The following is a 63,054-nucleotide window of genomic DNA, read 5'->3' as shown; positions in this document are numbered from 1 at the left end:
TCCCTCTCTTCTCAGCGAATAGACTTCGCTCTGCAATATGAATTGATCATACAAATAATTCCCTCTCTTCTCAGCGAATAGACTTCGCTCTGCAGTATGAATTGATCATACAAATAATTCCCTCTCTTCTCAGCGAATAGACTTCGTTCTGCAGTATGAATTGATCATACAAATAACTCCCTCTCTTCTCAGCGAATAGACTTCGCTCTGCAATATGAATTGATCATACAAATAACTCCCTCTCTTCTCAGCGAATAGACTTCGCTCTGCAGTATGAATTGATCATACAAACCTCGGGACGTGGCATTTCCAGCCTTCCCGTAGGTCTCCTTATCCCAACCTCGGGCCATGGCACTCCAGCCCTCCCGTAGGTCCACCCTTATTCCAACCCCGGGCTGTGGCATTTAAGCCTTCCCGTAAGTCCCCACCTTATTCCAGGACTAAGGGTTGAAAACATGATTCTTTATTTTCCTTGAGTTTAATTAGTACATTCACATGATGACTCAAAACAATCATTCTTATCCAAATATGTTTCCAAAATACCCATATTTGTCAATGACTTTTCGTTATAAAATTTCCAAGTGACAAGAGTCACATTTGTTTCTTAAAACACAATTTTCCTCCAAGTTAATGAATATAATTCACAAAATAATATTCGAGCTTTCAAAAATTTACTCGGTTGTCCGTAGGCCTTCCAAACATCATAACACTCGGGATTAAAAACATCGGGGAAAAATTCGGTCGAAAACGAGTCAAAAACGAGTCCGCGTCGCGCGGACTCGCAGTTGGCAGCAGCTGCGGACACACAGCGGACGCGTGCGTCCGAGCCGCGTCCGCTGCTTCGGCATTTCTCGCCGAAGTCTGGACGCCACGGACGCGCAGCAGACGCGCGTCCGTGGTTGCGTCCGGCCTTTCGGCCGTGACGCCAAAGAGTCTCCCGCGATGGGCGCGCGGTGGACGCGCGTCCACTGTCGCGTCCATCCGATTCTGCCCACTTTGGGCCGCAAGAACGGGGTTGTAACGACCCGATCTTCCACCATTTTCACAAGTATAAGCATATATGGACCTAACACAACATATACATGCATAAAGTAACTATGAACATGCATATTAAAATTTACCAAAAATCAAAGTGTAGTCTTTGAGCCAACTTGTAGATCCATAAACTTAACACATAATTTTCACATAAAATTCCTAGTCACATAATTTACTAGCATTTGATCACCTTCAAGTGACTAAGCCAACTTAAGGGATTCCTTACCTCCTAAGAAGATTTTTAAACCGTAGAAAGATGGTGATCTTCTCCTTCAAACTTTTCACCGAAGATCCTAAACAAAATCACCATAATAACCACATTTTCATGAATCCTTAGCTTAAATTTAAGTTCTAGGAAGGATTCTAGCCATATTAACCGAATAAAACCGAAGTCTTACCTATTATGGAAGCACTTGTGTTGAAGAACATGGCTATGGAGTTCTTGGATCCCAAAGATGGAAAATGATATTTTTCCTTCTCTTTTTCCTTCTCCAATTTCGAAAATGAGTGTGGGAGAGATGGGGAAGACTTGGAGTGTAAACATAGCTTAACTTATCCCACACTCTTCCCATTAATTAATTATTTATTACCATGTGGTCAATGGGGATGCCACTTGTCACAATCCTATGGTGTGCCTTGTAGAATAAGACTCCTTTGCCAGTTAGGGATTAAATCAGATAAAAGTTCGGAGGAATATAACTTAATTCGGGAAAATTTCAATACCAAAATTATCCTAAAAATAATCCTGTCAATAACTGCTAAAATTGGGAATTTTCGGTATTCCGCGAAATACAGGTACGAGGGTCCGTAACAAATTTCACTCTTACAGTTCGTCTAATCTTCACTGAACTGAGTAGGAAGTTCACGCTTAATCGTATCATGCTTAATAATCCATTCACGAACTGTATATACGTCCTTAAAAATTTTACGGTTCGTGACCGGTACGTAGATCGCAGCTTATTAATAACTAGTCTCACTTATAAAAATCCTTCTGAAGTACCGAGAGATCATCAAAATATTTTCGAACCTTAACTTCGTCGGAAAAACCGAGGGGTTACAATTATGTATAAAATAGTTGGATTGTTATTTTAATAAATATTATATGTTAGGAACATAATGTAATAGGTTTTGATGATACCAAAATGTATTTCAGAATCCCCTAAGTCTCGAAAGATAGGAATTATATGTAAGTTCGACAAGTAAACTAAGAGCGAAAATACAACCGGGTAACTTGAGCTCAACTCGGAAAATATTTAAGCTTAAGGTGAAACTTGTGTGAACATCTTAGAAGTCTCGTGTAGTAATCTCATAGATAGATCAGAAGAAGGCACGGGACAACACTGGAGGAATAAGGGTCTGCGAGACATCAACTAAGTCTCGAGACATAAGCAGAGTTCGAGAGATAGGACCTCTCGATACAACAATCCAGTTCGAGACATAAGCAGAGTTCGAGAGATAGATCTCTCGATACATGGGATCGAGACATCATCTTTGGTCTCGATAAACTGACACTTCTCCAAAAGGCTGAATGACGGTCAGGAANCTGCATATAACTACACCTCTCGAACTAACTTAAACTCGTGCTAATTAAAAGGGGATAACTTTTCCGCTGCGCATAAAACTTTGTCTTCATCTTGTGAGGTATTGGACCTAAACATCCTAAGTCCAATACACACGAGAGGTCGAAAAAGATTTGCAAAATCTTATACAAGTCTATTCACCCCCCCCCCTCTAGACTTGTACCCCATCCCCTTGGGACCAACAATTGGTATCAGAGCAGTTCTCTGATCGATATAAACCTTTGTTTATATTGCCTAGAGATCCTTCTTTGAAAAATCTTTTGAAAAAATTTTCAAAGCACGAGATAATTTTAAAATGGACAGCATGTTGTCGAGACATCTTCTTTTTTATCTTAGCAGGTTCGATGACTGGAAAACACGCATGCTTGCGTACTTATCAGCCCTCCATGATGAGATGGCCGAGGTTATAACTTCTGGACCAGTCAAGATCTTAATGGTCAATACTGCTGCAGTTCAAACCCAAGACACACCAAAGTACATCCCAAAACCTAGGGAAGAATGGACAAGTGATGATAGGAAGAGAAACAACTTGGACAATATTGCCAAAGACATTCTCTTCAGAGCTATAGACGAAACCATCTTCCCAAAAGTGAGAAAGTGCAAAACGGCAAAAGAGGTATGGGATACTTTGATGTTAATTGGTGAAGGTGACGAACAGGAAAAGGAGAACAAGCTCACCGTGGCCATGAAGAAGTTCGAGGACTTTAAGATAAAGCCAGGGGAGAGCATCGACAGCATGGAATCTCGGTTCATGAAGCTGTCAATAGAGATCAGTGATCTCGAGAAGGAGATTCCACAAAAGGAGCTAAACCTGAAGGTCTTACGAGGCCTTACAAAGGAGTGGGAAATGAAGGTGATCACAATGCATGATCACAGGGATTTGAAGAACACCACAACCGACCAACTGTTCAGAGATCTCAAAGCCTTCGAATTTGAGATGTTTCCGAGAGATGAGGACGTGGTGGACAGACGGAATGTGGCACTGGTTGCTGATCAACCAACCACCTCCTCAAGGTCAGACCCTAATCCCACTGATTTTCTATCTGACGAACAGTTTGCTTTCTTCATGAGAAAATTTAGGAAGTTCATGAAGAAGACATCGGAGAGAAATACAAGTTCACCTTCCTCCTCAAGAAGGAAAAATGAGAGATACACATCCAGAAGAATGGAGGAAGAAGATCAAGGTCTATGCTACAACTGCAGGAGACCAGGGCACTTCAAGGCTGAATGTCCTTACCCACCGGTAAGCAAGCATCAAGGCCAAGAAGGCAAGGATTCCAGAAGAAAAGAGGAATCCAGAGAGAAGTCAGCACAAGGTGGCTTCAAGGGAGAAACAAAGACACACCTGCGCAGGAAGGCGCTTGTTGTTGAGGAACTCGAGAAGGCAATCGAGGAGTCCGAGACGTCGAGCTCCAGCGATAGCAGCAGCAGCACAGAGGATGAGAGGGGGCTCATCTGCTTATACACTACAGAAGAGGAGGATAAATGCTTGATGGCTATCAACAATGAGGTAACCTCCCCTTCTACATCTCGCTGCTCTATCTCTACTTCTCAATGTTCTTCGTTTAGAAGCGATGAGGATCCCTTCGAGACTATGGAATTGATCAGAAGGAACCTCAAAATCGCTAACAGCACTCATGCCAAAATCAGGGAAGAAAACAGCAAGCTAACTGCTGAAAGAGACATGCTTAAGAACGTCTCGAAAGAGAATTCGGAGCTAACTCTCAAAGTAAGTGAGTTAGAAGCTAAAGTAATCCTACTGGCTGAAGAGTGCAAAGCTCGAGAGACCAGAGAGCTTAATCTTAGAAAGGTCATAGCATCATACACTAATTCCTCCAAAGCTATGGAGAAAATGGTGGATGATCACAGACCAGCAAATGACAGAACCGGTCTCGGATTCCGTCAGAACAGTCTCTCGAGAGATAAGCAGACCAATGGTTTGGGAACTTCAAGAAATGGAGGATCTCAACCCAAACCGAATAAGGGTCATAAAGGACCTACAAAAAGGACCAGAGTAGCTATTCATAAACCGTCCATATACATCAGCAATGGAAAGTATAGGAAAGCTATGAAGAATGGCCGGGTAAACAATATCGAGAGATCACCTAGCTATCTCTCGCAAGGCCATTCCAAGTACAAAAGAAGCTACATTCCATATAATGCGCCTCAAGGTAAATATGGAAGGTCTGAGATCCACAAAGTTAGGAACTCACGGATAGAGAAAGGCAGACTCTATCCATCTAGTGAGGATTGGTCATCGAATCATGATTTCTGGAAGAAACCTCACTTCCAGCAATTTCACATGACCAAACAAGCAATGAAGGGCATGGTGCGTAAGTCTGAGGTCAGGCCTCAACCAAAACTGATCTATGCACCTAAGAGGCCCAGAGTCTTTGCTAGCATTCCTTATGATTATCAAACGTATAATGGCTACATTGCACCTAGGCCTGGAGTAATGGGTCCAAGGTATAAATGGATGCCTAAACTTACTAACCAACCAGGACCCAAAGTTTGGGTACCTAAATCTGCTTGATCTGCTTACAGGATGCCAGGGACATATGGTTCATTGATAGTGGATGTTCAAGACACATGACGGGAAATCTATTCTTACTGGAGAACATTCATCCTATCGAAGGTCCCTTGGTAACATTTGGAGACAACGAGAAGAAAGGACGCACGAAAGGCTGTTGGTGAAATTCACAAGAATGAATTGGTAATCAAGGAGGTCTCCTATGTTGAAGGACTCAAGTTCAACCTCCTTAGTACGAGTCAATTCTGTGACAAGGGCTATAAGGTTGTCTTCACCAAAAGCAAGTGCCAGATTGCACAAGAAGAATCTCTCGAAGTCGTCCTAGAAGCAGCAAGAAAAGGAAATATGTACATAGTGGATTGGAAATCTGCCAAACCATCCCTATGTATGCTGGCAAGGAGCAAGGAAGATTTATGCTGGGATTGGCACAGTAAGCTTAGCCATTTGAACTTCAAAACTATCAACAAGCTTACTAAGAGGAACCTTGTGGAAGGACTGCCCAAAGTGAAGTTTCGAAAGGATAAGATTTGTGAGGCATGTCAACGCTGCAAATAGATCAAATCCTCTTTCAAAAGCAAAGCCGAGACATCATCCACTAGACCATTAAGTCTTCTTCACATGGACTTATTTGGACCGGTGGATCCACCCAGCATGAGAGGAAGAAAATACACTCTTGTGGTAGTAGATGACTACACAAGATTCACCTGGACCGTGTTCTTAACCAAGAAAAGTGAGACAAAAGTTGCCTTACCAAATCTTTTGAAGCAAGTTCAAGTTGAAAAGGAAGTCTCGATACTAAAGATCCGGTCAGATCAAGGTGGAGAGTTCGTTAATCAAGTGATCGAGAGCTACTGCAACGAGAACGGGATTCATCATCAACTGTCAGCTGCTCGAACACCTCAACAGAACGGAGTTGCTGAAAGGAGAAACAGAACTCTCAAGGAAGCAGCAAGGACCATGCTCTCACAAGCCAACATACCTCAAGGATTTTGGGCAGAAGCAGTCAACACAGCGTGCTATACCCAAAATCGGTCCTTGATCGTGAAAGGAGTTGGACAGACTCCATACGAGCTGTGGAATGGAAGGAAACCGAATGTAAGCTACTTCCACACATTCGGGTGCAAATGTTATATCCACAACAATGGGAAGACTCAGCTAAGAACTTTTGAAGAAAAGGCAGATGATGGAGTATTTCTGGGATACTCATCGACAAGCAAAGCATTCAGGGTCTTCAACAAGCGGAAATTGGTGGTTGAAGAATCCATACATGTCTCTTTTGATGATAGAGCATCGACAGATCAACCATCAAAGTCAATGGAAGCAGCTGAGGAAATTCAGCCAGAGTCTATCGAGAGATCAAACTTACCTCTCGAAGAAAAGCAGCCGATAGTTCGAGACGTAGCGGAACTCCAGTCCGAATCAGATGATGAAGAATTTGCCAAGGAGAAAGCTTCCAGCTCAGCTGATCTAATCCAAATCTCAGATAATCAACCCTCTACTCAACCTACAACAGAGGAACCACAACCTGATCTAAGATGGCTAAGAAATCACCCCGCTGATCAAGTAATTGGAGATGTTCATGACAGAGTTCGGACCAGATCAGCATACAGAGAAAGCATGCTTGCTTGCTTTCTATCTCAAATAGAGCATAAGGTGATTGATGAGGCTCTATGTGATCCAGATTGGGTGCAAGCCATGCAAGAGGAACTTCATCAGTTTGAGAGGAATAACGTTTGGGAACTAGTTCCGAGACCTCATCATCAGAATGTCATTGGTACAAAGTGGGTTTTCAGAAACAAGATGAATGAGGATGGAGTCATTGTTAGGAACAAGGCTAGACTTGTTGCCAAAGGTTATTGCCAGGAGGAAGGGATAGATTTTGATGAAACTTTCGCTCCAGTGGCACGTCTCGAAGCAATACGCATCTTTCTCGCATATGCCGCCTTCAAAGACTTCAAAGTGTATCAAATGGATGTCAAGAGCGCTTTTCTGAACGGACTTCTCGAAGAAGAGGTGTACGTTGAACAACCTCCGGGTTTCTTGAAGGACGTGGGAGCTGACAAAGTATACAAATTGAAGAAGGCACTTTACGACTTAAAACAAGCTCCGAGAGCTTGGTATGATACCTTATCCTCTTTTCTACTTCAGTGTGGGTTCACCAAAGGCCTAGTGGACAAAACATTGTTTAGAATTAAGGATGGGGATCACATCTTATTGGTGCAAATCTATGTGGACGATATCATTTTTGGAAGCACCAATCCAGACTTGTGCGAGAAGTTCTCCAAATTGATGAAAGGAAAGTTCGAAATGAGCATGATGGGAGAACTCAACTACTTCCTTGGATTACAAGTGAGACAGCTTAAGGAAGGTATCTTCATCAATCAGGAGAAATACACCAAGGATCTGCTCAGGAAATACAACATAGAAGGGAAATCCTCTGTCAAAGTACCTATGGGAACCTCTCTACGCATCGATGTTGATAGTGAAGGTAGAGAGGTCGATCAGACTACTTATCGAGGTATCATCGGATCTCTTCTCTATTTAACTGCTAGTAGACCAGATATATCATTTGCGGTAGGTGTATGTGCTAGATTTCAGGCAAATCCCAAGGAAAGTCACTTAAATGCATCTAAAAAGATCCTTAGATATCTCAAAGGTACGCAAAGTGTTGGACTTTGGTATTCGAGAGGTGGATCTTTCGAACTTATGGGTTATTCAGATGCGGACTTTGCCGGTTGTAAAATAGATCGAAAGAGCACATCAGGGACATGTCAGTTTCTAGGTGGAAGACTTGTCTCATGGTTTAGCAAGAAACAGCATTCGATAGCTACAAGCACCGCTGAGGTAGAATATGTAGCAGCTGGAAGTTGCTGCGCTCAGATGTTATGGATGAAGCAACAGTTACTCGATTACGGCGTTGAATGTAAAGAAGTTAAGATCATGTGTGATAACACAAGTGCCATAGCTATCACTCAGAATCCAGTATTACATTCAAGGACAAAACACATCGATATAAAGTATCACTTCATCCGAGACCATGTTGAGAAAAAGGACATAACTTTGGAATATGTTGTAACGGAGGAGCAACTAGCAGATATTTTCACAAAAGCGTTGTGTGAAAATAGATTCTCTCAACTAAGGTTAGAATTGGGAATGATAGAATTGGGTTGAATGGTCAATCTTATCTTCTTGTATTAAGTGTCATAAACTGTTTCGCATGTGAGGAGCGGTTTCATCAACTTTATGGCAGCTTTGAAGTTACACAGCATTGAATGGTCACTCACATAGCATCTCGTGACTGTACAGTACTAAGCTTTTTGGGCTATAAATAGAGGGGTTTTCTCATTAGTTTATGTTATCAACTTCTTCATGGAGAAGAAGAAAGGAAAAGACGATGTACCGTTCTGGTATAGAGGAAGGAAATCAGCAACCAAGTCCAAAGATTTTCAAGGAGAAAACTATCCAGAATTAACGAAGGGTGAACAGATTGCGGAGCTTCCTGATAATCCAAGCAAGCATCCTATTCCCATCCAAGGTGAATGGATCCCCAAATGCGAGGAGATCCACAACGATGGGATACTGGAGTCAGGGGAAAAGTCTTACACAAGTGGGACTCCTACAGCTGCACATTCTGGAAAAGGACCTCCCTCAACCAAATGGAAAACCAAGGGAAAGGGAGATAAAGCCTGTGAGGAAGGCAGCAGCGGAGAGAAAAACAAGAAGGAGTAGCCACCTCTAGTTCTGTTATTAGGATAAATAGGACTTTAGATGGCTAGTTCCTGTTCTAACGATAGATTCCTTTTAGGCTGTCCAAGGCCAAACAAAAGTTTCTATGGAATCTAATAGGATATTGATTCATATGTAATGTTTTCGGAAATCACTAAATGAACTTAAGGAAATGTTCCAAGTGATATCTTTTGATGAATCAACCTTGTCTCCTTATCGCAATCTGTGTTCGAAAGGTAGTTCGAGAGATACATGTTCAGTTTGCCTATTTATGTTATGTCTCGAAGAAGGGTAGTTCGAGAGATCACCTCGAAAGATACCAAACTGACTATCTATGTATCTCTGAATGGAGGAATAAGGAGGGTTAGGGATCAATCACTCAGGGGGAAGATCCTTAACCAGATTAAGACGGAGGAATAAGGAGGTTTAGGGATCAATCACTCAGGGGGAAGATCCTTAAACTCATTTGGAAGACAGTTCACCTTCGAGAGGTGAAACTGATGAGCTCAACGGATATATGTGGAACGGCTAACTTTGGACATTAATGTTAGCCACGTGGTCTTCAGTTACTGACGGTTTTCCGTAATTAAAGGCATTATCTTGATGAGTGGGAGCATGCTTATATAGATATCACCTTTTTAATATCCCACTATCTTGAATCCAAAAACCGTCCTATACCTTACCAAAATACCATTACCATACCTTACATACATAACCGTTATAAAAGGGTATTTCTGACTTTTCATATCTTTTAAATTAACCGGGATCCTTTTTCGGGTCAAGCTCTCAACCCTACCCATATATCCAACCCGAATCCACATGATATAAAAGCCAAATCCTTCTTCCTCACCCGGATTCAAGCTCAAACCGAATACCCAAAATCCCCAAATCCTACACACTGTATACATTCCCTCCAAAATCTCAAATCTTTCAACAATGGCGTCCGAATCCTCCACATCAACCTCATCTTCCGACGCATACCAGAGGGAGCTGCGACACATTCGCACTCAGATCAAACAAGTCAAGGCGGGGAGTATCCTTGACAGAAACGGTTTCATCACCCACTCGTCAAATCCAAAGATGGCGGAGAAAGTCCTGAAGAAGTTTGAGAAGGCAGGACTGATGAAATACATGACGCACGACTACCGAACCGTTCACGACCTCGACTTCACAGAATGGTTCGCGAATGCTAAGGTCACCAAGGGCGAAATTGAAAGCCGCTTCAATGAAATCCACATCACAACCTCTGTAGGTGACCTAAGAGCGGCATTCGACTTCGCAACGTCGGAGGAAGCAGTCCAGCACCTCTCGGATTACGACTTGGACAAGCAAGCTTTCTGGGAGAAAATCCGACTGGAGACTGCACCGCCCAGAGCATCCTCTGCCCTCCGCAAGTTCCACCTAAAGGAGAGGTTTGCTCTTGCTGCCGACCTTATTATGAAATTCATACTAGGCAAGGTGTTTGGAACTGACGAAATTAATCTGGACATCCTCAAAATCCTCCACGCCATCTGGAACAACAACAGAATGGACTGGGCCCATATTATCTTCAATTTCCTCCAACAACAGGTGCAAAGCTCAGTCTCCAACACCAACCTGACGATCAGTAAAAAGGTTGGTTTCGGTTTTGTTGTTCAATACCTTTTAAGTTTGAAGGGCTTAGAACTGAGGGTTGTTCAATACCTTTTAAGTTTGAAGGGCTTAGAACTGAGGGAAGGGCGAGAGGTTCATAGTTTGAAGGGCTTAGAACTGAGGGAAGGGCGAGAGGTTCATCGGAATACCTATATGGGTAGGACGGAAGGGCGAGAGGTTCATCGGAATACCTATATGGGTAGGACAAAATCTCAAGTCCCAAAGGCTAAAGGTGTTAAGGTTGCACCCTCTCCCTCACAGCCAAAAGGAAGGGGCAAAAGGAAAACCCAAGCCAAGGAGAAGGACTCTGATGATGAGCCTCTGGATACCCTGATCAAGAGGATCGCCTTGCCAAAGAGGGCTAAGAAAGCCAAAACCATCGCTGTCACCCAGATTCGAGAGGTGACACCCTCTGTAATTCAAGCACCATTCGAGGACAGGGCACAAGCCCAGGGGGAACCTCAGACTACACTGGCCACTGAGGTTGAGAGAGTGCCCCCTACCAGGTCCCTGTCAGGAGCTTTCTCTGTTGATCTACATGCTGATGATGGTGCTGAGGGTGCTGATGAGTCTGTGGATGAGCCTCGAGAGGAGATTCGAGAGATTGAAGGTACTGAGATCAGTGATCCAGTACAGGCAGATGTTGTGGAACCACGAGAGGTGGTTCGAGAGATAAATGAACTGACTATGGAAGCCATTTCTACTACAGAGATTCTGTCTGATGGGCAGAATGGTGGAGATGAAGAGGTCACTACTCAGTTGGGAGTTACAGCCGCACCTATGATCGATGACTTCTCCAGGGTACTCAGATGGATTAACTGGAGAACTGGTCCATTTCACCAACTGATGGCACAAGCAGCAGAAATGGAGACAGAAGAACAGTTTGCTCTCCAGTGGTTGGGAATATCTGAAATCCCAGCTCATGAACTCCTTGACCTTGCCCATGAAATGAATACAATCAAGAGAAATCTTGGGAGAACTGATAAAGGGAAGGCCATAGCTGTTGATGAAACCGAGGTTGAGCCTGAGGAGGACCCAGAACTTGATGCCCAATTTAGGGAAGATATCAGGCTCGCCACTGCCATTTCTTTGGGACAGACTGTAGAACACACGAGAGGTCCAGGAGAGACCTCTGGGGTTGCTCGAGATGGTACTGAAACTCCCACTGCAACGGTAGCAATTCCCGTGTCCCAAGTAAGTGTCTCTGCTCTGGACGAACAGGTAGTAGCTTCGAGAGGTGAATCCGAGACCTCTGAAGCACTTGAGGTGGCTCCCAACACAGTACTACTTCTGCCACCACCTGAGTCCACACCCTCGAATGCCACCGATGAAGCACAGACAGTTCGAGAGGGTGAAATTCTGTTGCTCCAACTCCCAGGCTTTTCCATCGAGATGGAACTGCCATCACCATTCCTGCTACCAGATGATACAGCATCAACCTTTGCTGCCAGGATGGTTGATAGACAAAGATGGAGTGCTCCAGCTGCCCCTGAAATCGTAATAATCCCTGACTCACCTGAGCCGACTGAAATGGAGCAAAATGAGCAACAAGAGCAAAATGTCCCAAGTCCTGCTGGTTCGAGAGGTACTGAGGAGGACGATGCGACCATCGAAGATGGAAACAGGGAAGCACCTGTCGACACTTCGTCTCCAACTCCACCAGCAGATGACCAAGTTCCCAGCACTGGTTCGAGAGGTGATGCTAAGAGGGAACTTCCATTGGATGGAAACCAGGAAGCGTCCAATACAGAAGTCCCTCCTTTCGCTGATCCTATCCCAACGGTTGCTGAAACTGAGGCTCCAGGTTCGAGAGGTAAAGAGCAAGAAGTGATCCATCCCTCAGGTGGAAACCGGGAAGCACCTGATATGGAGCTACCTTCGAGCTCTGATCCCTATGTCCCTGCTGGTCCTCAGGAACTCAATCGAGAGGTGGACTCGCAAATGCAAGTCATGGGTGAAAATCTGGAAGCACCCAAGTCCCCTCCGACTCAAGGTACTTCTTCTCCTTCAACTTCTGATTATGATCCAAAGGCCGAACAAGCTTTCATTGGCGAGGTGCGTCAATTCATGGCCGATCACTCTCAGAAGATGGCTCAGATTGAGCGCATACTGACCATTGTTCGCAACGCTGCAATGCCTGCGGCTGGCACAAGTGAATCTCAAGCCAGCCATGAAGAACTTCTCGAACAGGCAGTATGGGCTGAGGATGCAGCACGGAAAGCTGCAGATGAGGCTGCTGTAGCTCGAGCAGAGGCTGAAGGTGCGAGAGCTGAATTAGCTGAGTTACGAGCAGAGCTTCGAGCCTTCCAGTATTCCAGTGAACTTCGACAGGACGTGATGAAAGCACTACTCGATGATCTGTCGAACCAAGTGCCTGCCCAACTTCAAGCACTCTTCGAAGGCATGTCCACCCTCCTTTCCCGCGCAGATGATGCCACCAAGGGGGAAAATACTCAGGGAAGGACATCAACAACTAGCAAGAAAAGGGCAGCAAGTGAACCAGCTGGACCTCCTCCAAAAGTTCCAAAGTCAATGAGCAAACAATTGGAGGAAGCGAAAAGAGCAGAAATCTTAAGGGTCCAGCATACACTGGAAATGGAAAGAAGGAGACAAGAAGACAGAGAAAGGAGAAGAAAAAGACAAGAACAACAAACGGCCAAAGAGAAGAGAGATGAGCAATATATGAAAAACTTCAAGTCAGGGTTCAAAGATGACTCAACCGAGTACCTCAACGGAATCATAGTAAGTCTTCTTGCCAAAACTGACTTATCTCTTCATAGCGGCCTTAATCCTCTGGAATGCATCAAATGGTGGAGAGATGGGGTGATTGAAGGCAGTTTCATAGGTGAAGCCTTTATCAATTACCTTCACCTGGACGTATCAGACAAATATCTAGAGCAGGTGAACTCCAAAGACCCCATCAAGACACGAGCAGCCATAAACGAGAAGAGGAAAGCAGACAAGCAGTAAGCTCTCGATGTCTACATGCATTCGAAATTTATGTTGTTCTTTATCTTCTCTTTCTTTTCTGCTATTGTATGTAAAACATTCCCTTATATTAATATATATATATCTTTTGCTGGGGGTGTTGCGTGAGTTCTTACTTCATGCTTTAGCAGATTAGCTCGCTTGTCAAACTTACCGTATGCGCTGAAAATAAAATCAATGTTCTTTTCTTGCTAATCAGCCATACAAGTAAGTATAAGTGTTGGCATCATCAAAAAGGGGGAAATTGTTAGGAACATAATGTAATAGGTTTTGATGATACCAAAATGTATTTCAGAATCCCCTAAGTCTTGAAAGATAGGAATTATATGTAAGTTCGACAAGTAAACTAAGAGCGAAAATACAACCGGGTAACTTGAGCTCAACTCGGAAAATATTTAAGCTTAAGGTGAAACTTGTGTGAACATCTTAGAAGTCTCGTGTAGTAATCTCATAGATAGATCAGAAGAAGGCACGGGACAACACTGGAGGAATAAGGGTCTGCGAGACATCAACTAAGTCTCGAGACATAAGCAGAGTTCGAGAGATAGGACCTCTCGATACAACAATCCAGTTCGAGACATAAGCAGAGTTCGAGAGATAGATCTCTCGATACATGGGATCGAGACATCATCTTTGGTCTCGATAAACTGACACTTCTCCAAAAGGCTGAATGACGGTCAGGAAACATGGATAAAGTTGGAGAAGAAGAATATCATGGAGATAAAATATTAAGGAGGTGCTAGAAGTGGATGCCACATCAGAATTCCACAACAAACGGATAGAAGGTGCACCAATCCAAAGTCGGTCTTATTCCCTAAAACGAGGATCAATGGGAATATAAAAAGAGTAACTTTTACCAAGAGTAGCAAGTGGAGCATGGACTCAAGAAAGTGGATTATGGAATATCCACTACCAAACAAAAGGTACAAGTTACAAGACCACCACTCCATAAAAAATGCTGAAAAGATGCAAGTCCCATACACAGCATGGGAGACAAATTTCAAACGGAATAATTTTCCCTCCAACGGAATTATTCCTCAACTCTCATATAAAAAGGACGTGAAGACACAAAAACAGAAAAGGTGGTTAATTCGAAATCTTAAGAGGTGTCTGATTCAAACGTTCAAGTGCAAGTGCTCAATCCGGAATATCATCCTGATATTCAAAAATAGCGAGAAAACACATCTTAGTGTTTGAGAGAGTTACAAAGCTTAAACTGCTATACATCTAGAAGGTGACCGAAGCTGCTCTACATCGAAGTTGATTCAACGATAGCTTTGGTCAGATTGGAGCTTGTTACATTCAACTGTGACAACCAAAGGTCCTTGCTTTGGATTAAGCAAGAAAGAGGCGGAGTAACTGGCAGCTGTCTAGTGAAGATCCTGAGGCTTGAGGCGGGCTTGGTGATCAAAGCTCAAGTGCTCGAGAGGTGGAGTAACTGGAAGCGGGGAGAAAAACCTGAGGAGAGGCGGAGTAACCTGGGAGCTGTCTTGTGAAGATCCTGAGGCTTGAGGCGGGCTTGGTGATCAAAGCTCAAGTGCTCGATAGGTGGAGTAACAAAAAGCGGGGCGAAAAACCTGAGGCTTGAGGCGGGCTTCGTGATCAAAGCTCAAGCGCTCGATATTGTACTAGAAAGGGAAGTTTTTAGTGCAATCCTTCCAAGGAGTTTCTGGAAGAAGAGTGGACGTAGGCTGGTTGGCCGAACCACTTAAAAATCTCTCTCGCATTTACTTTCTGTTTTTATCTCTCGATCTAACTCTCGAACTGCACTGCATATAACTACACCTCTCGAACTAACTTAAACTCGTGCTAATTAAAAGGGGATAACTTTTCCGCTGCGCATAAAACTTTGTCTTCATCTTGTGAGGTATTGGACCTAAACATCCTAAGTCCAATACACACGAGAGGTCGAAAAAGATTTGCAAAATCTTATACAAGTCTATTCACCCCCCCCCCCTCTAGACTTGTACCCCATCCCCTTGGGACCAACATTATATATTATACTTATAAATTTAAAATTTTGATTAAAAAAAATACTTATACTCCACATATTTCATGTCAGTATGACGCCTTTTTTTTTCTTCTTTTAATCATTTTATATTGATCATTTCGCTTAACATTTAAGTTTACCAAAACTTCTAATTGCATCCGCTCCCTCTAATATGGTAGTTTTAAACTGAGTTAATACCACAAATGGTCCTCTAACTATTGGGATAGTATTCTTTTTAATCCTCAACTTTCAATTCGACCACAAATGGTCCTCTTACTTTCATTTTTGACCACAAATAGTCCTCTGTTAAAATTTCTATTAAATAGGTGTTAAATGTAGGGGTAATATCGTAAAATTGATTAATATTATTATGATTACTTCTTTTTGATAATTATATGACAACATAATTAATTTAAAACATTAATAAACATTAAGTTAATAAATATAAAAACAAAATAGACGTGACAAATTACATAAATGAACAAATTAAATAAAAATCCATGATTAATGTTCGCAATTTGTAATTGATTAATTATATTAATTCAACGGTGGCGGTCTTCAGTTATGTCCCAAACAAAATGTTTGATCAATTAATGAAAAGTAAAAATTATTAATCGACCATGTATGAACAACCATGAAAATGATGGAAGCAAGGTTTTTGAAAAAAAATTCTTCAATTTTAATCTATTGATTAAATTAAAACATATAGCTCGAATATTAAATCTTCATTTTGTACGCATAATTATGAGATATAAGGTGTATTATCTTTTTATTTAGGAGTATTTATATTTGTTAATTGTTTCAATTATGCTTGTTGGTGAAAAGTTCTAAATATTTTTATTTTATGACCATTATATATATCAATTTGACAATATTACCCCTAAATTTAACCCCTATTTAATAGAAATTTTAACAGAAGACTATTTGTGGTAAAAATGAAAGTCAGAGGACCATTTGTGGTCGAATGGAAAGTCAAGAACTAAAAGGAGTACTATCCCAATAGTTAGAGGACTATTTGTGGTATTAACTCTTTTAAACTTTATGTTTTTCAACTTTCAGCTAATTTTCAACTATCAATTAGTTTTTCCAACTACGCAGGGCCGGTCCTGAGCACGGGCGGGATGGGCGACCGCCCAGGACCCCATGATAGAAGGGGTCATCCATATATATGTATATGTATACATATATCTATTATAGTGTTATAGTTAGTGTTGTAATTATATTAAAAAAAAATTAGTGTTATAATTATATTAGAAAACAAAAAATTAAGAATAGATGGGATTGTAGGAAGCTGAGAATCGACGATTAATTAAATAATTTAGAAATAGAATCGACACAGGGAGTTGAGGACACCTAATTATCTTTTATCTATTAGAATCGACACCCTAGCTAACCGGCTAACCCATTCGTCTTCTTCAATAAATTTTTTTCCAATTCGATTACTCAATGATTGTTCATTTGTTTGCCAGTTTAGGCCCCATTGTCCGTTGTAACTTGTAAGTTTTCTTCTATTTGTAATTTGTTATGTCTATATTTCTTATGCAACACTGCACACCTATAGGGCATTAGGGATTTAGAGCTATAAACTATAATCCTCTAATGAGTAATGTTTATTTGGATAATGAATTTTGTGATTTCTGTAATTCTAGAATATATATATATATATATATATATATATATATATATATATATATATATATATATATATAAAATTTTTGAATTATAATTACCCTGAGTTACTGAGTTCTATCTAATCCATTATATTTACAGGGATAGAAAATGAAAGAAGAAATAAACAAAAGATCGTAGTTGTGGAGTTGTTTGTGATACTGTTAAAACTGAAGACTGAGGGAAACTTTTTAAAAATATTCAGGTACTTTTGTTATTTTCTTATACACAGTTTTTAAAATTTTTTTATATAAAGTTACCTAAAAAGCATTTATGTGATGGTGAAAAAAGAAAAACAAAAAAAAATAGAAAATAAGTAGAGCAGCTAATAGAATCACAAAGAGAAGCTAAAAATAATTTTTTCAAAAAAATCATAATCATTTAATGAAAATTTGAAACAATCTAAAAAAAATTTAAATGACCAATGCCATGTTAATGACGATTTTGTGTATTGAGAAGGATATGCTAGAGAATGTTAATTTTGATGCAATTATCGATGATTTTGCATAGCACGCAGATTTTTTTTTTGTCATGGTTACTTTTGTATTTAAAAAATGTCTAAAATTTTCTAATAGTATTTCATGTTATTTGATATTATTATTTTTTAGTATTATTACATTTAAATTTTAGATTTTCATATAAGTGGCCTATTTTTTTAATTTCGACAGGGCTCTAAAATGTTTGGACAGGCCCTGCAACTACATATGCCAAATAGAGTATATTCCTTTCACAACGAGGTGATTATTATAAATAATTATATTTTTATTAAAATTATAGAAAAAATTGGGAAAATGACATGTAGTAGCAAGGGTGGTGTGTTTGTGTTTAGAGCTATTGCTATTCCAAATGCTTTATAACCAATTACTTAAAAAAAAAAAAACACATTATAGAATTAACGAAATGTGTGTTCATACGTATTTATATTTTTAAAAATGTATACATACATATACTTATGCACTATATTAATCATACAAAATTAAAATATTATTTTTAATTTCTAAATTTAATTATTTAAATTATAATATATCAATATAAATTATAATTATAGGAATTATATTATAGAATTTGCACACATAAATATTATTTGTATATACACTATATTATACAATCATATAAGAAAATGCGTCTGATTAGACTTTAAATTCATATATACAAAATTTAAAATTTACATTTTTTTAATTTTTATGTATAATTTTCTTAGTAATTATTCATATTGTTAGAATTATAATATATATGAACTATAATAATGAACAATTCAATTTAATTATGTAAATTTTTCTTTATAAATTTATCTAAATATGTACATGATTAGAAATTATATTAATCATACAAAATTTTAATTTTAATTTTAATTTTAATTTTAATTTTGTATGCTATGATAATAGATACTTGACCAAATATATGAAAATTCAACTATATTATTATATTGTGCATTTTAATATATATTCATTTTTAAAATTTTATTTAAATTCATAATAACAAAATTTGTTCCGTGCATCGCACGGGTAAAACACTAGTAATATTCTTATTTCCATATCCTTTTGTCTAATATTTCTTCTTTTATTCTTAGTCTATTATTTAGATTATTTATTTCTTGTTGTAGTACGTCTATTATTTTTTTCTATAAATTCTTTTATATGAGCATCTCTTTGTAATATTTCTTATAATAAGTTGATTAATATCTCTATTATATTCTAATGGTTTTGCTTCCATTTCCTAACAAAGACAACTATATATAATATACAAATTTTCGTCACAAACAATTGATATGCTTGAGTTGTTAAAATTGTGAATTCAGCTTTTAAATTTTTTTTTTTTTCACTTGGTGTTTACCTGGTAATTGTGGTGACATTTTTGCCATTCCCATCCAGCATTCAAATCTTTCCGTCTCTTAGGTCCCATACTCACATACTAGTCCCCATTGGAGAAAAAGCCCAACCTTATCGCCTCTCAAATTAGAGTGTCAACTACAGAGTCAACCTTGGCGCTCTCTCCCCCTCTCTCTCTCTCTCTCTCTCGCTCTCTCTCTCTATATATATATATATAGTCATAATTCGGTGTGGTCGCCCCTTAACGTGCGGTTAGTGCGGCGGGACCACTATGTATATAAATATACACCACTCAATATTAGAAAATGCACCAAAAAAAATAAGCATCACCAAAAACACACCACTAGGTATGCAAATATACACTACACAGTGTTAACAAATGCACCATTAGGAGCAAGGGAGTTAGTGTGCATTATTTTGGGAGTGTGGTGTGTTTTTTTGATATTTTTGTATATTTTCATTGTGGTCGTTTTTTAACATTGAGTTGTGCATTTTCTAACATTGAGTGGTGTGAAGCGCACCGACTGAACGGGAAGGCACGACCACATTTGAATATATATATAGGTTCAAATGCGGTCGTGCTCTCCCGTGCGGCCACACACCACTCAATGTTACGAAATACATCACTCAATGTTAAGAAACACACCATAATGAAATAGAATGAAACACACCACAATGTTAAGAAACACACCACAGTGCATATTTGTGTGGTGTGTTTCTTAACATTGAGTGGTGTGAACCGCACGGCCGCACTTGATCATAACTCTATATATATATATATATATATAACCATATTAATCAATAACTAAAATTCTTAAACATTAGTCCAACTAAAATATTTTAATTTGAAAAATAATTAACAAAATTTTGTTGGTCTATAGATTAACCTATTTTTGAGTAACCAAAATTTGCACACCCATACATTACATTTACATGCAAACCTTATCATCTCTCAAAGCACGTTTCAACTAAGAGTCAACGACCATGGCCGACGCTCTCATCTCCGGTGTTGTCGAACAGCTGATCAACATCCTGAATCACCAAGCCCAGGAGTTGAAAAGAGTTTTGGGTGTGAAGAAGGATATCAAAAACCTCTCATCAAAGCTCGAGAAAATCAGGGAGGTATTGGATGATGCAGAGAAGAGAAGCTTTAAGGAAACGGGCATCAAACTCTGGATCGAAAATATCCAAGACTTCTCCTACCAAGTGGATGATGTTCTAGACGAGTGGAGAACCAGAACTCTTGCAAGTCGCAGCTCTTTCCTGCCTTCGCGTTTCCATTACAAAAGGTTTGCTATTCATCGAGACATCGCCAAGAAAATAAAGGAGCTTGATTCAACACTTGATCGGATTACGAAAGAGAAAGATCAGTTCAAATTTGATTATGCATCATCTATAACACACACTTCTGCAGCATCACACTCTGATCAAGAATTGATGCGAGTCACCACTGCGTTTGATGTCGATGCGTCTGAGATTCAAGGTAGGAAATCCGATGCCAGTGCTTTAATAAGCAAATTAGTGGAGAATTCTGGAGAAGAAGAAGCAAGAAATGGAAATGGCCCCCCTGTGATTTCCATAGTGGGCACGGGAGGGATAGGGAAAACTACTCTTGCTCTACTAGTCTTTGGGGATGAACAGATCAAAACTCATTTTGATGAAAGGGTGTGGATTTGTGTCTCCGACCCTTTTGACCAGATCAAGATTGCAAAAGCCATTGTTGAGTCAACCACTAAAAGCTCCACAGATCTGTCTCAACTGCATGTATTACTGGCAAAAATCCAAAGCACTTTGTCTGAGAAAAGGTTCCTACTTGTGATGGATGATGTGTGGACAGAGCAGTCTGCAAAGTGGGAGCCATTGAAGAACTCTCTCAAGGATGGACTCCCCGGGAGTAGAATCTTGGTGACCTCAAGGAGTGAGAGGGTTGCTAGAATGATGGGAAGTGTGTATCAGCATCAGTTGGATCTAATATCTGACTCGGAAGCTTGGTTGTTGCTTAGCAGGATAGCATTATCTGGGAGAAGGGAAGAGGACTGTAAGAAACTGAAAGATATTGGTCAGAAAATTGCTCAAAAGTGCAAAGGGCTGCCACTTGCAGCTAAGGTTATGGGAAGCCTGCTATGTTTCAAAGACACTAGAGATGATTGGCAAAATGTTTTAGACAATAAAATTTGGGAGTTGGAGGAAGTGGTAACAGACCTCTTCCCTCATTTGTATCAAAGCTACAATGATTTGACCCCAATGATGAAGCAATGTTTCTCATATTGTGCTGTCTTTCCCAAAGATTATGAAATAGAGGTAGAAAAGCTCATCAGAATTTGGATGGCACAAGGTTATGTGACTATGGAATCAAAAGGCAGGGAGTTATTTGGGGGTTTAGCAAAGCGCTCTTTCTTCCAAAATTTGAAGAAAGATGACATGGATTTCAACATTATCATATCTTGCAAAATGCATGACATAGTGCATGATTTTGCGCAGTTTCTTAGCAAAAATGAATGCTACAGCATTGACCAGCACAAGGATAAGGCCGGATTTAAAAATCTACGTCATCTGTCATGGCAGAACACTGGTAAGAATATGAATCTTGCTTCCATTTGTGATATTGGAAAACTTCGCAGCTTTTTTGCTGAAGGTTTTTCTCCCGAACAACTTACTCCTGATTTGTTCAATGGTCTGAAATCTATGAGAGTATTAGGATTGCATGGTCGTGAGTTGCAAGAACTCCCAAAGAATATAGGAAATTTGCTTCATCTAAGGTACATTGATTTAAGTTGGAGCAACGTAGAAGAGTTGCCGGATGCAGTTTGTTCTTTATATAACTTGCAAACTTTAGATCTTAGAAGATGTAGGTGTTTTTCTAGGTTGCCAAATGGGATTGGAAATTTGCATCAACTAAGGTACATTGATTTAAGTTTGAGCAAAGTAAAGGACTTACCTGATAAGATTGGAGATTTGAATCAGCTAAAGTACATTAATTTAAGTTGGAGCAAAGTAGAGAAGTTGCCCGATACAATTTGTTCTTTGGAGAACTTGCAAACTTTAGTTCTGGAAAGATGTGAACATCTTTCTAGACTGCCTGAAGGGATTGGAAATTTGGTTGAGTTAAAGTACATTAATTTAAGTTATTGTACACAAGTGCAGGAGTTACCCAAAGGGATTGGCAATTTGATAAACTTGAGACACCTTAACATCAGAGGCACCAATAGGCTGGAGACAATGCCCCAAGGCATCGCAAAGCTAACTCAGCTTTGTAGTTTAAGTGAGTTTAAGGTGGGGAAAGAGTCAAGTAAGTTGGGATACATGGAGAAGCTGAACCAACTCAAAGGGGAGCTGTCAATTACTGTTTTGTGCGATCTGAATAATGCAGCAGATGTGGAGGAAGCAGAGAAAGCAGAATTGAGAAACAAGAAGCACATCAAAGAATTATGTCTAGATTTCAGTCCAGGAGTCGATGTGGGAACGGATGTGATGGAAGCTCTGGAACCACCTCCAGAACTGCAAACCTTGCAACTTATTCGGTACGGAGGAACCCACTTCCCTTCCTGGATTACACTGTCCCTTGATAATCTACGGATTCTTAAAATCTATGGGTGCAGAAATTGTTCATCTTTGCCTCCATTAGGCAAACTGCCTTCTCTGGAGACTCTTTTCATATGGGACATGAAGGAGCTAAGATATGTAGGGAGGGAGTTTTTGGGAGTAGCAGAAGTAGGTGGTGTTGCTTTTCCAAAGCTGAAGAAATTGGAGTTCTACGATTGTCCCGAGTGGGAGGAATGGGACGACTTCAAACAAGAAGCAATAATAATAATAATAATGCCATGCATCAGGGAGTTGGAACTAAATTATTGCAGGAAACTTAAGACAGTGCCACATCACCTCTTAAGTAGGCTCGAGTCTTTGAAGATCAAACACTGTCCAAGTCTCAAAGTTGAATACAGCAAGTGAAATATGTGACACTACAGATGCCGATTAGATGTCAAAATGGTGATGTCATCGTTCTTCCAGGTAATAAGGCTGCCGCTCCTATTGGATAGGGGAATCGTACCTACTTGTAAGTTGTAACCTTATTGTTACCGCGTTAACCGCCCGACCAATTTGATCATTTGAGTAAAAACTATAAATTTATCTCTTTTTCACTTTGAATCTCTACTACTTTATATATCTATTCGGTTTGATGTGAATGTGTGAACTAATTATATTTTGAGTTTTTGTTATACCTTTTTATGATTATTAAAGTGTGTTTTAATAATTTTTCTATAATATAAATGATTTGCAAGTAATGTATATTTATTATGCTATGTTTTGCGGAGTTGTTATATATGATATAATTTCTTACTATTGACTTGAGCAAGGTATCCTTTGATATATTGACTTGAGCAAGGTATCCTTTGATATGTCTAAGCTTGTAGTACGTATATGTTATGACTAGGGCCACTAAAGTTTTTTTTTTTTTTTTTTTTTTAATGGGGTAAACTTGTTTTTAAAGAATTTTTGTTTTATAAAAAAATCAACATAAAAGAGTTATACTGGTGTGAGATTTCTCATTGTGACTAGGGATGGCAACGAGGCGGGGCGGGGGCGGGGAATGGGGTCCCCGTCCCCGAAATCTCTCCCCATTCCCCGTTCCCCCGGTGGGGATGGGAAATTATTCCCCATCCCCGTCCCCGCGGGGATTTTTTGGGATCGGGGAATTCCTACGGGAATATTTTGAATTATGCCAATTTTAAAAAAGACTAATATTAGAATTAGAATTTCTGTTCCTATAATTCTATGCCTTTTTACAATTAATTAAGCAACTTACACTTAATCTGATTATGATACGACCCTAGATAGGACCGTAACGGATGGAAAGCTTTCGAGCAGGCTTCTAACTCCTAATCGTATTTCAAGTCACGGTAAACTCCAATTTCACACTTCGAGCGTGTGAGAGCTCCAAGAAGAATAAAGAAGAAGAACATGAATAATAACAATATATTTCTCTTGAGTAGTTCCCCATATTCATATACAATGGACCTATTTATATTAAATTACTAACACCTACAACAATTAAGCTACTAAAATTATTCTAACTATACAAGGTAATGATATATTCTAATATACATAATTTCCTTATACTAATAATTAGTCAATTATCCTTTAAGTACATATAGGCATTCCTTTTAGACCATTCACTAATTAAGCCACCGATTATTTCTTTCCTTTGATGCGTATCACTCTCCACCCCTTCAAAAAGCACCTTGACCTCAAGGTGTAAAGAGGGATAAAATATAACCATATCTGTGGTGGAAGTTCATGCCATCCTAGCGGGTGGTCCATTAGCAGAAAAAATGATTTAAAAGATTTTTGATCGTGTTCGTGACTTTTGGATGGCCTACTCTCTTGGTCAGGCTTGTGTTGTAATACTTCCATGACCTCTATTGATGGATAATCTTGTGAAATTGTTACATGCTCCTCTAGTATGAGATCCACGTATGAATCATTCTCGCACTATGTGTTGGAATATTCCCTGGGATGCTCAAGGTGCCCACTTTCATGTTGTTGACCTTCATTTGGAGTGAGCAGGGGAAATTTTTCATACTCAGCCTGATACGCTGCCATAGTAGGAACTTGATGTAATTTAGGAAATTGAATTGCAACGTCCTCAAAATAAATCGGATCAAAACGAAACTTGACTTGATCTAGAAAATCATCCCATGAATGCAACAACTCATTACTTTTCATCCAATCGAACCATTTCAAGGCTTCACCATGAACCATAAATGAAACACAAGAAAGATGTTGTTCATGAGACACATTATGATATTCAAAAAATTCTTGTGACCGGAAAATCCAAGCATGGGGGTCCTTGCCATCAAATTTTGGAAGATCATTCTTCAAAAGAAATTGTTGCCAAGAAACATGGGGATTAGATTGCTTAGAGAGCGGAAACTGGACATAGCTTGGGTGATTTGTGTGGTGTTGGGATGTGTGGTGTGTCTGAAGGGAATTAACAATTTGGGTTAAAGTATCTATGGATTGTTGAACATCTTTCAAGGCTTGAAGGTGATAACGATTGTGGTAATGAAGTTGTTGGCGAATTTCGGACAAGGATTCTACCCACGGTTGAGAAGCTGAATGATTTTAGGCGAAGATATTAATGGCCATGAAAAATAGAAATCAATGAAACTTAAAAACAAAAACTCTTTTGATTTTTTTTCTTTTGTTATTGTTTTTTTTTCTTTTTCTGGGCTGATATGCGGAAGGAAAAAAAATAAAACAATGAAAGAAATTAAAATATTTGTGGGTTTTTGTTTTTTTTGGTTTCTAAGGATGCAACGGAAGAATATAAAAATAAAAATAAAGGGAAGGAGATACTCTCACGGATCTCTCAATGAAAGCACCAGTTGATACGACCCTAGATAGGACCGTAACGGATGGAAACCTTTCGAGCAGGCTTCTAACTCCTAACCGTATTTCGAGTCACGGTAAACTCCAATTTCACACTTCGAGCGTGTGAGAGCTCCAAGAAGAATAAAGAAGAAGAACATGAATAATAACAATATATTTCTCTTGAGTAGTTCCCATATTCATATACAATGGACCTATTTATACTAAATTACTAACACCTACAACAATTAAGCTACTAAAATTATTCTAACTATACAAGGTAATGATATATTCTAATATACATAATTTCTTTATACTAATAATTAGTCAATTATCCTTTAAGTACATATCAGGCATTCCTTTTAGACCATTCACTAATTAAGCCACCGATTATTTCTTTCCTTTGATGCGTATCAGATTATGACTTTTCTATAATATACATTGCAAATGTTCACATAATCACATACACATGTTCACAGAATCAATATTAATCCTAATTCTTAAGCACACTGCAGTGGATTCTACTGGCCAATGGAGTTGTTTATTATGTTTTGTTATTAATATTATTAATATTAATAGTATATATATTATATTATAATATAAATATATATATTATATATTATATAATATTTAACGGGGATTCGGGGACGGGGTCGGGGTCGGGATCGGGGTCGGGGCGGGGAATGTCCTCCCCGTCCCTTGCGGGGATTAGAAAATTCCCCCCATCCCCGACCCCATTCCCCGAAAAAAATCCCCGAACCCGCCTCCGTCGGGGCGAGTTGAATTGCCATCTCTAATTGTGACCTTTCATTATTTTTTCAGAGATAAAAGAAAATTATGTTGGGATAAATTACCAATATTAATAAGCAAGGTTGCAAAAATCGCTAGGCGCTCCTCGACACCCGAGTGGCGTCCAGGCGCTTTTTTTTAAAAAAAAAATTAAGAATTAGTAATTATAAACTATTTAATACTTTAATAGTTAGTACTAAAATATTAAATATTAACCTAAAAAAAATCTGAAATTGTAAATTGTATAAAAATTTAAAGAATCAAAACACAACACAAAATCACAACTCACAAAATACTAATATTAGAGTACCTGATTTTGAATTTTTTATTGCATTTTGTTTTGGGTTTGCTAATAATTTGATCAATTTACGGCTATTTCACTAAAAATGACATGTTGAGCAAAATAACCAATTTTAAAAAATACGAAAAAATAGCTAACCGACGACCTAGACGCCCGCCTAGGCCACCTAGACGACCGCATAGACCGCCTAGTCTGCCTAGGTAGCCGACCGCCTAGAACGATGATTTCGCCAAAATTCTAGGCGATTAGTCAATGCCTAGGCGCGACTTTTGCAACATTGTTAATAAGCATACATTGAAAATTCATTTACCCATCAGTTTTTTTCCAACCTCTCCCTTTCACCTCATTGACACAAACAAATTTTGAACACAAACAATTTTTGTTATATGGTCACCTAATGGATGCATCCATAATGTTTTATTAGAGGTGACACAAACAATTTTTGTAATATGTTCACCTAATAGATGCATCCATACTGTTCTATTAGAAGTGAAGTTTGTAGCATATGAAAAATAATAGATATCATTATAAGAGTATAACTCTCATTACATATATAAATTTTAGAGTTAATTCCATTTTTGGTCCTAGATTTATATGTGACAATCCACTTTTAGTCCATTTTTATAAAAATATCCACTTTTAGTCCTAGTATTATTGTGGCATAACCAATTTTAGTCCTCCAACAACAAAATCGTTGAAATATCGTTAAATACAAAGACATTTCAATATTTTTTATACAAAGTATGTTGAACCGCTACATTTTTTATTTTTATTTTTTTTGAAAAAATTCATAATTGAAGACCAAAATGTCCTTGTATTTAACGATATTTAAACTGATTTGTTGATAAAGGACCAAAAATGGTCATGCCACAATAATACTAGGACCAAAAGTGGATGTTTTTATAAAAATGGACTAAAAGTGGATTGTCACCTATAAATCTGGGACCAAAAATGGAGTTAACTCTAAATTTTATTAAATAAAGGCTTTGTTTGACAGAGCTTATAATTATAGTTTATTTTAAGCTACTAATAAGCTATAAGCTCTGTTTGGTAATGTTCTCAAAATAAGCTAGTAGCTTTTTAACTTTTTTCTATCTTTATCTTTATTATTTTAAATAAATGACATCTTTTATCCATCCTAATTAAAATCCTTTTGGCATTTTCTCTTCAATATGTTTGATTGTAATTAATTTCAATTGAATATTAATTTTTGTATGAACTAATTTTATGAACTATAAATATTTTGTTTTACTTTATACATTTTCATATATATGTTCTTACTCTATATTTTATTAAAATACTACGTATATTGATTTCATTATTTTATATCTTAATATGTAAAAAAACCTTTTTAAATTTAAAACTATTTAAATTTTATGAAGATATCCTTTTTAGTCTTTTTAAATTTATCAGCTTATCAAAAATTTAATTTTATCAAACACTTTTAAGCATAACAACTCTTCAAATTTCAACTTCGAGCTTATAGCTTTTCAACTTTTAGCTACTTTTCAGCTTTCAAATAGCTTTTCAGCTAGGTTTGCCAAACATAGCCAAAGAAAAAGTGATAGAATAAAGGCACTTGTCCATTATATTATGTTTTTGGATTAATTATTAGAACGCAACAGCTTAGTAAGGAGTAAAAAATAGAGTAGAAAGTGAAAGTAGATGTAATATTCCTTGTAGAATATATGTATTGCAACTATAATGATTTATATTCAAATTTAGGTACTGTACCATCTGGCTCCATTTGCAATAGATGATTGCAATTGTAATAATTTATATTCAACTTTAGGTATTGTACCATCTCGGTCCATTTGCAAGAGGTTGAGAATTTCTATTGGAGTTCTACCTGTACTCCTAAATTTTACTCATTCTCTTTTACTCTATGATGTAGCAAACAGGGATGTGAGATTTTCATCATGTGGGCCCCAAGAAAAATGTTGGCATTAAAGATTTGTGAGGGGAAGTAAAAATTGAGAGTAAGAAATAGGAGTTCATGCAGTATTTTACTTTCCGGTGGGAGTATTCCTCTGTATTAAGACTCTGCTACACAAATCGCAGCTCAAAAATTCGGCCGTTAGAACAGAATTTGCATTCCTTCAACTTATTTGATTTGTATTATGTATAAAATAGTTGGATTGTTGTTCAAATAAATATTATATATTATACTTATAAATTTAACGAATTTGAAATGAAAAAAAGTTATACTCTACATATTTCATGTTAGTATGACGCCTTTTTTTTTCTTTTTATATTGATCATCTTGCTTAATATTTAAGTTTGCCAAACACTTCTAACCGCATCCATTTATAACGGCATCAGCTACTAGTAAACAACTAATTTACCAAACAGTTTTTTATAACCAGCTAATACAACCAGCTGGTCAAACCAGTTAACACAATCAGCCATCAACTACTAGCTAAACCAACCAGCTATCAGCTATAAGCTATCAGCCGTTTGCCAAACACCCCCTATGAATATGTATACCATGTTATATAACTTGTTCTTATGTTCATACTTAATATGTCATTTCTTATCTATTGATATTTACTATTGCCTTTCATCGATGTTATCATCAACGATTGACATTAGGTGATCTGTGGAAAATTCTGGCTGTATGTGATCTACCATGAGGAAACAATTGTCTTATTGTCTATAAGCTCCCTAATCCATTCTCTAAATATTGTAATTGACTTGAAAATTTTTATAAATTACTGGTTTTGACTGTTGAGTTTATATATGGAGTAACATCATCCATATATTACTCAATTACTCGACTCTTGACTGCAGTCAACACTATGTTAGAGATTGTTATTGTATATCTGTATCTGTGTGAATATTTTTCTTTATGGGTGCATCAATTTATTGTCATAGTTAATAGATTCTACTTGTGAGTTCCTCTTTGCTAAATTGTTTCTACTTTAACCTTTAAATCTTTCTGGTAATTTGAATAAAATGAAATGTATCACAAGATTTCAGAATCATGTATCTAAATGTAAATCTGAAGATGTTATATAATTATATGGTTAAGTTATGGCCTTGACAGGTTTGAACAACAGGATTTGATGTTCTTGTGAATTGTAAACTGATACAATATGTATTCTGTATAGCAAATTAGTAAAAAGTAACAAAAACTTTCTAAGTTAACTCTAAGCACTACAATTTGGACCTATCCCATTGTTTTCTTTGTAGTTTCAACTTTGAAACCCAAGCTGAAAAACTTGTCACGGGAAATGGCTTGACTACTAGATGAGGTTTTGTGATTTTCAGTTTGGGGTTGTCCTATGCTAAACTTTTTCCTAAAATAATATCTTCATAAAGGATTAATGTTGCAGTGCTGTTATAAATTAAAATGGAAATCCATTGAATGACATTTGAAGTATATGATTATTAGTGTTAATATTATTTGTATTTTGTACTGTAAATGTAATTGAATAAAGGGATGATGTTCAAATTGGCAACTGAACGTAACTTGAAAATGCAATTAGGCCACTGAACCAAAAAGAAGTGTAATTAGGCCACTGAACACTTCAAATGTATGCAATTTCACCTGGTAACAAAGTTACCATGCATTTCATCAAGTTACTTGCTTATGTGGACGGTGAGTTAGCATTTTAAAATAATTTTTAATAATAAACTATTAAAATAAAAAATTAACAATAATTAAAAAAATTTAAAAATAATAATTTAAAAAAACACATCTGCACCCACCCCCTCCCCTTAATAATACCCTTGCTACCTTGATAGAAACCTGTGATGAATCAAATTTAATTAATTAATTAATTAATTAATTATTGTTGTTGTTATTATTATTACTAGTACTAGCATTTTTGCACGTGCGTTGCACGAAATGAATTTGTTATAATATTTGGATCGATATACAATTATATAAATTATAACATCGAATATTATATAGTGCAATTGATGAAATTGATTGGATTGATTATGTTTTTGATGTTTTCTTTGCTTGAATTAGAACAAAATTAAAGATAAACTTATTTTAAAAATCTAATATTGAACATGTACATTTATTTGATTATAAGATTAGTGCAAAAGTATCACTCAATTAATTGAATAATATATATAACTTATTTTGTCTTTTTGAATACTACTGGCCCCACTGGAGATTGAACTTGGTACCTCTCAAGTGGGAGAGCCACAACTATGCCACTTGACCACAAGGGTTTTGATATATATGATTTGTTTGTTTACAATTATCTTTAAAAGATCGATATTTAATACTCCATATAACTTAAGTAATTATATTATTACAAAAATAAATATGGAAAAATGAGAAATAATTTAACTTTAATTATTACGGAGTATAAAAATAAATTGAACGACCAATATTTAGCTTAATTACCATAATAATTATTAGGCAATTATTATTAGTCAATTACACTAAATTAATTATTTTTTGTTAACATGAATATCAATTCGTATATACAAAAATTATTATTATTATATATTAAATATGTTCGACCTTCTACAGTGTTCATGTCACACGTGTACTAACTAATTTGATCAACAACATTTAAAGTTGGTGAGAGGATTGCTCAACCTTCTAGTTAATAAATATTAATTACGTGATAAGTTAGCTATTTTCGGAGGGAGGTCCGGTTAACTCTACGACTAAAAAGAGCATGTTCCCATGCTTATGGAGTAGTATTTATTAATGTAATTAATAATTAATATAATTAATTAAATAGTTAATATTTAATTCATATAAATATAATAATATAATTACCGATATTTCCAATGAAATATTAATATATTCATTTCATTTTTCCTAATATTTTAATTTCCTTTTGAATATATTCATTTCCTTTTTTCCTTTATAAAAATAATTATTAATTGTCATTTCTTTTTCCTTCATAATTTTTTTCTAATATTTCATTTGTTCGTTACTAATTCTTTTGTAGGGTAAACTATGATATATTTCCAGTGAAATATTAATATATTCATTTCGTTTTTCCTAATATTTCATTTTCATTCATAAAAAGAATTAATATTGATATCCATTCCTTTTTCCTTCATAATTTTTTTCCTAATATTTCATTTGTTGGTTACTAATTTTTTCATATGGAAAGTTGTGTTATATTTCCAGTGAAATATTAATATATTCATTTCGTTTTTCCTAATATTTCATTTCCTTATAAATATATTCATTTTCATTTTCCTTCATAAAAAAATTAATATTCATTTCCATTCTTTTTTCCTTCATAATTGTTTCTTAATATTTCATTTGGTGGTTACTAATTTGTTCGTAGAGAAAACTGTGTTATATTTTCAGTGAAATATTAATATGTTTATTTCGTTTTTCCTAATATTTCATTTACTTTTTTCTTCCTAAAAAGAATTAATATTATTTTGCATTCCTTTTTCCTTTATAATTTTTTCCTAATCATTCATTTGGTGGTTACTAATTTTTTCGTAGGGAAAGTTGTGTTATATTTTCCAGTGAAATTTAATATATTCATTTCACTTTTCATAATATTTTATTTTCTTTTGAGTATATATTCATTCCTTTTTTTCCTTCATCAAAAGAATTAATATTGCTTTCCATTCCTTTTTCCTGATAATTGCCAATTAATTGGCCTGATTCCTTGTCAATTAGTAAGAAAATATTAATAGCAGATTCTCGTGTAATATTCATTTTCTTTTCGTTCATAAAATTTAATATTAATTTCCATATGATTAAAAAGTAATATAATTATAAAAATATAATTGTTGAATATATTTTCAATGAAATATTAATAACTTCATTTTGTTTTTCCTTTCTAAATAATTAATATAATTATAATTATCATATAATTTTCGATTATATTTCCAGTGAAATATGAATATATTTATTTCCTTTTTTCCTTCATAAAAGGAATAAATATTCATTTCCATTTCTTTTTTCTTAATATTTTTTTTCCTAATATTTCATTTAGTGGTTACTAATTTTTGCATAGGAAAAGCTATGCTATATTTAAAGTGAATTTTTATTATTAATCTCCTTTTTCATTTGGCCTGATTCCTATGCCAATTAGTAACATTAGTAAAATAATATTAATAACATATTCACGTGCGTAATATTTATTTCCTTTTTCATTCATAAAAAGATTTTAATATTCATTTCGATATAATTAATAAGTAATATAATTATAAAAATATAATTGCCAATTATATTTCCAATGAAATATTAATATATTCATTTTCTTTTTCCTTCATAAATATTAATATGATTAATATAATTATAATAATTTAATTGTCGAAATAAATTTATTTCCTTTTTCCTTCAATTTTCAATCAAATATTAATATTAATTTACTTTTTCAAATGGCCTAAATTCCGTGCCGTTTAATTTTCAGTTAATTATTTTTTTAATATTCTTTTTTTTTGAACTATAATTTCACCTCTGAACATGGTATGAATAAACGAATAAAACAACTGCATATTCAAAGTAATGTAAAACCATGAAATGTTAATATTTAAACAAATCACACAAATTTAAAATTTGAAATCTTTAATGCCCAAAAACATAAATGTCTAGGATTTCAACAGGAAAATATTTTATTAATTGCTTCTCAACTTTCACTTCTCTTAACAAATCCACTATCCTTTGCATCACATTGCTTATTAGACTCCAAATATCTGCATTTGTAATTAAAGGATCAAGAGAGTTGGAAATATGAGATTTCAAATATAAAAGAATAGTTAAAAAATCAAGAGTCATTTCCATTTTTGGTCCTACTGTTATTGGGGCATTGCCAATTTTAGTCCACTTCATTTATTTTTGCCCCATTGCGGCCAGTCTTATTTAGTCATTGCCACTTTTAGTCCACCGTTAAAATTTTTTTCAAATGATCGTCCAAAACAGGGGTATTTTTGGTCTTTTTATGCTTTGGTCATCTCCTTGACCCTTTGCAATGGTTTTCTTTACACATTTTCATCCAATGAAGAGGTCCGGCGGAAGCATGTGAGCCACATTACAAAGCCATGGCTTTCGCCGGACCTCTTTATTGGATGAAAATGTGTAAGGAAAATCACTGCAAAGGGTAAAGGAGATTATCAAAGCATTAAAAGACCAAAATATCTCTATTTTGGACCGTTATTTGACAAAAATTTTAACAGTGGACTAAAAGTGGCAATGACTAAATAAGACTGGCCGCAATATGGCAAAAATTAATGTAGTGGACTAAAATTGACACTGCCCTAATAACAGTAGGACCAAAAATGGAAATGACTCAAAAATCAATTAAAAAAAGAATAGTTAATACTTAGAATAAAAGTTGTAGTAGTTTGACAAATTAATTTACCTTTCAGCAATTGAAGCTACCAACAATTAACCCCAGCGATTGTGATTACAAAATATAAGAACCTGCAATGAATGTAACCAAAAAAAAAAAAAAAGATAAGATAAGAAAAGTAAAAACAAAAAAGAAGTAAATATGGCACACTTTTATGGAGAAGGGTGGTTCTTCCTATGTACATTGATGCTTTCACAAACGAAAAACAACAGAACTAAGAGAGATGAAAATTGGTGGTGGTGGTTGACTGAGTTTCTTCTTGTATTTATAGCCATAAAGAGAGAGAGGCAGAACTATTATATGAATGGAAAACCTCCATTATATTATAGATTAATTGCTTCTCAACTTTCACATCTCTTAACAAATCCACTATTCTTTGCATCATATTGCTTATTAGGTTCCAAATATCTGCATCTATATATATATATATATAATAACAGAAGTGCATGGCTCATTTTTCCCGCTCAAACTCATGGCATTTTTGTAATATCAAATATTTGGAGAATATAACATATTTGGTATTAATTGATAATTCCTATAAATTTTTGTATGAATTCAAAGATATACGTTTTTAGGGATTGAACAATATAACATTTTTGATATTAATTGATAATTCCTATAAAGTTTTATATGAATTCAAAGATATACCTTTTCAGGAATTATAACGTTTTTGGTATTAATTGAAAATTTGAAAGTTTTTACCTTTCTTGAGATCTCTTACCATTTTATAATTTCAATACTGCACTCATTTAATCTCATCCATTGTGTATAAATACACTCTATGGAAGGTAATAGGCATAACAATATCAAGGATGTTCGTCTTATTGTAATTCTACCGGTTGATGAATTTTGTTTTAGCTTTGTTACTACTATGTAATATTACATTATACTAAATAATATAATGGTCATGTGATGTGTAATACTGAGAGAAGACGAAGAGGATTCACAAGCAATGCCTATTGCGGTATTTGCAAAGATAAAGATGTGGACATTGATCATGTATTCCATGGCTAATGCGATATGGAAAAGGTTGCTCTCGATGGCAGAATACCAGAGACTTAGCCGCAAAATACACTGGTATTTGGGGTTGATCAAGATCCTTCATCAAGTGAAAGAAATTAAGGTTGCCTTCCTCAGGAATAAGATAAATAACGATAACAACAGCGTTGGAGGCATCAATGGACACCACCCCAGATGGGACGACAGAGGAAGGTGGTTGGGGGCCTTTAGTTGCAGAACCAAGGCAGATCATGCTATTGGAAGGAGAGTATGGAATTATCAACTATGCTCTTGGATGTGCCTGGGGAAAAGTGTTCAGAAGCTGTGGATTAATGAAGGCACTGATCTAATGGGTCCCTCTAAAGATATTGTAACAACATGCAGACAATGGATGCAACGAGACTTATTAGTGAAAATCACTCACATCTCCCGTGATGTTAATAGAGTTGCGGATGGGCTAATTACTTACCTTGCTAAGATGGCTGTACAGGAAGGACGCGATTGGGTTGAGTTCTGCGCTCCTCGAGTTGTGTTCGTGATTACTATGAGGTTGATAGGTTTGGTGCTCTGGGGCGCAGCGAGGTTCTGAGCAGAATATAACTGCTGGGTTCATCCGTTCGACCAAACAAAATTATATTACACTAAATATATTATTATACCCTAATTTACATTATTAATTCCCTAAACTACTACACATCATTCCATATAAATTTACATACTTTCTGTAAATAAATACTACACCCTAATCAACTTAATTAACACCAATCACCTTAATTACTACATATTAAATTTGGTATATAAATTTAAAAAAAATTGGTATATACAATTCTACCTATTTTTTTTTTACATGTAATTGAAATAATATATTTAATTTAATATTTTAATATTATAGATATTTTTAATTTTATTTTTATGTTTTATTTGTTTTAATATATATATCAATTCTATATTTAAATTGAGGTGAGTGATTCATATTTGTATTGATTTAGACTCAAAATAACGGTAATGATTTATACTCAAAATATAATTTGACATTACTAAACTTAAATCATTGTTAATTTGGTATCACTTTACAATTACCTGCAATATTTTTATTTTACCAAATTTAACAATCTAATAAATTTTGGCAATTAACTCAAATAACCTATAAATACCCATTTGGGAGCAACAACCCGAATATTATTTTACACAGAATGGTAGTTATTCATTTCTTAGCTTTATGTATTTATTTATTTCTTTATCATTTTTATAATATCATTTTATTTATTTTCATCAAGGGCTTTGTTGGATCTTCTTCATGCTTATTAGTAGGATGCTTATGTCCAAAGAGTGAGATAGTCTCCTTATGGGGTTCTTTCGGAGCACAAAAAAAAAAAGACTAAAGATCGTTATGCACAGTAATATTTTCTTAAAATATTTTTAGATTTTATGTTATTAATTTTATAATGAAGCTTGGATGCAGTTGTATTTGATTAACAACATCAAAAAACTTGCAATTATCTTTGATGTACATACTATCGAAATTGTTATAAAAGTGCATACATACCTATTAAACCATTGTTACATATCAATTTTTTATACTTTTAAAAGTTAATGATTGCATTTAACTATAATACATACCTATTAAATCATTGTTACATATCAAAATTTTTTATGAGTTTATTACCGAAATGGTCTCTCGACTATTGCGAAATTACCAAATTGGTCCTTGACAATTTTTCGTGCCCAATTAAGTCACTCGACTTTGAAAATTTTAACCAAGTTGGTCCTCGATTTATTTTTCCGTTAAACATCCGTTAAAATCGGGACCAAATTGGTAATTTTACTATAGTCAAGGGACCAAATTGGTAATTTTGTTATAGTCAAGGGACCATTTCAGTGAAAAATTAATTACCAATTTGGTCCCTTAACTATAGCAAAATTACCAATTTGGTCACAATTTAACGGATGTTTAACGGCAAAATAAACGGAGGACCAAATTGGGTAAAATTTTCAAAGTCGAGGGACTTAATTGGGCACGAAAAATTGTCGATGACCAAATTGGTAATTTCGCAATAGTTGAGGGACCATTTCGATAATAAACTCTTTTTTTTATTTCATCCAACTTTTAAAAATAGTCTCGAAATTATTACTATTATATATAAATTTATCCATGTGATGTTGATTTTTAAAGTTTAAAAATGTGAAAGGTAAAATATATTATTATTATGATTTCAGCATTCGACTAATGACAATTTTAAATATTATTGCATTCATTTAAATAAAATTGTACAACTTTTATAAAATATGATAACTTATAAAAAATTTCAAATCTAATATAGTATGAATTATTTAAATATTAGGAGCTCAAAATAAATTTATTTAAGTTAATAACATAATTATTGTTAGTTCCATAAGAGTGTGGTAACACGTTTTCCTGTAGTTTACTTGCCAAGTTAACCAAAACAAAAATTAATTGCTACAATGCTTACTCATTAAGAAAATTTATTTTAAAATTGTCTAAACTCATACGCTTAAGTAAAAATTCAAAAATATGCCTAAATGCGTAATATAGTTAGGGACTATATTAATTCATACAAACTTAAAAATTAAATTCTTTTAATTTGTAAATCCATTTCCTTAATTATAAGTAATTAAATATGAAATATACTTAAGAAAATGGAATTATAAAATTAACAAAATGTGTGTTCATAACTATTTTAAAAAAAATTAAAATACATATATTTATGCATTATATTAATCATACAAAAATAAAATGCTAATTTTGTTATTTTTTAAATGTGATTATTTTAATTATAAATCCATCAATATATATTATAATTACGGAAATTATATTATAGAATTTGCCTATATACATATTAATAAATATTGTTTGCTTATGACGTGTTATACAATCATTAGGAAATGCATCGAATTACAATTTAAATTTACTAATACAAAAATTAAAATTTACATCTTCTTTTTTTAAATATAATTTTCTTAGTTATTATTCATATTGTTGGAATTATAATATATACAAAATACACTTAGGAATAAATGAAATTAATTATGTAAATTTGTTTCTATAAATTTATCTAAATGTGTACATAATTAATTAGAGACTATTAATTTTACAAAATTTAAATTTAAATTTAAATTTATATTTATATGCTATGAAAACATATATTTAACCAAATATATGGAATTACAACTATATTATTATATATTGTACATTTTAAAATATTTATATTTTTTCAAATTTTTTTATTTAAATTTATAATAACATAATTTTGTTCGTGTATCGCACGGGTAAAACACTAGTTTGTAATTAAAGGATCAAGAGAGCTGGAAGTATAAGATTTTAAATATAAAATAATAGTTAAAAAAATCAATTAAAAAAAGAATAGTTAATACTTAGAATAAAAGTTGTAGTAATTTGACAAATTAGCTTACCTTTCAGCAATTGAAGCTACCAACAATTAACCCCAGTGCTTGTGATTACAAAATATAAGAACCTGCAATGAATGTAACCAAAAAAAAAAAAAAAAAAANAAAAAAAAAAAAAAAAAAAGATAAGATAAGAACAGTAAAAAAAAATAGTAAATATGGCACACTTCTGTGGAGAAGGGTGGTTCTTCCTATGTACATTGATGCTTTCACAAACGAAAAACAACATAACTAAGAGAGATGAAAATTGGTGGTGGTGATTGACTGAGTTTCTTCTTGTATTTATAGCCATAAAGAGAGAGAGGCAGAGCTATTATATATGAATGGAAAACCTCCATTATATTATAGATTGGTAATAATTGGTAATTGGTAATAAACAAATGTAATTGTAAACAAATATGTATTTGAATATAATATATATGGAATTCAAATATGTATGTAATATAATATAATGGAGTTCATTCATATATTTTCACCATTAACGTAATAATAGCATATCTTTCGGTAATAATTGGTAATTGGTAATAAATAAATGAATTTGTAAACAAATAGTTATTGGAATATAATATATATGGAATTCAATTATAATTAATAGAATTCCATATAATTATAGCTATTTGTTTATTACAAATTATAACTAATATATTTGAGCGGGAAAATTTGGGAGGAGGATGTTGTTTTTATATATTACTAGTATTTTCGCCCGTGCGTTGCACGGAATGAATTTGTTATAATATTTTAAGAATATTTGGATCGATATATAATTATATAAAGAGTTTATTACCGAAATGGTCCCTCGACTATTGCGAAATTACCAATTTGGTCCTCGACAATTTTTTGTGCCCAATTTAGTCCCTCGACTTTGAAATTTTTAACCAATTTGGTCCTCTGTTTATTTTACCGTTAAACATCCGCTAAATCAGGACCAAATTAGTAATTTTGCTATAGTCAAGGGACTAAATTGGTAATTTTTCAATAGTCAAGGGACTAAATTGGTAACTAATTTTTCACTAAAATGGTCCCTTGACTATTGAAAAATTACCAATTTGGTCCCTTGACTATAGCAAAATTACCAATTTGGTCCCGATTTAACGGATGTTTAACGGTAAAATAAACGGAGAACCAAATTGGTTAAAAATTTCAAAGTCGAGGGACTAAATTGGGCACGAAAAATTGTCGAGGACTAAATTGGTAATTTCGCAATAGTCGAGGGACCATTTCGGTAATAAGCTCTTATATAAATTATAATATCGAATATTATATAGCGCAATTGATGAAATTGGTTGGATTGATTATGTTTTTTTATGTTTTCTTTGCTTAAATTATAGCAAATAATTGTCCAATTACCCGTGCAATTCACGGATAAATTTTTTATTATTTATTTAGATAATAAAATTAAAGATAAAAATTTTTTAAAAATCTAATATTGAACATGTACATTTATTTGATTATAAGATTAGTGCAAAAGTATCACGCAATTAATTGAATAATATATGACTTGTTTGTTTATAATTATCTTAAAAAGATCGATATTTAATACTCCGTATAACTTAAGTAATTATATTATTATAAAAATAAATATGAAAAAATGACAAATAATTTAACTTTAATTCATATAATTATAATAATATAATTGCCGATTATATTTTCAATGAAATATTAATATATTCATTTCATTTTTCTTAATATTTTAATTTTCTTTTGAATATGTTCATTTCCTTTTCCCTTTATAAAAATAATTATTAATTTTCATTCATTTTTCCTTCATAATTTTTTCCAAATATTTCATTTGTTGGTTGCTAATTCTTTTGTAGGGAAAGTTATGCTATATTTCCAGGGAAATATTAATATATTCATTTAGTTTTTCCTAATATTTCATTTTCATTTAAATATATTCATTTCATTTTTCCTTCATAACAAGATTTAATATTGATTTCCATTCCTTTTTCCTTCATAATTTTTTCCTAATATTTCATTTGTTGGTTACTAATTTTTTTATACAGAAAGTTGTGTTATATTTTCAGTGAAATATTAATATATTCATTTCATTTTTCCTAATATTTTATTTCATTATAATATATTCATTTCCATTTTCCTTCATAAAAAAATTAATATTCATTTCTATTCTTTTTTCCTTCATAATTTTTTCCTAATATTTCATTTGGTGGTTACTAATTTGTTTGTAGAGAAAGCTGTGTTATATTTTCAGTGAAAAATTAATATATTCATTTCACTTTTCATAATATTTCATTTTTCTTGTGAGTATATTAATTTCCTTTTTCCTTCATCAAAAGAATTAATATTGTTTCCATTCATTTTTCCTGATAATTGTCAATTAATTGGCTTGATTCCTTGCCAATTAGTAAGAAAATATTAATAGCAGATTCCCGTGTAATATTCATTACCTTTTCGTTCATAGAATTTTAATATGAATTTCTATATGATTAAAAAGTAATATAATTATAAAAATATAATTGCTGAATATATTTTCAGTGAAATATTAATAAATTCATTTTGTTTTACTTTTTAAATAATTAATATAATTATAATTATAATATAATTGTCGATTATATTTCCAGTTAAATATGAATATATTCATTTCATTTTTCCTTCATAAAAGAAATAAATATTCATTTTCATTTCTTTTTACTTCATAATTTTTTCCTAATATTTTATTTGGTGGTTACTAATTTTTGCATAGGAAAAGATATGTTATATTTATAGTGAATTTTTATTATTAATCTCCTTTTTCACGGCCTGATTCCTGTGCCAATTTGTAACATTAGTAACATAATATTAATAACATATTCCCGTGTGTAATATATATTTCCTTTTTCATTCATAAAAAGATTTTAATATTCATTTTCATATAACTAATAAGTAATATAATTATAAAAATATAATTGCCAATTATATGATTAATATAATTATAATAATAATTTAATTGTCAAAATAAATTCATTTCCTTTTTCGTTCAATTTTCAAATAAATATTAATATTAATTTACTTTTTAAAATGGCCTAAATTCCGTGCCGTTTAATTTTCAGTTAATTATTTTTTAAAATTTTTTGTGAACTATAATTCCACCTCTGAAGATGGTATGAATAAACGAATAAAACAATTGCATATTCAAAGTAATGTAAAGCCATGAAATGTTAAGATTTAAACAAATCACACAAATTTAAAATTTGAAATCTTTAATGTCCAAAAACATAAATGTTTAGGATTTCAAGAGGAAAATATTTTATTAATTGCTTCTCAACTTTCACATCTCTTAACAGATTCATTATCCTTTGCATCACATTGCTTATTAGGCTCCAAATATCTGCATTTGTAATTAAAGGATCAAGAGAGCTGGAAATATAAGATTTCAAATATAAAAGAATAACTAAAAAATCAATTAAAAAATAATAGTTAATATTTAGAATAAAAGTTGTAGTTATTTGACAAATTAGCTTACCTTTCAGCAATTATTTGTTACGATTTAATGAACAAATTAATTTAATAAAATAATATTATGTAAGCAAACAATCCGTGTTAGTAGGTTATTACCATTTGAGAATTGGTTTGAAAATAAAATATAATAAATATTTGATTTAATTTTACATGGCAATTGCCAATTACAATTATTAGATATTATTAGCATATATTATTAGCATATATATATATAATATAATATGATTGACATTCATTAATATTATTCTATCATAATAATTACTATAATTACTAATAACCTATTATAACTAATTATAATTAATATTATTCTATCATTAATATTATTCTATAATAATAATATTTAATATTATTAATATTTAATAATATTATTATTATTACCATATTACTAAAATACCCCTACGTTTGGGAGGGAAAATTCTGGAAAAGGATAATGTTTTTATATATAGTATAGATATATTTTTGCCCGTGCGATGCACGAAATGGATTTGTTATAATATATTAAAAATATTTGGATTAATATATAATTATTTAAATTAGATCATTAAATGTTATATAGTGCAATTGAATATATGTTTTGGATCATTTATATTTTTTGATGTTATCATTGCTTGAGTTTGAGCAAATAATTGCTCAAATTAATAGCTAATGTGTAGATCTACGCATGCAGTGTTATAACTTTGGAGATTTTATATATCATTATTTATGATTTTCATAAATTGGGCAAATGTACTTGTTCTCAGCAACTCAGTTATAGGAATCAATTGTTATGTTAAATCATTTGTATGGAACATACGTTTTTTTGTCTAGATATATAGCAATTTTGTCATTTTGTAAAAAAAAAAAAAAGAATTAATTAGTGCATTTTTTAGTTTTTCCTTCCTTTACAGTTTCCCTTAAGAAAACATGAGTTAATTAATCCATCTGTTAAGCATTTAATTAGTCCAGTCAAACTAAGAAGAACTAAAAATCAAATAAATATTGTGTGCTAAATCAAAAACAAAACAACCAAGGCTATCATGCCTTGGGTTCAATCTTAGGCTTTTTCAAACTCTTTGAAAACGATGAACAATCCATGTTTATTGTCTTCAAAGACGGTTGCTCAGGAGTAGTTTCATCAACGGAGATGACTTCTAGATTTGTCGAATATGTAGCTTCCAGTGGTGTTATGCACTGGTCGAAAATAACTATTAAAAAATCAAGGCTAAAAAATTTTTATTGCATGAGGTAGAACGAAGTTGTAATTAAAAATTACCTTGGTTGTTATCCACACCTCCGGAAGCGTTCAACACTCAAAATCCTTGAGTGTAAACATGTCTTTGGGAAAATCAGAATCATCGTCTTAATCCGTAACGCTAATCAAAGTGTTATTATTCGTTTTCATAATGTACTTTTGCTTGCACGACTTAAATCTCATGTGAGAGGTTTGCACAACAAAATTGTGAATATTATAGATTTTCCCTTCCTTCAAGAGTTTGTTGAATTGTTTGACAAATTCTTTAGAAATTTCTAAATGGATACAAATTCCCTAAGGAATCACCCATAAATATTAATATTGATATTAATTAATAAATAAATATTATAAATTATATATTTTTTCTATCATGAATATACTAAAAAATAGTAATAATTCATTATGTGATTATATTCTGTGGATAACAAATCTATTATGTGATTATATTCTATGATGTATACTAAAGTTTGGTTGTCTAATATACAACATACAACATAATAAAGTAAAAATTCAGTATTCTAAAATAAGCCATTTAACTAATATACTATGAGTATGAGTCTAAATTATAGTATAAGTCTTTTTTTTTTGAAAACAAGCATCGAGATGTATTAATGTAAAAATGCAGAAATAGAGTCGGGTGGGACAGAGTCCCATTACATTGAATCAACGAATGAAAAAACCGAAGTGGCAAGTGAATGAGCAATAATATTTGCTGATCTAGCTACCCATCTAACTTGACAATGCCCAAAGATTGATATAGAGGCCCTGCATGCTTCAATGCAGTGACGGATCTGCCCTGGGGGCAGTGGGGGCACCTGCCCCCACTCACTCCACCCCCACCCCATATATAGCTTTGTATGTATATATGTATATATATACCTGTTTTAGATATAAATATATAAAACCAGATGCATTAAACAAAGTGTAAGCTAGACAAGATGGCAGAATTGTGATTTGTTTTAGCAAAGGTCCTGGGTTCGAACACTATGGGAAGCACAATTGCTTATGTGAATCTTGCAGCTTCTATACTGATTTTTTTATGGTATATATATAAAATAGATTAATATATATTAAAAAATTCATAAAACTTTTTTGAAGCGATAAGGGATTTGAATTGAACCCATAAGGCCATAACCTATATATATATATATATATATATATATATATATATATATATATATATATATTTGTTTTCTATTTGAATTAATTATGTTTCATATTTTGTTATAAATATTTTTATAAAGTTTTGATATGTTTTATTTATTGCCTATATCCAACAATATTTATGATTATATTTCTTTAAGTATTTTTTTTTTAATATTTCGCCCCCGCTGGAACAAATTCCTGGATACGTCCCTGCTTCAATGATTAGGCCAGCGTATGAAAGGTTCAGTGAGTGCGTAGTCGACAGTCCATTTTGAAGTTGCAAGCAAATAAATAAATAATAAATAATTATAGTATAAGTCTAAATTATAGTATTAATCCAATATTAATAAATAAATAATATAAATTTATATTCTATGAGTAACAAATTCATTTTGTGATTATATTTTATGGATATCAAATCCATTATGTGATTAAATTTTGTGATGTATATTGAAGTATGATTGTCTAATATACTAACATAAATTCAGTATTCTGAAATAAAGCATTCAACCAATATAGTATGAGTATGAGTCTAAATTATAGTATGAGTTTTAACTATAGTATTAGTCCAATATTTTTAAAATTCAATGTTGTAAAAAAAAGTGTATAGATGCAATATGTACCTTGGAGTCATGGAATAAGCATGCCAATGTTTGTTTGTTGATGGCAACACGTTGATATTCCTTGGCCAAATAACAATTCAACCGGAGCCTTATAGAGCTTTTTCTTGTCCTGAGGGACGTAATTTGACTCCATTACTAATCAATAAAGAGAAAGATGAGAAATTACAGAGAACAATACAAAATATATAATGGTATAATATCAGTTAATTAGTGATCCTTTTATATATTCCGCCAATTAGTAACAGGGCCGTTCCAATAAAAATNCATAACTTTCATATTCATAACATCCACATACCAATATTTTCCACAATCCATATACCAATAATCTCCCCACCAAGTCTCTTCAACATCATAATTTCATTACTTACCATAATCGCTATACATCTAATAATTTCACTAACAATCACTAGAGCAACCAATATGTATTCTCATCAAATAATTTCATAAGACGTGTACTCACATTTTCCCAAAATCCTTTAGCCTAAAGACAAAGGGGTGTATATCCCAAAATTAGCATAAGCAAGTAAGTTCCATTTCACTCCGTAAAATACGGGCTTGGGTTTTATGGTTTTCAACAATCATATTCTTTCTAAAATCGTATAGATATATATATCATTTGTCTCATAATCTTCATAAAATATTTTTCCAAAAATATATGTGGAGATATCATTTTCCAAAAAGTTTGTGAGATTTCCGGCTCACCCCGGCAGCAAGTATTCTTATCCTCCAAGACTAAATATGTACATATAATTTCCAAAATATATCATTTCCTCATGATAAATATTTTCTTCAAAAATATATATATAATTTCTCAAAACACATTTTTCTCCACAATAATTCACTCCATAAGAATACATCATTCCTCATAGGAATGTACATATACTAAAATTCCAAGCCAAGCATTTACTCAACATTCTTAATGCGCATAATTTTGCAAAATACATAATTTTGACATCATATCTTATCATATCATAATCAATATACATATATATGGGGTAAATAATAATTTTAGTGAACATGAAATCCTACTCGTAACATAGCGTCCAAACTCTATCATCGATAACAATGATCTCAAATCCTAAGCTTCTCACAGCCTAGGCTCCAATCTAACCTCCAAAGATTCGAACCGCTTAATACCAACTCATAACAGAGCGTACCAAACTCTGTTTCCAAGAACTTATAACCTTAAGCTCTGATTAGATTCCACTTCGTAACAGAGCTTCACCAATTCTCTTATCAAGGATCTCAAATCCTAAGCTCTGATCTCCACTATGTAACAGAGCTTATCAAACCCTATTGCCCATGACAAAGATCTCACAACCTAAAGCTCTGATCTATCTCCAAGATCTTATAACCTTAGGCTCTCGATTTTCACTTAGTAACAGAGCGTATCAAGCTCTACTGTCCAAAACAAGAATTTCATATCATAAGTTCTGATCTATCTCCAAGATCTTATAACCTTAGGCTCTGATACCAATTTGTAACACCCCAATTTTCACATCTTGGATTTATTACAAAATCCTTAAAATATAATACATTGCGGAAGCGTCTAACCAGCAGAAAACTGGGTGTTACCGCCACGCTTAGGTATCTTTCCTATACCCAAACGCTAAGGCTAAACTTACAACCTCAAATAACCATATCAATATCCAGATATGTACATATGGAAATAATCCCTCAGGGTGTCTATTCTAGGATAGAGTAGTCTTCCACCTCGACTTCTATCCTATTCAGAGCTCATCGGGCCACAGAGGCCCACGCTAGACTGCATCTAATAAAGTACACAATGAAGTGTAGTTAGCGCGACGGCTAAGTAAGGATATCCATTATCACTCGAAAATAAACAAAGGTTTTCAAAATAATTATTCAACAAGAACAAGGTAAGATAACATTACCCAACAATCGCAATCAACCTGCAAACATTTTTAACAACAAGTAATTTCACTTCATTTCAGTAATTCAAGCATATAACACAGTCATTGATTCACCCGATGGTTAGCTCTCACACATCACTCGTGGTACACAATTCTCGCCTTACTCATAAGTGGGGTACGAAACACATCCACTGTTAGTTATCGGTGGGGTACACAACACATCCACCTTTAATTCATCACACGACTCCATCACCAATAACTCACTCAGATATATCTTCCCAACCCGCATGCTTAGGTTAGTATTAGTCACGTCACAGAAAATCAAGTATAGAGTCATAATAATGTTCAAAACATAATTATTTTCCATGTTAATATAATGCACAAAAATAATATTTGTCAAAATTGTTTCTAACCATCCTTTTCAGAAAATTTTAGCTTGGCGCAGTCCGAAAGATTGAGTCGGTAAAAATAGTTCCCGAACTCTTTTTCACTTGAAATTTTTATGGTAGAACCCCAACTTATAGTACTTGATGTCCATAAAAAGTTTTGGTCGTTTTGATCCGCGAATAAACCCAGAAAATTCCGTTTTTGCCCTTGGCAGTGCTGTTTTTCTCTCTGGACCAGTTTTAGAAAAATATGCGAAAACCATACTTATACTACTCCGATCATTATGAAATTTTATATGCAGCTTCTACACTTATAGAACTACATGTATAAAAAAATTTGGATCAAAATACCTTACCGATTTTTCCCAGAAATTCACGGAAGTCACTGCCAGAGACTAACTTGATTTTACTTCAATATTTTCACAAGTATAAGCCTATATGGGCATAAATCCAACATATACATGCATAAAATAGCTATGAACATGCATAACAAATTTATCAAAAATCAAAGCAAGGATTTTTTTGAACCAACTTTTAGATCTATAACATAGCACACACTTTTCATGAACAAAATTCTAAACATGCAATTCTTCCTAGCATTTGCCTATTTCCAAGCGATTGAACCGACTTAAGGGAATCCTTACCTCCGTAGAAGATTTTTAAACCGTAAAGTTGAGGGTGTTCCCTTTGGAATTCTTCTCCAAAAATCCTAAAGAAATGTCACCATAACAACAATATTTTTCTTATATTAAACATCAACACTTTAAATGCTAGAGATGATTGAACCATTAAAGCTTAAAGTCTTACCTAGACTTGGTCACTTGAGTTGGGAATAAGTGAGTGGGAGTTCTAGATCACAAGGGCAAGACTTAGAAAATTTCCTCCTTCTTCTACCTTTGTGTATTTTCGAAAATGGAGTGGAGAGAAGAGAGAGATGATCACATTTGCTAGACTAATCTTTTCTTTCTTCCTTTCCTTAGGGTAAATTCGAATGGGAGTGAGGGAATGAGATGATGTGAGTGATTAGGCTAGATTTACTCTTGAAGATCAAGCAACCAAGTACAAGCCACCATACCTCATTAATGTTACAATCAAGATCAAATCTTAGTTCTAGGATTGGATTGCCACATGTCAACACCCTATTAATCCCTTATGAAGACATTAATCTAATTGGCCAGTTTATGCTTAAATCAGATGAATGTCCGGAGGATTATAACTTAATTCGGGAAAATTCTAATACCAAAATTATCGTAAAAATATTCTCGTCGCAAATCACCAATTTTGGGAATTTTCCGGTAATCCGCCAAATTTAGGTTCAGAGTCCGTAACAATTTATCCCTTACAGTCCAAATAGAATTTCTCTTGAGCTAATCAAAAATTCAGGCTTAATCGTATGATACTTAATAATCCCAATTCTAGAAAAATTCGAATTGAATCTACGTCCTTAAAATTTTCTCGGTTCGTAACCGATACGTAGTTCGTAGCTTATCGATAATTAATCCTTAAGAGAAAAAGTTATTTCAAGCTCCGAATGGTTTTCTCTTAAATGTCATAGCTTAAAAAAAATTATATCGCTATTCTCGAATTTTAACTATGCCGTAAAAACCGAGGGGTTACAATTTGTAACACCCCGACTCGGCTATACAGTACAACCGGAGTAGTTACCGCCACACCCAGACTGAACCCCACTCGAACAAGTTAGAGTTCACTCTAGGTGCACAGACTAACAAACTAAAGACAAGGATCGTGTTTCTTATCGTCAAAATCCAACATAATCATTAGAATGAAACTGCGTTTTATAGCATCGAAAAGAGTGTAGCTAACAAGCTACCAAAACAAAGGAGGGTTTAATAATAATACAACCCGTCAAGAGAGTTTAGTGAGACCCGGCTAGACAACCATTCAGAGTTAGCACCTCTACAAAAGATACATATACACAAAACACTAACTGAACCCCCCCACTCTAGACTCTACCTAGTCTAGCGAGTGGTACACTGGGCCCGTATAGGTGCCCCAAACCACGTGCCAATCACCCTCAAACCACATAATATGGTCTAGAAACCGACAAGTGCTCATATACATCATCCATTCATCATGGTAATCCGGGGGACTCGGATCCCATGGGTACGGATAATGAACCACGAACTCTAGAGGACTGCTATCAGGAACGATCTCTATGGGATAGAACCCATGACTGGCCTGAAGGGCATCGAAGGGACACAGAGGCTCGACGGGAGCAGGGGTCCACACAGGTACCTCTGGCGAGACTGGAGCAGGAGTGGGGTCTGGAGTACAAGTCAGCGTCGGCGGGTCAGGTGCATAGCCCGGGGCATAGGGGTCTCCATCTAATAGGTACTGTGCATAATCATCATAATCATATATAGGAAACTCGAACTCAGACGGATCTGAGTCCGGAGGGCTGCAAGAACCTGTGCTAGATTACATCTGATGAATGACACAACGAAGTGTAGTTAGCACGACGGCTAAGTAAGGAAATCCATTGTCACTCGAAAGTAAACAAAGGTTTTCGAAAACAACAATCAATAATAAATAAGGTAAGATAAACGTTATCCCACGGTCGCAGTCTACCTGCAATCATTCTAACAACAAGCAATACCACATTATATAAGTAACTTCGGCACGTAACACAGCCATCAATTCACACGTGAGAACACAACACTCACACTACTATTCGAGACACCCGACAGTTAGTTCTCATAAATCTTAAGTCCAAGCTTGGATTCCTTCACCAAAGATCCTAACAAAACACCATAATACGATGTTTTCATAAATCTTAAGTCCAAGCTTAAGTCTTAGGAGGGATTGAACCGAACAAAACCGAAGTTCTTACCTATAGTAGAGTTCTTGGAGTTGAAGAAATGCCTAAGGAGTTCTTAGATCACAAATATCGAAGACTAATATTTTTCCTCCTCTTCTTCCTTGTGTGTTCGAAAATGAGAGAGAAAGATGAGTGTGATAGTGTAGATTATGTCTTGAAGATCAAGCAACAAAGTGCAACATTCCCATACCTCATTAATGCTAGCATTAAATGCTTCATTAATTGTGATCATCCACTTGGGGTTATGCCACATGTCAATACCCTATGGCTCCTTGAAGAAGAAAAAATCTAATCTTTGCCAATTCGGGTTCAAATCAGATAAAAGTTCGGAGGATCATGGCTTAATTCGGGAAAATTTTAACACCAAAATTATTCTAAAAATAATCCCGTCGCTAATCCCTCAAATTGGGAATTTTTCGGTATCTCGCGAAATATAGGTACAGAGTTCGTAACAATTTACCCCTTACAGTCCATTTAAAATTTTCTTGAACTAACTAGAAGTTCAGGCTTAATCGTATGATACTTAATAATCCAAATTCTAGGGAAATTCGAACTGAATCTATATCCTTAAAATTTTCTCGGTTCGTGACCGGTACGTAGTTCGCAGCTTATCGATAACTAATCTTTAAAAAATTCTTTCGAGCACCGAGAAGCCTTCTCTTAAATGTCATAGCTAAAAAAAATTATATCAATATTCTCGAATCTTAACTTTGTCGGAAAAACCGAGGGGTTACAGTCTTCCCCCCTTAAAATAGTTTCGTCCTCGAAACTACTCCTTTCACCATTTGATGGTTTCTACTTACTCTTCTCCTACCTAAAACGAATTTCTAGCATGCCTAATCTAAACACACAATTTAGTTAGGCACATAAAAGTTAGATCGATCCCACTAACCTGAATTAAATAATTCCGGGTAACGTTCCATCATATCGCTCTCCAATTCCCATGTAGCTTCATTGGGACTGTGGTTCGACCATTGTACTTTGATCATTTTGACTGACTTTCTCATCGTGTCTCGCGTCTTCGAGTCCAAGATTCGAATTGGTCTCTCCTCGTAGGTCAACGAATCGTCCATTTCCAGCTCCTCTGGTTCTAATATATGGGATTCGTCAGGTACATACCGCTTGAGTTGAGAAATATGGAACACGTTATGTACTTTATCAAGCTCAATCGATAGGGCTAGTCGATAGGCTAGATTTCCGACCCTCTCTAGAATTTCGTAAGGCCTTATATAACGAGGACTTAATTTTCCTTTCCTCCCAAACCTTTTAACTCCTTTAGTAGGTGAAACTTTCAGTAACACCTTCTCTCCAGCCTGATATTCCGTGAATTGTCACTTCAAGTCGGCGTACGACTTTTGTCGATCCTGCGCGACTTTCATCCTCCCTTGGATTAATTTGATTGCCTCAAGGTCTCATAGAGATACTGCGGTCCAAGTGTAACGACATCGCTCTTGTCATTCCAGCACAGAGGACTTCGACACTTTCGCCCATACAATGCCTCATAAGGTGCCATTTTAATACTCGCATGGTAGCTGTTGTTATAGGAGAATTCTATTAGATCCAACTGTTCATCCCATGAACCCTGGAAATCGAGTACGCAACCTCTGAGCATGTCTTCCAACGTTTGTATTGTTCGCTCTGTTTGACCATCAGTGGCGGGGTGAAAAGCCGTACTCAATTTGAGTTGAGTGCCCATCGCCGCTTGCAACGCTCCCCAAAAACGTGATAGAAACCGTGAGTCTCTATCTGAAACGATATCTCGCGCCACCCCGTGGTGCTTAACCACATGCTTCACATAAGCTCTTGCCAATTTCTCCATTGACCATGTTTCGTTCATCGGAATGAATCTTGCGGTCTTGGTCAGTCGATCGACAACGACCCAGACTTGATCGTTTCCCGCCTTGGTTCTAGGCAAACCTCCCACGAAATCCATAGAGATTGAGTCCCACTTCCACTGCGGAATCTCTAACGGTTGTAATAATCCCTTGGGTTTACTTCTTTCTGCCTTGACCCTTTGACAGTTCAAACATTTCGCCACAAATTCAGCCACATCATTCTTCATGCCCGACCACCAAAAGTTTTGTTTCAAGTCCTTATACAATTTATCCCCACTAGGATGAACTGAATAAGGCGTGTAGTGGCCTTCTTTCATTATTTGCTCCATTATCTTCTTACACCCTTTTGGTATGACCCATCTGCCTTGAAATCTTACACTCCCATCCGGGTGTAATTCAAATGGCCCATGTTTTCCATCGACCATCTTTTCCTTGATGTTCTCCACCCAATTATTCTCTTCTTGAGCTCGCTTGATTTCCTCAAATAGGGTTGGAGTAGCCGACATGTAATATAATTTCTTCTCTTGCGCCTCTTGATCACTCATCTTTACCTCCAGATTGAGTCCTTGAAACTCCTTACATAGCTGCTCGGGTAATATCCAAAGAGCATGGTTCGTTTTTCGGCTCAAGGCATCAGCCACTTTATTTGCCTTGCCCCCGTGATACTGAATTTCCAAGTCATAGTCTTTGATCAATTCCAACCATCTCCTTTGTCTTAAATTGAGATCTCTCTGAGTGAAGATGTACTTTAAACTCTTGTGATCTGTATAAACTTTGCATGAAATTCCATAGAGGTAGTGTCGCAAAATCTTGAGAGCGAATACCACTGCTGCCAGTTCTAAGTCGTGCGTCGGGTAGTTAGCTTCATGAGTTTTCAATTGTCGAGAAGCATATGCTATTACCCTTCCATTTTGCATGAGGACACATCCTAGTCCTTTGTGAGACGCGTCGGTGTACAACTCATAACCTTCTGTTCCGACAGGTAGAGTTAGCACCGGAGCGGTGGTTAACCTCTTCTTGAGCTCTTGGAATGCCTGCTCGCATTCTTCACTCCAGCTATACTTGGTTGTCCTTTTGAGCAAGTTCGTCAGTGGTCTTGCTATCTTTGAGAAGTCTTGAACAAATCTCCGATAGTAACCCGCCAAACCTAAGAAACTGCGGATCTCTGTAACTGACTTGGGCGCTTCTCATTCGATTACCGCTCGTATCTTGGTTGGATCCACCCTTATTCCTTCCTCGGTGATAACGTGGCCGAGGAATGCGACTTCTCTTTTCCAAAATTCGCACTTTGAAAGTTTTGCGAAAAGTTTCTTTTCCCTCAGTGTTCGTAACACTGTTCTGAGGTGTTCCTCGTGTTCCTCCGTGGTCTTAGAGTAGACTAAGATGTCATCTATGAAAGCGACGACGAATTTATCCAAGTACGGAAGGAAGATTCGGTTCATCAAGTCCATAAAAGTTCCTGGAGTGTTAGTCACTCCGAATGGCATGACTGTGAACTCGTAGTGCCCGTACCTTGTTCGAAATGCCGTTTTAGGCACATCTTCTTTTGCTACACGCACCTGGTGATATCCGAACCGTAGGTCGATCTTTGAGAACACACCCGCTCCTTTCAACTGATCAAATAGATCATCGATCCTGGGAAACGGGTATTTGTTCTTTACTGTGACTCGGTTGAGTTCCCTGTAGTCGATGCACAGTCGCAAGCTCCCATCTTTCTTCTTCACGAACAACACTGGTGCGCCCCAAGGTGATACGCTTGGCCTAATAAATCCCTTCTCCAGCAACTCTTCCAATTGTGCCTTTAATTCCTCCATCTCTTTGGGTGCCATGCGATAAGGCGCCCTTGAGATAGGTGAGGTTCCTGGTACAAGATCGATGGTGAATTCCACTTCCCTCTCTGGTGGCATCTCGGTGAGATCGTCGGGGAATACGTCAGGGAATTCGCGCACTATTGGAATTCGATCCACCTCGAGTTCCTCCACTCCGGCGTCTTGCACCAAACAAAGATATGCTTCGCACCCCTGGCGAACGCACTTCCTTAACTTTTGCATTGTCAACAACCGTGGCTCGGGTTGCTTGTCAACTCCTCGGTAGGATATTCTCCTTCCCTTCGGTCCTTGCAGTACAACTTTTCGCTCATTACACACGATCTGAGCTTTGTACTTATCCAGCCAATCCATTCCGAGTACGACATCGATGCCTTCGAGTTCGAAACGGATGAGACTTCCGGGACAGTTAAATCCCGCTATTTCTATTGCAACGTCGTCATAACCATCCTTACAGGATACTACTACTCCTGAAGCCGTTGCGACGTTGAGATCTAACTTAGCCGTAGGTCTTAACTTTAGTTTATCAGCGAATGCAGAGGATATAAATGAATTGGTAGCCCCAGTATCAAATAGGACAAATCCGAGTATTGAGTTTATGGGGAATGTACCAGTTACGGCGTCGCTAGCCTGAGCCTGAGCGCTATTGACAACGTAAATCCTGCCTTGTTTTTCCCCACTGCTTTCTCCCATCACCTGTTTTCCCTTGTGGTTGGAACCGGGCGTGGCATTCGCCGGATTCCCAGATTGGAAGTTAATCCTTTGACCTCCGGCTCCTGCGGGGTTCCAGCCGGTATTCCCATTGAATCTCCGTCCCTGACTCTCATTCTGCAGGGGCTTTTGGGGACTGCCTTCTTGATTTCGGCACTGAGCAGCCTTGTGCCCGAAAACACTACACCGGTAACATTTGATCTTCATCCCCTGACAGTTTTCGCCGGGGTGATCCCTCCCACATCTCGGGCAAGCAGAACGTTTCCCTCTATTGAATCCTCCTCTTCCCTGCACTGTGTTAAAGCCGCCTTGATTGACCTTCTTGTTTCCCGCCGGAAACTTCCGAGAATTGTCGTCAGCTTTCCTCTTATTCCGGCCATAGGCTTCCTGCTGGTCCAGGTAAACTTGATAATGATCCGACGCTCTGTCATATGCCTCCTTTAAAGTAGAGCACATAAAAGGCGCGACCATCCCCCTTATACTCCAGTCCAATCCCCGAACAAATCTCCTCGCTTTACTCGCCTCATCCGGTACGATTTCCTGGGCAAACCGCATCAGCTCAACATACTGGTCGTAGTATTCCTGAATGGTTGCTCCTTTCTGTTTCAGTCGTAGGAATTCCTCACACTTAATTCCCTTGATGCGCTCAGTATAGAACTGCTCCCTTAACTCCACCTTGAATTCCTCCCAACCGAAGGCTGGGTCTTGCAGGAGAGTCGGTCCGACCGTCGCCCACCAATTGTCTGCAGCTTTCGTCAGGTAATAAACTGCCGAGGATACTCGCTGGTTCGCAGGGCAATTCACTGCGTTGAGTAATTTATCGAAGGTCCGAATCCACTCTTCCAGAATCACCGGATCCTTTTCGCCTGCGTAGTACGGTGGTTGTCGGCTGGCTATTGCTTTGGCATAATCCACTCTCAGTTGCCCCTGATTTTGGTTTTGAGCTTGCTGAGCTAGCATCAACTCAGCCATTCTCTCCATGGCTTGAACCATTCGATCTATCGCAGAGAGGTTATTCTCGCTCTCCGCAGGTGCATTCCGTCTCGGTGGCATCTTTGTTGAACGAAGATCCTAAGTTAGTATTCAAGGCATAGGAGTTTTCTCAGAATTAGCTAGTTAGTATAGCACCTACTCAAGTCCTATGCAGTTCTTCCTAATGTTCGTCTTTATCACACCCTCGAAGCGAGGGTCTCGACAAAGCGTACTAATAATTAGTGCGCTACGCTAGCATGCTTACTTACAACAGCTTAAGTAAACGCATGCAAGAAAACACAGATAGCGATCATATTATTTTACGATCAGAATCGTAAGATTCTGCGAGGTAAGAAGCGAAATGTCCCCTTCTTATGCCACCCGGCCTCCGTTCCAGCTCTGCTCTGAACTTGTACTCGCTGAATCGTAACAATGATTTAGATTAGCCTTAACAAACCTAAGCTGACTTTGAAACTTGGTTAACTCGAACTAGGGCTGACTCGAACAAAAGAAATTTGACTTAGAATTTTGACTCGAAACAGGGCTCTGATACCAACTTGTAACACCCCGACTCAGCTATACCGTACAACCGGAGTAGTTACCGCCACACCCAGACTGAACCCCACTCGAACAAGTTAGAGTTCACTCTAGGTGCACAGGCTAACAAACTAAAGACAAGGATCGTGTTTCTTATCGTCAAAATCCAACATAATCATTAGAATGAAACTGCGTTTTATAGCATCGAAAAGAGTGTAGCTAACAAGCTACCAAAACAAAGGAGGGTTTAATAATAATACAACCCGTCAAGAGAGTTTAGTGAGACCCGGCTAGACAACCATTCAGAGTTAGCACCTCTACAAAAGATACATATACACAAAACACTAACTGAACCCCCCCCCCCCACTCTAGACTCTACCTAGTCTAGCGAGTGGTACACTAGGCCCGTATAGGTGCCCCAAACCACGTGCCAATCACCCTCAAACCACATAATATGGTCTAGAAACCGACAAGTGCTCATATACATCATCCATTCGTCATGGTAATCCGGGGGACTCGGATCCCATGGGTACGGATAATGAACCACGAACTCTAGAGGACTGCTATCAGGAACGATCTCTATGGGATAGAACCCATGACTGGCCTGAAGGGCATCGAAGGAACACAGAGGCTCGATGGGAGCAGGGGTCCACACAGGTACCTCTGGCAAGACTGGAGCAGGAGTGGGGTCTGGAGTACAAGTCAGCGTCGGCAGGTCAGGTGCATAGCCCGAGGCATAGGGGTCTCCATCTAATAGGTACTGTGCATAATCATCATAATCATATATAGGAAACTCGAACTCAGACGGATCTGAGTCCGGAGGGCTGCAAGAACCTGTGCTAGATTGCATCTGATGAATGACACAACGAAGTGTAGTTAGCACGACGGCTAAGTAAGGAAATCCATTGTCACTCGAAAGTAAACAAAGGTTTTCGAAAACAACAATCAATAATAAATAAGGTAAGATAAACGTTACCCTACGGTCGCAGTCTACCTACAATCATTCTAACAACAAGCAATACCACATTATATAAGTAACTTCGGCACGTAACACAGCCATCAATTCACACGTGAGAACACAACACCCACACCACTATTCGAGACACCCGACAGTTAGTTCTCACAACTCCACTCAACGAATAGACTTCGCTCTGCTGTATGAATCAATCATACAAAATCTCACACATCACTCAGCGAATAGACTTCGCTCTGCAGTATGAATCAATCATACAAAATCTCACACATTACTCAGCAAATAGACTTCGCTCTGCAGTATGAATCAATCATACAAAACCTCACCATTCACTCAGCGAATAGACTTCGCTCTGCAGTATAGATTAATCATACAGACCCCTCACCATTCACTCAGCGAATAAACTTCGCTCTGCAGTATAGATTAATCATACAGACTCCCTCACCATTCATTATTGTCACACGACTCCATAACCATCATACTTACTCAAATATATTTCCCTAAAATACACACTTTGGTTAGTGTTAATCCTATTACGGAAATCCAAGCACAGGAGTCACAATAATTTTCAAAACACAATTATTTTCCCCGTTAATATAATGCACAAAAATAATATTTGAGCCTTCAAAAATTCACCCGGATGCCCGTAGGCTTTCAAAACATCGCAACACTCAGGGTTAAAAACATCGGGGAAAAACCGGGTCAAAAACAAGTCGAAAACGAGTCCGTATCGCACGGGCTCGCGGCTGGCCGCACGTCCGGACCGCGTCCGCTGGTTCAGCGCGCGACGCCGAAACTGGGCGCCCACGGACGCGCGCGTCCGTGCGGCGTCCAGCCTCTCGGCCGAGGCGCCAAACGTCATTCCGAGAAGGGCGCGCGGTGGACGCGCGTCCACTGTTGCGTCCGTCCGTTTCTGCCCACTTTGGGCCGCAAGATCGGGGTGGTAACGGCCCGATCTTCCACCTTTTTCACAAACATAAGCATTTATGGACCTTAAACAACATATACATGCATAAAAATAGCTATGAACATGCATAATAAAATTTACCAAAAATCAAAGTAGAGATTTTTGAGCCATCTTTTTTATCTACACACTTAGCACATAAATTTCATATAAAAATTCCTAATCATATGATTTACTAGCATTTGTCTACATTCAAGTGATTGAGCCAACTTAAGGGATTCCTTACCTTTGTAGAAACCTTAAAAACCGTACAGGTTGATGATGCCTTCCTTGGATTCCTTCACCAAAGATCCTAACAAAACACCATAATACGATGTTTTCATAAATCTTAAGTCCAAGCTTAAGTCTTAGGAGGGATTGAACCGAACAAAACCGAAGTTCTTACCTATAGTAGAGTTCTTGGAGTTGAAGAAATGCCTAAGGAGTTCTTAGATCACAAATATCGAAGACTAATATTTTTCCTCCTCTTCTTCCTTGTGTGTTCGAAAATGAGAGAGAAAGATGAGTGTGATAGTGTAGATTATGTCTTGAAGATCAAGCAACAAAGTGCAACATTCCCATACCTCATTAATGCTAGCATTAAATGCTTCATTAATTGTGATCATCCACTTGGGGTTATGCCACATGTCAATACCCTATGGCTCCTTGAAGAAGAAAAAATCTAATCTTTGCCAGTTCGGGTTCAAATCAGATAAAAGTTCGGAGGATCATGGCTTAATTCGGGAAAATTTTAACACCAAAATTATTCTAAAAATAATCCCGTCGCTAATCCCTCAAATTGGGAATTTTTCGGTATCTCGCGAAATATAGGTACAGAGTTCGTAACCATTACCCCTTACAGTCCATTTAAAATTTTCTTGAACTAACTAGAAGTTCAGGCTTAATCGTATGATACTTAATAATCCAAATTCTAGGGAAATTCGAACTGAATCTATATCCTTAAAATTTTCTCGGTTCATGACCGGTACGTAGTTCGCAGCTTATCGATAACTAATCTTTAAAAAATTCTTTCGAGCACCGAGAAGCTTTCTCTTAAATGTCATAGCTTAAAAAAAATTATATCAATATTCTCGAATCTTAACTTTGTCGGAAAACCGAGGGGTTACACTATTATTATTGAAATATTTCCTTTCCATTTTTAATTTACTATCTAGTATTATTGTAATAATACTAATGGTTTTATTATATCTCATTCTCATTTGACAGTGGCAGTGTTTGTTAGTTTGTATTGCTATTAGTTATTACTATGTTTAGACTTTGGGAATTGGACTTTGTAAGTTTGTAGTATTTGGATAATTGGATTTTAGAATATGTTAGGACTTTTTGTGAATTTGGTAGTTTGCATTTGATTTTGACATTTGGTATTTGATTTTTAGAGACTTGTATAAGTATTAATGGTTGAATAGTTTGTGAAATTTCGGTTTTTCGGTTACCGACCGATAACCGACGGTCGGTTTTCGATCGGTTATAGTATTACTTTCGGTTGGTTTCGGTTTGTTATGGCGGTCGAAAATCATGGTTGGTTTTTCGATGTTTCGGTCGGTTATACATAACCGACCGACCGTTTGCTCACCCCTAATACCATGGTTAGTATCCCTTAAGCACTGTGCCATTTTATATATAATCAGCTAAAAATATAATAAATAATTGTATTTCTTGAAGGTAAACGTAGTTATTCCATTAATTCATAACATAAAACGTTTACATCAACGATCAATGAAATAGTAAACAATTCCTTACAGTCAGACATAGAAACAAATTTTCTAACTATGCTATAGAAAACTTGAATCGCAGACTGTTTCATAACTAGGAAGCTATATTCCTTCAAGGAGCTTAAAGCTTCATCAAAGATCTGGGTCTTCATCATCATTCTTTTTTGCTCGCCCATGATAAGATCAACACTTGCTGAAACCAAACTAAACGATTTATTCTAATGATAATGAAAAGCTCGTGAAAGTAACGAGAGGAAAAAGCCTGCGAAAATAACGAGAGGAAAACACAATAATAGAGAAAATAAAAAGTGATAAAGCCAAAGTAGGGTTGGGAGTTCAAGACTACCAACACAAACCTCAATACCTACCTACTATTATTTTATTCAAAGGGAAAGAAAACGGAAGAGGAAGAAGAAGATCTGTGGCGGTGGTCGGAGGCGGACGGAGCTGCAACGGTGGTCGGGGCCTAAGAAGAGTGAGAGTAAACGTAGAAGGTGACCAAAACCGCCGGCTCAAAGCTCCATTAGAGCTCCGGCCGGAGGCCGGCGGTGGAAGCCGAAGTTGAGCAGCAGAGAAAAGCTTTTTGTTTTAGAGAAAAAAGAGAGGCAGCATTAAGGTTGTGTTTATAATTGTATTTATAATTCACCAAATAAATTAAACTACCAGCTAATTTGACACATTTCTAATTCACCAAATCAATTAAACTATCATAAAAAAAAAAAAGGCAAAAGGGTCAAATAGACCCATGTACTAACATTGGTTGTTCATCCAACACCATGAACTAAAATATGGTCCATCTAGGTCATTATACTCCTAATTATTTTGCATCTAGCATTTTTAGCCTATCTCTAACAAGTAACCCATCTAATTTGATGACATGGAAAAATAAAATTAGAAAAAATGATGACATGTTATTTATATGGATGTTTTGGATGATTTCCACCATATTTAATTTCATTAATGAAAAAAATAATTTCTTGCAATGAAATAGGGTAGAAATCAAAATTGTTATATAAAGTTTTAACTACATGAGTATATGTATAGCGGGGTATTCACTATCGTTCGGTAATGAGATTTCATGGAAATCGATATATGAAAATTAAATTATTTTTATAATAACTTAAGATATATTGTATTGGGTAAATTTTATTTTATTTTAAAAATAAATTAATATTTTTAGATTTTTAGATAATTGAATAACTTAAGATATTGCATTTTTGGATGATTTCTTGGAAAGAAATAGGCCATAAATCAAAGTTGCTATATAAAGTTTCAACTACAGTGTACTGTGTATGTATAGCGGAGTGTACTGTATATGTATAGCGGGGTATTCAGTGTCATTCGATAATGAGATTCCATGAAAATTGATAAACAAAAATTAAATTATTTTTTAAAAATAATAAAATTTACCCAATATAATATCTTAAGTTATTATATTTAATTTAAATATATCGATTTTCATGGAATTTCATCGCCGAACAACTTTGAATATCCCACTATACATACACAGTCGTGCAGTACACTATAACTAAAACATTATATAACAACTTTGATTTCTACCCTATTTCATTGCAATAAATCATTTTCTTCATTAATGAAATAGGGTAAAATCATCCAAAACATTCATATAAATAACATGCATCATTTTTTATTATTTTATTTTTCCATGTCAACAAATTAGATGGGTTACTTGTTAGAAATGGACTAAAAATGCTAGATAAAAAATAATTAGTAGTATAATGACTTAGATGAATCATATTTTAATTCATGGTGCTGGATGAACAATCAGTGTTAGTACATAGGTCTATTTGACCCTTCTGCCAACAAAAAATCAGCTAATTTGACAAGCACCATAGCCTATCCATGGTTAGCTTCACTCTTTCATTTTTTATCTTGTTGCTTTCCCGTCAAAATACCAGCCGTCAATGGACACAAAATCTATTGTTCAGAAGCAGAACAGCTCCCACTGAACTGCTGGAAACTGTACTGCAGGAAGAAAGGAAACGAGGAAGTAGACAAAGGAATTGGACGTCTCATGTTTCTGTGAACAGAAGCAATGGTGTCAGCCATTCTTACGACACAGGCTCTAAACTCACCCTCTTCTTCCATTGAATTTCATTGCATTTTGGGCTCAAATTTCATCCGATGCCCTTGTTTTTCGATTACCGGAAAACCCATTTATGCCATTCCAATCGAGAGATCCAGGCTGAAGAATCAGAGAACGAGTATTGGCCCCGTAAGAATCGCTTGCGCATTGGGTAACGCTATAATCGACAAAAAAGAGCTCGATATCAAGCCTTCTTTCAATGAGTACCTGAAAATTATGGAGTCCGTTAAAGAAAATAAGAAAACGGTTGGTGACCGAAGTGAAAGAGTCGGACAAAAGCGTGATTCTGGGGAACCGGGACGGCAATTGCGTCCTGTGGAAAAGAAAAAGGCCCTCTCAGATTCTATGCCGCCGAATCAGGTGTCTGGCGGTGAGAAAATCCAAATTCAATCGAGAACTGCGAAGAAGCCGCTGTTAAAACCTAATAATGACAACCCTAGAGGTGAAGAAAGAAATAGGGTTGAGCTTATGGAGATGGACAGAGCTGCCTTCAAATCAATGGAAGAGTATGGTGAAGATGATGCTTATGATAAGCTCAGAGTTTCAAAAGCCGAGATGGAAGAGAGAATTCAGATGCTTGCGAGAAAGTGAGTTGTGTTTACCCTTCTCAATATGCACATTGCAAATTTCTTGCTTTGTATAATTATATTGCTTCAAGTAATATGTTAGCTGTGTAAGTTTGGCATCACCACTCACCAGAAGTGCTAATGGTGAGAATGCTTTGATCTTTTGGCATATAAATCTCAGTTATGACTGTAATTATGCCCCAGTATCAATATTTTCAGCAAGTGTGGTTGGTTCAAGAATACTGACATTGCTTAATCTCTTAAAGTAAAAAAGAGTTTTGACATTCTTTATCCATCCTGAGTAACTTGCATTATATTCATGCCATTCCTGGTTCCCCCTATCCATAAAATTACCACCTGGACATGTTGCTTAATCCCAAATTACTGTATTTATAAAAATATTTCTTTTATGGATTTCCCTAAAAGATAAATCTGGACTTTTGGAGATATTAAACTTTATTTCTTATTTTCTTGAATTCTTTGAATCAAGCAAAAGGTCAAAAAACTTGCTTAAAAGCCTTAAGTTTCTTGCTGAAATATTACTGGGTTTAGGGAACTCAATGACTGATACTGTAGTTCTTGGTGCATGTTGCTCAAAATATGTTAATGATCAAGGTGATCATAGAAAACTTAATTTCTGATTGATGGCAATGATTTTTTTTTTTTGTTCCAGTCTGAATGGTGCAGATATTGACATTCCTGAGTGGAAGTTTTCTGAAATGATGCGAAGTGCTAAAATCAGATTTTCAGATCATTCTATGTCAAGGATTATTCAAATATTGGGTAAATTGGGAAATTGGAGGCGAGTACTACAAGTTATTGAATGGATTCAGTCACGTGAGCGCTTCATATCATACAGGATAAGGTATATTTGATCTTTCATCTCCCTACAAATTTTCATAACAAACAATTGATATGCTTGAGTTGTTAAAATTGTGAATTCAGGTTTTAATTTTTTTCACTTGGCGTTTTCCTGGTAATTTTGGTGACTTTCTTCAAGTATTTTCACATATTAAAAATATTTATTTGTGTCTTATACTTGCATATGCATGAAATATTACCACGTGATGTGCATTTTTGGAACATCTCTTTCTGAGGCAAGGATGTCTGTTCTTTGAAGAGTGAAATGTACTCCAGAT

The 63,054-nt window shown here is 35.6% G+C and overlaps 2 protein-coding genes across 2 annotated transcripts in view; both read left to right on the top strand.

Moving 5' to 3' along the window:
• Window positions 1–19,962: 19,962 nt before the first annotated feature.
• LOC116033080 (putative disease resistance protein RGA3) lies at window positions 19,963–23,124 on the top strand. Its single transcript, XM_031275835.1, has one exon. It carries the CDS (start codon window positions 19,963–19,965, stop codon window positions 22,924–22,926), a length of 2,964 nt encoding a protein of 987 aa, XP_031131695.1. The 3' UTR covers window positions 22,927–23,124.
• A 38,001-nt stretch (window positions 23,125–61,125) lies between these two features.
• Window positions 61,126–63,054, top strand: part of LOC116033631 (pentatricopeptide repeat-containing protein At1g30610, chloroplastic) — a 6,496-nt gene continuing 4,567 nt past the window's right edge. Inside the window, exons 1-2 of the mRNA XM_031276389.1 lie at window positions 61,126–61,936; window positions 62,589–62,780. Coding sequence (XP_031132249.1) covers window positions 61,299–61,936; window positions 62,589–62,780 — 830 coding nt within the window. The 5' untranslated portion in view covers window positions 61,126–61,298. The remainder of the gene's footprint in view (window positions 61,937–62,588; window positions 62,781–63,054) is intronic.

The sequence above is a fragment of the Ipomoea triloba genome, chromosome 10, assembly GCF_003576645.1.
Source record: "Ipomoea triloba cultivar NCNSP0323 chromosome 10, ASM357664v1".
In the NCBI taxonomy this organism is placed as follows: domain Eukaryota; kingdom Viridiplantae; phylum Streptophyta; class Magnoliopsida; order Solanales; family Convolvulaceae; genus Ipomoea; species Ipomoea triloba.
This window is presented reverse-complemented; position numbering and strand designations above follow the sequence as displayed.

Excerpts from the sequence above, each read along its gene's own strand:
- LOC116033080 (XM_031275835.1), top strand. The coding sequence starts at position 19,963 with ATGGCCGACGCTCTCATCTCCGGTGTTGTCGAACAGCTGATCAACATC.